Source organism: Sus scrofa, chromosome 13, assembly GCF_000003025.6.
Source record: "Sus scrofa isolate TJ Tabasco breed Duroc chromosome 13, Sscrofa11.1, whole genome shotgun sequence".
Taxonomy (NCBI): Eukaryota; Metazoa; Chordata; class Mammalia; order Artiodactyla; family Suidae; genus Sus; species Sus scrofa.
In genome coordinates this window covers 128,719,093-128,791,181 of record NC_010455.5, presented here as the reverse complement: position 1 = coordinate 128,791,181, position 72,089 = coordinate 128,719,093, and the positions used below count along the sequence as shown (strand labels likewise).

Sequence of the window (72,089 nt, the reverse complement as noted above, 5' to 3'; positions counted from 1 at the left end):
CCTCCTCTGTACATTTTGCAATTTATAACTTCCCACATCAAAATGAATTTTATATGTGTGAAATGACCCTCTCTTCCATCTTATATGTTGCAATTCTTCCCATCCTTTTAAGGGTAAGCAAACAAAATATCAGCTCACCCCAAAATGATACCTGATATCATCTAACTAATCATCGCTTCTTTCTCTAATCCTCCAACATGGTACTTCTTGCATTTCTTATGCAATTTTTCCACTGATAATTTTTCCCACAGATTGTGGGCTGCTAGACAATAGTAACTGCAATTTATCTATGACTTTATCCTTAGCAATTCTTCCGGCAATACCCATAGTAAGATGCCTAGTGAGTTGAATTAAAATCTAGTATTCACTGATTACATTAGCAAATAAGAAAAATTTTACAAATGTCCATATTTATGCCAGGAAAATTAAAATATTATATAAATTGCCATTTTTTCTTAAGTGATAACCCGATTTGGTGATGCCATCATTAAAAAGAGAAAAATCTCTCCCTGGTGCATATTTTAGGCCTCTGATTAACATGCAATTGAATTTCAAGGTAGAAGTAATGACATTATTTCACATTTCAATGTTCAGCCACATGGCCCCTTTGGCTCAACACAATTCACGGCTAGAAAAAAACTGCTTAGTGCTGGATTTCACACCTGGTCTCCTGGGACCAGGTGGAGGAGCCAGTAAATAGTACTGAGAAAGATCATATAGATGCCTGAGAGCCATCTGTGCACAGTGGTATAAATGAGAAACCAAAGCATTTCAGCTGTCATCCCCAAAGTTAACCTCCTACCTAGGGGCCTAAGAGAAAAACAGAGGCAGGGTGTTGTTCTGCTGGGCAGGCAGAAGATTTGTTTCCCATCTGACTGAAAGCAAATGTGGAGCATGCGGGCAAATAAAGCCTGTCCCATTATCAGGTGCTTGTTCTGCAGCAGCAGTGCGATTCCAAAAGGCTGCCCTTTCAAGCTGTTTCCCAGAGATCCATCTGGAATTGTTTATACAGTGCAAATCTTATTTGTTTACTTCTGGACATCACTTCTTGTCCTCTACCTAGTCTAAATGCTGCTTTGCAGATCTAGATAGTAAAAGGAGACCACTTTAGTGGCTTAGAGGAAAAGTCAAATACAGTTTGTACTCTTTAAAACTCCTCAAATGTTAAATTACAGGTGCTTTGAGAGAGACTGCATACCTCTATCTCTGTTTTGCGATTGTGGAAATAAGGCTCCTAGGAATTCTATTGGGTTTGTTCACAAGTTTATTTAAGTCTACTCTCTCTTTGAAATCATATTTTTGATTCATGGATTCTTTTTTTTTTCTCTTCCTTCTTTTTTAAATATTTCAACATTTAAACGTAAACATGCCAGATCAGTCCATAGTCTGTGGCCTACTGGGTACAAATTTACCTATCTGTTATATTCACTGGCTGCTTCTTGTTGCTGTGCATGTCTCCTATGTGGTGAAATGCTTGCCTATAATGTTATTTTTAGGGGTCATTCTCTTCTACCCTGAAGGGTAATTTTGCAATTGTATTTACCCATTCTTACTGGGCTCACTGGTTCCATAACATTTTTTATGGAATCTAATTTTAAAATAATACAAAAGAATTTATTTATAAAATAGAAATAGACTCACAGACTTCAAAAGCAAACTTATGCTTACCAAAGGGGAAAGGTGTCAGGGTGGGATAAATTAGAAGCTGGGGATCTATAAACATACACTATTACATATAAAATAGAAAACTAACAAGGACCTACTGTACAGCACAGGGAAATCTACTCAATAATATTTAATAATCTATATGGGAAAAAATCTGAAAAAGAATGGATATAATGTATATATATAACTGACTCACTTTGCTATACACATAAAACTAACACAACACTGTAAGTCAGTTATACTCCAATAAAAAAATTTGTTAGAGTAAGTGCTTAAATGTTAAATTTTCTATGTAACAAATATATACTTTTATACATATATTTTTTTTCTTTTCTAGAATTCTGGAGGTAGAAGTGGAGTTGATCTTTCAAAGCTAAATGAGGCTCCCAATATGGGTCGCAGAATATTTTTTAAGCTCTCAATTTTTATTTTTCTCTGTTGTTTTCAGCATTGAATGGCTAGTGGAATTCCTGCCTTATATCTTCATTTAGTACAAGCTTAAGGTTCAAAACCCTCAAATAATTATTTTTACCTGCAAAGACAGGCCATGTATTATATCCTTAGCCTGTTAGCTAAGTTGTTCTAGCACCAGTAAATATAATAATAACATCAGTAACAATAGGCATATTTTGCAGATTCCTGATTTACGAAGGGAGCCCAGTTTGAAAGTCCCTCGTTGGCATGATGTCCTGGCCTTGTGTGGACTTTAAGAAGCTCATAGCCCCAAGAGCTTTCATCTTGTCTGTTTTGTGAAATAAGGTTACTACTCCCACTCACTTTAGAGCTATGTATTCAATTTTCATCTTTGACACCTGAAAATTTCAGTTTCCCTCAGACTGCTTTATGTGAGGAAATTTTTTAATAGAAGTTTGACTCTTAAACTGCTGACTTAAACACTTTGATGACTCTTCATGCCCATAAAGTACATTAAAATGCTGGAAGAAATGGCTTCCTCTGACCATGGGATTATGTTACACTCATTCAGTGCTAATATAAATTCAGAACCTCCACATTACTCCTTAGAAAGTTTAGACTGCCGTTAAACTGTTGGGCAGAAAAGGAGACATTTTCTTGATCCTAATGATCAGCTTTCACTGACAAGCATACATGAAGCTAGAAGCTAAAAGGAAGATGCTGCTGTCAGCAAACCACTTAAGCCCCAGACCCTTTATCACAATGAATTCTAATTACCTGTTTTCTTCTCTGTCCACTCAACTAGACTGCAAGGTGCTTGAGGACAGTAGCTGCTATTTATGCACCAATATAACCCTAGTATCTGATACAATAAAAATAAGAGCCATGTGGCATGATGCTTATCTACTTAGAAGAATTACCTTATTTACGATACTGTCTTCAGTATTATCAGCATTAGCACACAATCACCTTTACAGAGAGGTACAAATGTTATCCCAATTTTACAAATGAAAAAATTGAGGAAAAAAGAAACAATAGTTAAATAAAGTAATTTGAGTGGTAGAGGCAAGGTGTTTATTTTATTTTGCCTGACTCCAAAGCCTGAGCTCTTAGTAACTATACAACACTGACTTTAATGGTCAGTAGCATATTTTTAATTATATTTTTCAACCTGTTAAATGAATCATCATTTAAGCTAAAAAGGGGTAGATTGAATTAGAATTACATTCAATGTAATAGAAAATAATATTGTTAGCACCTGCCAGGAGTTTGGAACTCTGCTAGATAATTAGGAAAGTACAGAGAAAAATAGAAGATAGTTTCTGCATAAAGACTTCAAGGTCTAGAAGAATGGATAAGGCTGAAGATAAATGACTTAAATACAAGACAGAAAGATTAGAGGGTATATGGAAAGTACCAAATACTTTAGAGGCTCAAATGAAAGGAGATTGGCTCCCAATCAGAAAAGACTTTAAAAGGATATAGCATTTGAGAAAAGTCTTGAGGATAGATAAGATTTTGATAAGAAGGCATTCCTGTCATGGCTCAGCAGAAATGAATCTAACTACTAGTGTCCATGAGAATGTAGGTTCAATCCCTGGCCTTGCTCATTGGGTTAAGGATCTAGCACTGCTGTGAGCTGTGGTAAAAGTCGTAGATGCGGCTCAGATCTAGCACTGCTGTGACCCTAGGCCAGTGGCTACAACTGCAATTTGACTCCTAGCCTGGGAACTTCCATATGCCATTTGTGCAGCTCTAAAAAGACCATAAAAAAAAAAAAAAAGATTTTGACAAGAAGATGATAAGATTTGGATAAGAATGAATATGGGGGTGAAGAGTAAAGATGGTATAAATCATAGTCAGGAAAAGTGGGTAAGTAATAGTTTGGCTCAAGCACAGGGTGTCCATACAAAAGGAAGTGGACAGTAAATCTTTAAAAAGATAGTTAACAACCTAAGTTTTTACTTTTCTCCTCTTCACCTAACTCAGAGCTTTATTGGTGACATTACTGTTTAGGCAAGAGTATCAAACAATGTCAGCTGAGGTTCTATGTTAGTTGTGGTACCTCCAGGACTAGGATGTAGTATTTGCTGACCAAGAAAGTATTTTATGTCATAACCACTGACAAAGAATTTTGTCAAGAAATTACATTGTTTTTTTTAAATATCCTTTCCCCTGAATATTTGGCAAGGGAAAAAATTCTGATTCTACCTAAGTTATAGTATTCCTCTAGTTCCTAGACTTACAGAAACATAGCAGTGGAAGTGTCCTCAAGAAATCACAGGCACTCAAGGTTGAAAGGTGCTTTGAATGTTCTCTAGCCAGTTTTATTTCCCCATCTTCCAGGGATTTTTCTGTGTCTAAATTAAATGGCTGCCTAGTCTTTTCTTACAGTTCCCTAGAGGAAAAAAGTCTCTAAAGCATCTCTGAGTAGTCATATGTTCCTTCATTTCCAAGTATGGAAATGGTCCTATTGCTCTGATTTAGAGTCATCCATTAATCCTTCTACCAAGAAGTGTCAAGTGACACCAAGGGTGGCAAGAAGGATGGATGTGAACCTTGTGATTCTGTGGCAAATAGAGCATGTTATTTTAAATGGCAGAAGATATGATGAGTGAATGAGAACTTGACACCTGTATCTCAAGAGCTTTTCTTCTCTTCATTAATGACAGGGCAAACATTACTCAATTTGTTAAAGCCTGAATTTCCCAATCCCCAAAATGGCAAGTCCCCTAGTTCCATATTATAAAACTCTTTGAGATCTTTCCATAGCTTAAGGCAATAATAAAAATGAAAATTTAGACAGCAATAAAATATAACTTATATACATAAAATTCCACTACTCTATGTGGATCACAGTTTGAGTTTAGTCCTTTTCTGTTTTTTTTTTTTTTTTGGCTGTATCCATGGCATGTGGAAATTCCTGGGTCAGGGATTGAACCCCACAGCAGTGACCACACCAGATCCTTAACCTGCTGTACCACAAGGGAACTCCTAGTCTTTTTTTTTTTTTTTTTTGTCTTTTTAGGGCCACACCCACCACATATGGAGGTTCCCAGGCTAGGGGTCAAATCAGAGCTGTAGCTGCAGCCCTACACCACAGCCATAGCAATGTGGGATCCAAGCCGCATCTGCAACCTACATCACAGCTCATGGCAATGCTGGATCCTTGACCCACTGAGCCGGGGCAGGGATCGAACGTTCATCTTCACAGATACTAGTCAGATTCGTTTCCGCTGAGCCATGACGGGAACTCCCTCCTAGTCCTTACTCTTATTTGCATCTTTCATTATCCAACTAGGATATAAAAGTTCCATGGGAGGGAATTCATACTCATGGAAGCCTATCTCTTCTCAGCTTCCAACACAAGTTCTGGCCCTCTCCAAAGACATTAAAATAAATGGATTTTTTTCTTTTGCATTTTATCTTGCCAAAATTGCCATTTAGAAAACTTTTATTAAATTTCAAGTTACTTCATTTGATTTTCCTTTATTATGTAACTCACAATGATTGTAACTCACTCAGCTGAAAGAATCATGATTTAATTAGAGAATAAATGTCAGAAATTTTGGCTGCCTGCAAATAATTAAAAAATAAAAGATTTTATCCCCAAAGTTATTTAGAAATTCAGTGGACGCTAAAGTGAATAGAACTGTATTAGTACCCTACATACACAGACACGCACACCTCGCAATTTATTTCTTAGAATTAAATAATATCTCCTTGAAAACACATTGTATAATAAACCAGTAAAAAGCAATGTGTGAAATATCACAAGTGCAGCAAAGAAAATTGATTTGTGATGCTTAAGCCACATGTATTTTCTAGGACGCCAAAGGATTTTGGCATTTTGAAACCAGGACTTTCTTTCCCCTTTTCACTTGCTTAAGAGATTTTGCACATTTTCATTAAATTATTTTCTAAGGTGCAAAAAGAAAATTAAAAAACACAATAAAACCTTCTCATTTGTATGCCCTAAAACTTCCTCCTTCGTGACACGATGCCACTGAATACAAATAATAAGCCCACACTTAGCACTCAGACACTCAAGTCAGATCCCAGAAAATGCCCATTCACTGCATAGCTAAGAACTGATGCTAACCTGAGCATCCTTGGTTCTTACTAACAGCTCCCTTGATGCGCTAAGGCAGAAGAGTAAGCCCAAGGTGTTTAAAGCTGCTAGTAGTGTTACTGGAAAAAGTGGTCTATTTTTTAAAGGTCTCCTTTTGGATTGACTCTCACTACTGTCATGTTACTGGTAACAATGGAACCACTGCTTACAGACTAGAAAGCCACTCTCAGGAATTCTAAAAACTTTATGACTGTAAATAGAAGACATTCATTTAGGGACTGCTGGCAGTCCTGATGTAACAACTCCACCCTGCCTCCATCCTAAGAAATGAATAGAGGTAGACCAGATGCACAGGAAGCTCCCATCTGTCTAGGGGTAAGCACTTCATTTACGAATGCCCAATTCAATCTATATTTTGTCAGCAGGCCAAAGGGGCAGGAAGAACACTAGTGTTGTGCTAAGGTAATAAGAAGTAAGCCTTCAAATAGCAGCCCTTTATTTTACAGGGCCCCAAATATTCTGAAGCAACCCCACCCTTGGATGCATGGTAATATTCAATGAAGGAAACTTTAAACAATGAATTACAGAGCTACTGAAATGCACAGCAGGGTATTTTCAAGCAATTTGATTTGCCTTTGAACATTAACAGCACAACTCAGTGTTGTTAACAGTGATTATCTCTGGGTGACAGGACTGAGGGCGAACTTTATTTTGTTCTTTGTATATATATGTATATATGTTTTTAAAGGTTCTCTAGCAGAAAAAGGAAAAGAGCTCTTTTGAGAGACAGCAGGGTATAGTGGGAGGAGCAGACGGTGGAGCCAGACCACGTGATTCAAATCCTAGTCTAAGCTCTTACCAGCTCAGTGACCTTAAACAGGTAACTAACCCTCTGTGGCAGGAGTTTCCTCATTTGCAAAGTAGGGATGACCATAATCACAGCAAGAGTATAGTGAGGACTTAATAAATTGAAATAGACAAAGCAATTAAAGTAATTCTAGCATAAAGTAAGCACTTTATAACACACTATGGTTATTTTTAAAAGACATACTCCCCACACTGATTCTGCTTATCCACAGCATGGCTTGGTAATGTCTTTATATGGTGATCTTTGGCCCCTGATTCCAAAACAAACCTCTCTGATTTTGATAACAGACCAAATTACATCTTTAATCCTTATTACTGACCTATTTCTAAGAAAAGGGCAGTGTGAGCACTAGACATAGCACAGTAAGTAGAAGCTTGAGCACTAAGACAGAGCACAGTAAGGGTCCCACAGATCAAAAACATTAAAACAGGGATGAGAACACCTCATTGTTAGTGTCAAGTCTATTATTGATTGTGTGGGTGACCTCAGGCAAGTTATTTGATGTCTCTGGGCCTTTTCAGCTTCTCTATCTGCAGTACTGTCTGTTCCATTTCTTTCCCAGTCATCATCTCTGTTCCTCTATCCATAAAATGAAGAGACAACAACTGCAGTAAAAGATTCAAAGTAACAGGATTTCCACGCAAAATATTTTAGAGTCTTGCCCTATAAAAGCTTATCCTCAAAACATTTCTGTGATGGGAGTGATACCTCCTCCCTACCTTAGAAATTAAATAACTGACTCATTTGAAGTTTAAATTTAGACACCATGTAACTCTCATCAAAGTCAAGTACAAAGGAGAGCAATTGAGCATCTGTTAAGTGGATATGAAAGTGTGCTGCCTTCCCTCAATGAGGGAATTTAAATGACTCATTGTCTTTGCCTCATAGTCTACCACTATATATTCCCACTCTTCCTCATTCCTGCTCTTTTCTAGGTAAGGGGAATGTCTAGCAAATCAACAAGAGATTCCTGCACCAAGTTAGTTATCGTTAATGATTAAATACATACAGTAAAAGAGGGACATTCAGAGCTAATCCTGCCTTTGAGGAACCTGGAGATCAGGAAGAGGGGTAGACGAAAACACCAAAGACCAAGCTACAAAAGTCAAACAAGGCGAGTGCCATGTAACATTCCAGGCTCTGGGAAGCCCAAAGACTCTAATAGGAAGAAATGACTTCTGCTTCAATTTACATGAACTCGAAATGACTATGGATCCTTGTTATCATCTTCTAGAGGAGTGCTTCTCAGTGGGTCTAAAGTGAAGACACCAGTTTTTAAAGTTTCTCATGAATCAAAGATTGATACTTTTGTAAAATAAAATACTCATTAATTCCCATAAAATGAAAGGAAGGAAAACAAAGACATATCAAAAACAGATCATATAATCATCTGTGTTTCCAGACTGGATGGCTGTGCTACATAACGCTAGAGATTTAAGGAATCTTGAAAGCTTCCTTTCCAACTGGTCATTTCATACCTAAGGACCTCAAAAATCAGAAATGTAAAAGGATTCTACTCAAGGTCATAAACCCAACTTGAAGAAAATAAGAAAAAAACTCAGGTGTTCACACTTCTACATGAGGGATTTGGAGATTTCTACTGTATCCCTTATGTGGCTACTTTTGTTCTGTATGCTATAGCTCTTTCCTTCTGTGAGGCTGATGCTAAAATTAGTTTTTTGGGTTTTTGTTTGTTTCTTTGTTTTTGTTTTTTCCTTTTTAGGGCCACAACCTCAGCATATGGAAATTCCCAGGCTAGGGGTCAAATCAGAGCTGCAGATGCCGGCCTACACCACAGCCACAGCAACGTGGGATCCAAGCCTTGTCTGCAACCTTCACCACAGCTCACTGCCAGACCCTTAACCGCATGGAACCCACATCCTCATGGATACTAGTCAGGTTCGTTTCCTCTGAGCCACAACAAGAACTCCCTAAAAAATTAGTCTTGCCTAAGCTTCCCATTATAAAATTTTTCTATTTTGGGTAAAATCAAATTTCTAACTTACTGACAAAATAATTTGTTCCCCAAGTTGCCTATCTTAACCTTCACTGTGGTCACTTAACTCGTGTTGGTTCATCTTCCTTTCTACTTTCAAATGACTTCTGGAATAGAATGAAGGAGGGAAAAAAGGAGAAAAAAAGATTGTTTTAATACTGCAAATTATAGCCATTTCTTATCTATTACTCCTTATTCATATAAGTCAATGCCTACATCCACAGTCCTTCTATATATAGAAAAATAAAACTGCAAACACATGACTGTATCCTCAGAGGAGAAACTCAATCTCTGAACTATGTTACTATTCTACCCTAAGTCCTTGTTTGGTTTTCCTTTTGATATTCAGGTCTTAACTTTAATTTAAGAAATAGATGAGCAACAATCCTTTGATGCCGGAAGAGCAGAAGCATATCATCTCATCACTGAAACTGGTATGGTCATTATTACCTGACAATTCCAGTTGATCTAAAATGCAGAATACCTGTAATATTTAAAACACTAAGGCAAATAGACTGGGGGATCTATTTAAATCCCAGAGATGCTACTGTCTCTTGATGACTCTGTAGCCTATTCATGACTAGAATACTCTTCTCTGTCTCCTTCTTTTTTTTTTTTTTTTTTTTTTTTTTTTTTGCTTTTTAGGGCCGTACTTGCAGCATATGGAGGTTCCCAGGCTAGGGGTCTTAACTGGAGCTGTAGCCGCTGGCCTACACCACAGCCATAATAGTGCCAGATCGGAGCCACGTCTGCAACCTACACCAAAGCTCACAGCAACGCTGGATCCTTAATCCACTGAGCGAGGCCAGGAATCAAACCTGTAACCTCATGGTTCCTACTCAGATTTGTTTCCACTGAGTCTCAAAGGGAACTCCTCCTTCTTCTTCTGCCATCCCATGGCATATGGAGTTCCCAAGCCACAGATCAGATCCGAGCTGAAGTTGCAACCTGCTCTCAGCTGTGGTAACACCAGATCCTTAAGCCACTGTGCTGGGCCAGGGATCAAACCTGCGTGCCAGCACTACAGAGACGGCAAATTCTGTTGCACCACAGCAGGAATTCCTATGACTGTAATATACTTAAAATGATAAAAGAACTCTAAATGAAATCATATCCCTTTAATACAAAAACTACATTACTTCTTCCCTGTTATTCCAACACATTTTTTAGAACTTACCAAATAATATGTTCAACATAGAAGGACAATAGTAAATTTAATCCTTTGCATTCTTTGATTCTTTAGATAAAGAATTCTCAAAATTTTGGAGAAATAAATTTATTAATATAAATTATGGGCATGTCTATGAGGAATACTCCCCACTATCAGTTTTGCCCCCCACTTCTCTGTGAATCCTGGAAGACCAGAAGGAAAAAAAGCAGACTCATTATATTGATAACACAGGGACTACATAACTAGGTGAGTCTTACAAATCAAGCAATGGGGAATATTCCAAAAATTGTGTCTTTATTTTAAAAAACACTTGTATGTGTTAGAAAAATAAATACTTGACTGTTCAGCAGACACTGGGTCCCTAGTGTGGAATTAGAACCCTAATAAACTCCCAACAGACCACCCTTATTTATGGTCACTAATTGCCATATCCAAGACAAAACCTCTTGCTTAAATTCCAGGCTTTAGAAATAAATGGAGTAAATGTGTTGATTGTTCTTTCCTTTTCTGAACATTAGCCATCATTATTTTCTTTTAGTTGTAGCATGTTTTTTATCTACAGTTCAGTTCTCTGTATTGCATCTTCAATTAACTTTAATTTAACCTACATTAACAATCTTTGAACTAACCAGGCAGAAATATAGTGAACTATATAGCCCCAGAAATAGGTGAAATGAAATCAATGTTACTAAATTTACATGTAGTGATTATAGAAGGAACAATTCCATCGTTGCCATGACAATGTCATGCATGCCTTTGATTTTTTTTCGCAGCATAACAAAATGTGCATTTAATAGAGATGTTTAATTGTCTTTCACTCTGGTTTTTGCTCACCAACATAGCAACATGCTTTTTGCTTAACACCACAGTATTGAAGTTGCTCTGCCTCCAGCTGCCATTAACATATTCTATATTCATGCTTTGTATAAATTCTGGAAAATGTTTTCAGTTTAGCTTCTCAACTATGCATTTAATTTATATTTAATGAGACAGGAAAATGTTAAGTAAGTATGAATCGATCAACCTAAAATAGATATATTGGTGTTTATTACCCTAACAGTGGGTAATTTCACTGACTATCTCCTGAAGTTGTTAAAACTTAATACCTAAACAAATTTTCTAGTCAAAGTTTAAAGGTAAATTTAAGCACAGACAGATTAGATGATACAGGGACTGGTCCTTTCCAGTCTCATTAAAGTCTTGTGACTGACCCAATTCTTCAAGCAACTCATGAAAAGGTCTCTAGAAGTCTATTAGTCCTTCTACTAAATATAAAACTTTCTTTTACAGCCAAATCAGAAATGGTTACACTTAGCCACTTTGGCAAAATATGATTCTTCACTCGATCAAGCTGTAATTTGTTAGATGCAAGTCTCACTATTATTCTTAAATTGTGGCACTTGTATGATAAAGTCCTAAGTATTATACAAAGCTCTCAGGTCTCTCATTAAACTATTCTCTTACCAACAAATCAATCCCAGGTACTTGGATAATACTTATATAAGCAAGTACCGTCTAACTTAGTTGTCTCTACACAGCAGTTTCTTCCTGAAATTTAATTATGAACCTGGTGTCCATATATGGCAGGAGAAGACTGTAATTCAGTGATAGCTTTGCACCACATCTCAGACCTTTCAACCCACATACTCTTTCCAAATTCTGACAGGGACTACGATGAAGTGTTTCGGTATTTTGGTAAATATCCTACAAAACCATCAGCCTCATTTTCATTAACTTTTAGGTGCACGGATTAGTCAATATTTTCCAACACGGCTGACTTTTGGTGGAACAAATTATCAGCTATAAGGCTGCTGTAAGGAAGACAGTCTTACAGCAAGACCATCTTGGCATTTCAAGAACACATCCTCTTGGGAATTCACATTGCGGCTCAGCAGGTTAAGAAACCGACATAGTGTCTGTGAGAATGTGGGTTTGATCCATGTCCTCACCCAGTGGATTAAGGATCTGGCATTGCCACAAACTGCAGCAAGATCACAAATGCAGCTCAGATCCCACATTACTGTGGCTGTGGTGTAATCCTGCAGCTGCAGCTCTGATTCAACCCCTGGCCCAGGAACTTCCATATGCCACACATATCTTCTTGAGACAGAACTCAGAAAAACAATCCACATGCATATGAGCCTAGCTAAAATAAAATGTTCTACTGAAAGTGTATGTTACTTACAACTGAGGATTGCCAAGTATATTGTGAGATAATTGGGGAACAAATTTCATATGTAGTGAACTCCTCTTGAAACCCTTGACTCATACACATATTTCCTTTCATTTTCTCACGGTCACATCATGAGTAGCAAATCCAAGTTCACACTCAGGCCCATGACTTTAAAGTCTATGGACTTTATATTATACCCGGTGTCCACTGTGGGGTGGGGGCGAAGCACAACCTTTTGAGAAAAGGTGGAGAATTATGTTTTATTCAGAAGACTTGCTGAGGACTTGAGCCCAGAAGGCAGCCTCTCAGATCACTCTGAGGGACTGCTCCAAAGAGCTAAGGGAAGAGATGTAGGAGTTTCTGAAAGAAAAAACAAAAAACAAAAAACACAGCTAGTCAGAATATCAGAAGATTACTGTTAATTAAAGAAAACCAGACATCTCAGGTTAGTGAATTTAGTGATTTTCTATGTGCAGGAAGATCCAAAAGTTTGGACTTACTGAAATCATTCCTTTGATATGCACCTTAACTATCCAAGGCCAGTATCCTGTTTTTGTCTATCCTGAATCCCCTCAGGGTGCACAATCTGAATGGTTGCAGTGGCTGATGGCTTGGAGGTGGCAACATCCTTTGTTTACTGATATGGCAGGCAACATTCTTTGTCCACACCAACTTTATTAATACTGAGAACTGCCTAAGGGATAGATAATGAACTCCACTGCAAGCCAAGAAATTTTCTCACTATGTTTATTTACTATATGAGTGACAGTAGAAAGAAATTCTGCAACCTGGGGCATAAGAACATAACCTAAAAATGGGTTGAGATCCATCTAAATCACTCACTCAGCAGAGAGGGTCTCAAGGCAGGACAGAATAGTAGCAAGTGACCCAGGGTGATTTTTGTGGACCTACCATTTTACCCTCAAATTATCACCTTCTCATGATTCCTATGGATGATATAATCCGCCCCCACTCCACTCTCTAAATATCATGACTTGAGCAACCTGGATCTACGGCCTTCCAGTGATGATGGGACCGCCTGATCCACTGCCTTTCACATGCCCAGTCCACTGCTACAGTACCATGCAAGTCAAACACCCCATGTGGTTTCACTGTCTCTGTTCTGACTGCTCTACTTCTAGGGTAGTCTACACAGTTTACTAAATTAATCTATTTAGAATTTCCTCCAAGCCTGTCAGCTACTTACTCAAAAGCTCTTAGATTCCCTGTTACCCATAATATAGTCATTTAAAGAGCTCCACGATATGTCTCATTTCTATCTTTCCAGTCTCATTCGAATTACCCTGAACTGATAGTATACATTCCAACCAAATTGCCCTATTTTATTATCTGAACATGCACAACAGTTGCTTACCTTTAGGCCATTACTGTAAAGCTAAAACGACTTCCTTAATGCAGGGTTATCCTATTTAACTTCAGTTGATCATTCAAGACCCACCTCAAACAAATCTGCTGTCTTGAAGCTGACTTTTGTTTTGTAACCAAGACCAAATTGAGATTTTAACCTCTTTAAATTCCTCATAGGAGGTTACTTCAAACACTGTTATTGTTTTATGTAATACACACACAGACACACACACACAGACACACACAGAGACACACACAGACACACACACACACACACACACACACACACACACACACCAAACACACCAAACACATTTGCCCTGCATTTCCCTTCTAGATTCAATTACTCATCTCCACATCCCTCATGGCATGGGGTCTTGCTAATAAGTACCAAAAAGTGTTGCTTGAAATAAATTAAAGTAACAAAAAGCACCCTCTGTAAAATGTTGAAAAGATGCCCTAGTGTATTCATAGCAAAATGCTTAGGAGTGAAAAGCTCTACAGTGCTTTTCTACAGTAATAAAACTGCCTGACTTCATTAATGCAAGGTCAGAAACGGGGCAGCTTGGTGCAATAAGCACTTTCACATCATCCTCACTCCCACCCCACCAAACACCTAGGGACACTTTTTTTTTACCAAGTCACAGATGGCATAAGAGAGAAAATGGAAGAACAGCTGGTAGTTCCACAAAGGTACCTTGGGCTTTCTCAGAAGCTTAGTTCAAACTATCCCCATAGCCAGAACAAAGCAATGAAAGAAGCAAAAACTGACTGGCAATAAAGCACTTTATTTCACTTGAATTGCCTGAATAATAGCTTCTACCCTCTGTTTAGCTTTAACTTAGGTGACCTGGCAGGTACAACTGCAGTGTGTGTGGGCTTTCTCTATAAGAGCAACAAAGGCATCCTCCCAGAAAGCTGCCAGCAGTGACAGCCTCTAGGTGTCGGTGGCAGCTGACCACAGGTCAAGAGGGAAAGGAAAGAAATGGAGAAAAGAAAAGAAAAAGGGGAGCCAGGAAGAAGGAAGAAGGCAAGCCAGTGGAAGAATAGAGTTTTACAGTCCCACTCTTCTGCAAAACAGTCTTATTTGTGAAATCAGCAAGAAGTTCCTTCCAAGATTTAGCTGATATTCTATTTGAGTAGACTGTACAGCTTACATCTCAAGCAGAAGAAAGAAAAACAATGAGACACCTAAATGGAAAATGTATTTTATATTTATGTAGCATATTTATTGGAAAATTTTGTTCCAGATTTGGGGACTGGGTGAGTAATTCCCTAAGTATATGTAATTCCAGATTCAATATATAAACAGGTCTCTTCTTTTCCTGGAAGCCTCTCTGGATGGAGCATCATTCTTCAAAATGTCACCTCCTAATTGAAACTTTCACCCAACCCTCCTAAGAAAATGTATGTATTCACTGAATAAACATCAGGTGCTTGCTATGTGCCAAGCAATGCTTTAAACCCTATCACAGGAGATTCATTGTCCTCAAATCTCATGGAGCTTCTGTTTTAATAGAGGGAAAAGGAACCAATGGGTGTGGTGGAGGGGAGAGGGAGGGAATAAACATAAATAAACCAGATAATTTTAAACTAGGTTAAATGAACTTAAAAAAATAAAGTGGTATGATAGAGGACTGCCAGGTTTGGAGACTACCGTAACTGAAGTCATTGGGGAAGAGTTCTCTGAAAGGGGGATATTTAAGTTGTGACCTGAATAGCAAAAATAAATAAATGAGACAGCAAGTGAGAGTGCACACTACAGGGAAAAACAGAACCCAGAGCATTTCCAAGTAAATGGCCCAGAATATTTCTAGCACAGAGGCCCTAAGATGGAAATGAGTTGGAATCAGTTTGTTATATTTGACATGTGCAAAGAAGGCCAAATGTGGCTGGAGCATGACGAATAGAGTAGAAAAAGCTAATATGGAAAGCTTGAATGATTGGCAGAGGTCAGATATTACAAGGGTGTCATAAATCCTAGAAAGGGGGTTGAATTTGATTCCAGGTTCAGTAATGGGAAGCCTTTTGAGGATTTTAAACAGAGGCCTGACACGATCTAACTTGCATTTTAAAGGATGATTCTAACTTCTGTGAGGAGAATGGCCATGAAGAGCCAGAGTAAGAAGGGAAAGAAGAATGACAGTTAGGATGACAGTTCAGGTGAAAGGTGCCATGAGCCTGAATCACAACGGAAGCAGAGCTCTCTCCTCACTATGCTCCTGCAATACTATGAATGAACTTCTACCACAGAATTATCACACCGAATACCTTTAAATGTCTGTTACCTACACCAGACAATAAACCATTTAGGAATGAGACTGCTTCTTATTCACCTTCCTACCCACCATACAATGCATGGCTGACTATCAGTAAATGTTCATGGGATGAATTACAGAACTGTCCTCATTTGATGCTGAAAGGTAGCACTGCTGGAAAAGAAGTCATAAGCCTAAGAGCCATCCTTGGTCCACTACTCATAACTCTTCACCTTGAGTAGATTATCTGATGACCATATTCCCCAAGCCTCAGTTTCTTAACCTGTCAAAGTGTATGCCACAAACTAATTAAGCTCATGGTGTTATTCACAGTGAAATAGATAATGGGTGAGACAGGGCCTCACAAAATTACATTTCAAAGCCCCATTGAAATGTAATTAGTCTTTATTGTCTGTTCCTCTCATCCTTTTTTTAAACACATGCCTTTGTTACCAGAAGAAAAAAATTTCCTCCAAACTATGACTCATTAGAATTCTCTTTGGAAATCTTAGATCTACTGATAATTTGGGAATCCAGAATAATCATTTGATCCTCTCAACCCTCTGTTATGGTAGGCAGTTCTTAAAAGTACAGAACCCCCTTGTAAATTTCCCAGTCATCCTAACTCTTATCCCTTGTAGAAGACTGGGCTCTATTAGCAAATCAAAAGTAAATACCTAGGAGTTCCTGTGGTGGCTCAGCAGTAACATACCCAACTAGTATCTATGAGCATGTAGGTTGAATCCCTGGCCTCATTCAGTGGGTTAAGGATCCATGAGTTGCGGCATAGGTTCCAGATGTGGCGGGGCAGCTATAGCTCAGATTCAAACCCTAGCCTGGGAACTTTCATATGCCACACCTGCAGTCCTTTTTTTTTTTTAAGGGGGGGAGGGAAACACATAAATAAATATGTAGAAGGAAAAGTATGGTGTAAAGAAAAGATCACTGCACTTATAGTCAGGAGGCCTGGAGTCTCCTGCTGGTTTTGCTACCTTCCATTGTAATTTGCAGCATGATTTAGACGTATCATTTACCATGTCTTGTTTTTAAACTTTCCCACTATTTTTAGGAAGACAAGAAAAAGGATGTTTGGTTTTCCGACAACAAACAATTCTCTACTACCAACTGAATGCCCTGCAGTTCAACTCAATGCTGATAATAACTACCTGGAGTTCATGCTGACCCCACAGGTAAAGGGTTAACCTCACAGGGTAAAGTAGTCCCACTAGACCTCCTCCACTTCAGACACCAGTTACAAATGGGGTCTCTAAGCTAACGTCACTTCAGCTCGGCCAACTATAAATTCCCACAATGCACTCATCTGTTTCAAAAATGCGCTAGAATGACTCACAAAACTCAGGAAAATACTATACATTGTACTACAAAGGCTACAATTCACGAACAGCCAAATGATGAAACGCACAGAACAAGATCTTTGCGGAGTGGGAGTGTACAGAGCTTCCCAGCCCTCTACAGGCACACCACCCTCCCAGCACATGAGTGTTCTCACGGAGGTCCTCTTAGCCTCGTTTCGGTTTTTATCAAAGTTTCATTACATAGACATATTGACTAAATCATTGGCCATTGGTGATTAAATTCAGTATCATCAGCTCTTCTCTCCTACAGGAGGTTTGGGGTGGGGCTAAAAGTTCTTATCCTCTATTCAGGAAGATTATTTTCCTTTCTGGCAATTAGTTCCATTCTGAAGCTGTCTAGGTGCCCCCTGAAGAGTCACCTCATTCGCAAAAACTCAGGTGTGGTCTAAGGGGCTTCTTATGAAAAACAAGACATTCTTTTTTTTTTTTTTTTTTTTTAAACTTTTTAGGGCTGCACCTGCATATGGAAGTTCCCAGACTAGGGTACCAGCTGGAGCTACAGCTGCTGACCTGCACCACAGCTCATGGCAAAATAGGCCAGGGATCAAACCCACGTCCTCATGGATACTAGTCAGGTTCACTATTGCTGAGCCACAATGGGAACTCCCAAGAAACAAGACATTCTTATGACTCAGGAAATTGCTGGGGTTTTTGGAGCTCTGTGACAGAACCAGGGACAGAGTCCAAATATTTATCATGAAAGATAATCAACTAGATTATTTCTAAGTCTTCTTCCTGTTCTAAACATTCTGTTTTTACTGTTTTATTTACACTCTAGTTTCTTGTACCATTGAGCACAAAACCACATGGGTATAGATGTGTAAGAAATATGTGAATTGTAGCACAAAAGTGACATGAAAATGGTTAGCTCTGCCTTCCTTATACCAATCACAAAAAGAAAAGATTCTCAATTCCAAAGAAAATTTTCAAGATTAAGTAGAAAAAAAAGAGAAAGAGAAAGAAAAATAACAATTAGGGAATGGGAAAAGAAAACATATCAATGCAATAAATCCCATGAATTCTAACTTCTCTGTAGATTTTATTATATTTTAAACTGCAAATAATAGCAAATGTTTTGCCTATAGACAATTCAAATAAAAAGAATACACACGTTTTCTTGAAGGACAACTTGAAACGTATTTAAGATAATTAAGCAATTAAATATATACACATATCCATGAACAAAAAATATCAATAATGGTACATTATTCACAACAATTTAACTAGTCATCAAAACACAAATTCCCAAAGCATCACACTAATCTAGATTTTTACGAATCTCACACAATATTAACCTAATTCCTAATTATAAAAAGGGAAACAAAAAAAGAAGAAATTGGCCTTAGTCTTGATGAATCAAAAACACAGCAAGAATTTTCTTTTCTTAGGTTTTTGCCATACTACTGTGTTTATGGAAATTATAACTAAAGATCTGTCACACTGGGACACATAGGCAACTAGAGTAAGGATTTTGCTCCCTGCCTTGAGAGCAAAGTAGATGTTATATTTTTCTCCAGATCATTTCTTATACATTCTTTCATGGCCAATTACAAGTGATCATAAAGTCACTGACAAACACTTTACTGTTAACTAGCAAGTAATCATAAAACAGAGGGTCTGACAGCTAAAGATGCAATTATCCAAATTGTGGGAAAGGCATCTTCTAGTTTAGTCAGTAAAGGAAAGTCACATTTATAGCACCACCTTGTGAAAGAACAAGGAACTGACTTGACAAAGTAGCAAGCAAAAGCCAGGTCTTTCCAAACTCCTTAAAGGAAATTGTTTTAAAAAGTAATTTACTTTTATTTGTCTGTTTGTTCTTTCACAATAAATTTATTTATTTATTTATTTATTTATTTATTTATAGGCAATCCAATTTGGAAATTTTTTCTACTCATTTTCAGTATTTTTCTCTAAGCACAATTAAATCATTTGATTTAATCATTGGAACCACATGGACTAAAATTCTGTCTGTTGTCCTTAAATAAATGAGTTTATACTTAGGCAAAATATTTGTCATCTTTCTTTTCTGTGTCTCAGTATTCTCTTCCCTTAATGTCATGTCTTGTCCCTCCGTAGGTACAAGGACATCCAACTTGAAAATAAACAGAAAAAACAGAGGTCAGGGAATTCATTTCTAATAGTTTCTCATCACAGGGCATAAATCAGAATGGCATAAATTGTGTGTGTGTTATCTATTATTCTAATCGATACTTGTTCTACAAATTAAAAGTAGAAAATTTATGGATGTTGTGTTGCTTATTATCGAGTTGGTATTCTGACTTTTAGGAATAAGACCCATTAATACTTTCTTCATTAAATTTTGTAAAATGTCATTTATTTTTCTAATTATTTGCAAAGTGTACAATTACCTAGTCCAGTGGTTTTCAAACATTAGTGTGCATAAGAAACATCTAGAGCATCTGCTATTTTTTACCAACCAGACATCTACCCCTATTCCCAGGCACTGATTCCCTATGACCTGCATTTTGATCAGCCCACAGTAATCCCAAGGTCACTGAACTACGGGCCACTCTCTGAGGAACACTTGCCCGACTCTATACCAACCTCATTTTACCATCCAAATCTGTTGTATCTCTTCATCCCCATTTAATCAGCTTATTTTCCTCTTTTATCATATTTTCCATGTAATACCTAGACCCCGGATTTACTGTTCTTCTATTCCTATATTGCTCAATCTTCTGAATTTCTCAGTATAATATAGATTTATTATCCAGTGTCCGACTTTGGATGAAAGGACATTCTATTAATGTCCAGAACAACGGGAACACTTAAAGTCTCAACAATTAAGGACATCCAGACAAGATTTTGAGTTACTGAGGAATTGTATATCCTGTTCACTACAGTGTTCCCCTGACCTAGCATAATACCTACCACTAATGGGCAGTCAATAAATCATTACTAAAGAATGACTAAACAAGAAAAAAAAAATCACCTTGAAATAAATCCTACAGAAATAGTCAGTTACTGACATTGGCCCATAAAATTATCCAGACCAACTTCCTCATTTTCCAGATAGGTACACAGAGGACCTCCTGAGGCTGCCCTTGAACAAACCAAATACAGGATCACAACCCAACTCTTTTGACTCTTAGGGACATGCTCCCTCTCCCCCATCACTATAGTATATTATCCTGTTGTTTTCTCACTAAATTAACCTATGGCTACTTAGTTATCTGTTTTAAAATAATCCTCAGTTCTTTTTTTTCCTTAATTTCTTCATTACTCTGTTCCTTGCTCACCAGACTGCTTTTCCTAAAACACTTAGATCTTCTAAGGACAGTTATCTCTTCACTCCTGTTCTCTGACCTTCAACTTCCAAAATCTAATTATCTCCAACTTCAAAATCTGCCTGGGTAAAATATCCTTACCCAGAAAGGGCAGGCACAGCTATACTCTAAGCACAGCTCTATTTACTACAACCATTTTAACTCTTCTTTTTTTTTTTTCCTTTTTTGGCCATCCTGTGGCATATTGACTTCCCAGGTCAGGGATCAGATGCAAGCCACAGTAGCAACTCATGCCAGGGATCAGATGTGAGCCACAGTAGCAACTCATGCCATAGCTGTGGCAGCACTGGATCCCTAAACCATTGTGCTGGGTCAAGGATTGACCTTGGGTCCCGGTGCTTCAGAGACACTGCTGATCCCATTGTGCCACAGCAAGAGCTCCCTCATTTTCTCTTCTAATTAAAATTCCTATGGTCAGGCATTTATAGAGTATGTGTAGTAATTTTGTTTTCATCGCATTCAAAGTAGGTCAATAGTCCCCTTAATTTGTAGAATTGGGCGGGGGGAAATAAGTGTGTGGACACACATATATGTATAACGTATGTATACATCATTTATACATCATGTGTGTAAACACACATATAAACAATGAAAAGGAAACGACTTGGGGTAGTAAAGAGAACTCTACAGTGGTTATTGGGCAACATGAATCTGAGCCTTGGTTCTGTCACTAACTTTTACAGGATTCCGTTCCTTCTCCAGCCTCTGTCCCTATTTTCCAAATCAGGGATTTGAATTTCATGGTCTAGGGAGGTCTGAGATTCCTTCCAGATGCAATATCTTGGTAATTTAAAGTCACAGAGTGGGCAAATTGCCCACTTTCTAAATGATCTAGTTGGCACAACTGTAAAGTTAGAACATGAGTAGTACCTAAGGAAGGATTAGACCATAATTCTACTGTCAGCCCATAGCTAGTCCCTGTTGACAGTTACTAGTCCAGTAAAGGAAAGTTAGAACTAAGGCAGCTGCTTCTGTCATTACTCCTGTTAGCTAAGTCTCTCCCCTGCATCCCCCAAAACCCTTCATTCTCAACAAAGAGACATCAACTTGGGGCATCGCTGAGGGTTGTATGTTTATAAGGCCAATCTAGTTCACACAGACATTAGTGTCCTCTCTTGGTTCCATTATAGTCACCCCCCCACACTCAATTCCTAACAGAAAGATCCATTCTTCCACCTTCAAGGACCCAGCTAGGAACACTTTTTACCAAAGCTTTTTCTCTAATACTGGAATTGAATTTTCAAAGATTAATGAGATGGTTAAAACAAAACAAAAAAACACAGCTGAATGAAGAATCCTATATCTGCTACTTACAATCTCTGAGACCTTGAAAATCTCCATAATTTTGTCAAGCCTCTATAAATGAGGATTATAACACCCATCTCACAAAATTGATGTTGTCATCAAAGATGATGAATCTATCTCAAAGCAGGGCCCATCACAAGTGGCTTAAAATGGTTAAAATGCCCCAAAGGCCCTTTCCGCTCCTCGCATTTCGAAGAGATGTGTGACAGATAAACCCCATTTTACATGATTTGAAGCCTGTAAGAATATACTGTTATTGTCATTCTTTAAGAAAGTTCAGCACTGTGCAGAGAACACACAGAGAGCTGCCCACGCACATCCTGCCACTGTCATCTAGGGCGCAGTTTTAATTTCACAAAATGATGAAAAGAGATGAAGCAATGCAGCTGTACCCGATTTCTACCTGATTTCTGACTTGATGTGTGGTTAAATCGCTTGACCTCTCTGGGTATCCGGGACCCCCTCCGTGCAGGGCAGGGATGGAGTTGGGCGACCTCTAATTGTCCTTCCTGTTCAGCGGTGCAGCCGGCTAGAGGCTCTGCCACCGCAGCCCAGCGCCCCGCTGACCTGGAGACAGAACGGCTCCCTCCTCCCGCGGGAAGGGCTTCCCTGAGCAGCCCGGGAGGCTGCGGGCAGGAGCGGGGGCGGCTCTCCCAGGCAGCTCCCCGAGAGACCAGGCGAGCGCTGTCTACCCACTATCAATAATGCAGTCTTTTGTCAGCAATAAATTCCCTCCAAAATTAATGAAACAGCCCTTTTAAATTCTCATGTCACTGCCTCAACCCGCAGGAGCTGGGCTAGGCCTCCTGCGCTCTAAATAAATGTAAAAGCCAAATAAATCGTCTAGAGGCGATATCTAGCTTGCTGGGCACAATCTAATCCCCTCAGCCGCCTCCAGAAACAAGGAGAAAGATGGAAACCCACGGTCAATGTTTGCTCTCCATGGCAGAAGGCACGCACTCCATCACGCACCTGGGCCCACACGCTGGGCCATGCTCCGCTGGCATCCATCCGCCCAGGTCATTGCCACTCTGCAGGAGGCTGCAGTGTCACCTAGAGAATACCATTAAGGAATACTGAGGCAGAGGGATACCCTCTTCCTTTCAGAGGTGAAGAAACCAAAGGCCAGAGTAAGAAACCAAGGATCACAAACTACCATCCAAGTCTCAATCTGAGCTTCTCAAATTTTAATGTGCATGTAATAGGTCGAGGGGAGGCAGGGGGGTGCATTGCTGCTGTTGCTGCTACTGCTATTGGTGCTCTTGTGTGCATTTTCTAGTAGCACAGGTGAAGACCTTGAACTCCAGGAGGCAGAGCCAGGCTTATTTTTTTTTTACCATGTCCCCAGCACCCAGCACAACATCAGTACTTTGAGACTTTTAATAAAGGTTTATCGAGTAATTAATTGGCTCCTAAAAAATGCAGCATTGAACAGTGATTAAAAATTTGGACTCTGGAGCCATCCTATCTAGGTTCATATCCCGGCAATGCCATTAACAAGTTGTGTGCCTTGGGCAAGTTCTTTAACCTCTCTATACCTCAGTTTTCTCAACTGTAAAATTGTATTACTAACAATATATGTCTTATAGAGTTGTTGAGATGGAAGGAAATGAGCTAATATATATAAAGTGCTTAGAACAGTGTCTGGAAAGTGGTATAGTACAAAAATGTGACTTGGCTTCAGGTCACACAGCTACTTAGAAGATCTCAGCCACCACTCATATCTCTGACATTTTATTTTAGTTCAGGGCTAGCAAGCAGTACCTGGCAGAAAAAGCACATTCTATTTATTTAGTTACAAAAGATGACTTGTCCACCCAACACACCCTTGGAGTGATGAAATGTGAATGCAGATCCCATGAAGAGATTCTCTCTGGTTAAAAGTAACACATAATCAAGCACAGGCATTTAACCAACCAGAAACTCAAAACACATACGACTCAGTAATAGCAGGAGCCCGAGCCTTGTAGTCAGGCAGATCTGAATTTATATCCAGATCATCCACATCCAAACAGTGGAAAGGTGGATCAGTTTCTTCTTTCGAAATGACAATCTGCACATGAATAAAATCAAGAGATGTTTATCTAGCTTAAAGGGTTGATGTGCAGAATAAATGACATAATGTGCTTAAGGCATACATGCTGTACATACAGCAAGAGCTCAAGAAATAATAGCTTGTAATGGTGGCAGCAGTAATGCCATAAAATATTTACAACTGGCACAGACTGAAAAAAGCAACTGACGGTTTCCCAACTGGTGTTCCTAAAGGAGAGGACCCTTAAGTTTCCCAAAGGAATGTGGATTAGAAAAATGTTCAGGTTTCCTCCAGTGCTGACAGAATAAAATGCATAGTTTGACTCCAACATAGTAGAAGGTTGTATCTTAGAGCCTGGAGGGCAGGTTGTTTCAGGCCATCAGTGAAGGCCCAGAACAGGGCCTACGGAGACCTAAAAGGTGTGCATGCAACCAGGCACTGGAGAGAAATGGTGGAATGTCCTATGACCTTGAGTTCTAAAAGGAGAATTCTGAATCTTAAGATCTACTATTGAAGCCACAGGGCCCTTAAAGATAGCATCACATTGCAACGTGCTTTCAGTCGGGGAAACTGAGACCTAGTTTTTCCTCTGACAACAAATTAAGCATGAATGGACAGTAACCTGAGTCAGCAGTTTAACCCACAACCCATGCCGCTGTCAGGTAGTAACTCCATTAGTCCATGCTTGAAAGCTGAAAAATATATAGATGAGCGAGAATTTCTGGGATTGGCTTTCACATATAAAGTGCTCAGAAGTTGTCAGTAAGATGAAAATAAGCTGGACAAACTAAAATCAATGATGTTTCCTGAATTTATCAGGTCACGGAACTCATAGGGAAAATGGCTACCTCTGAAATCTGGAGAAATAGGCAAATCCAGAGAGTGACAGTAACCAAGATCTGCTTCATTGGAGCCAAAACCACCAGACCCTAAGCTGGTCGGAACAGTTGATTGATTACGTTGATGAATTACTGAAGGCTGACTGTGAACTAGCACGAGAGGGAAGAAAGCCTGGGAATGCAGTCTTAGGGGGCCTCCACATTTTGGGGGGCTTTCCCTCCAGAAACTCTAGCAGGTTCTCGCAGTGAGGATCCCAGAAAAATCTCATCATGGTTCTGGCAGGGGGAGGCAAAGAAGCACCATTGTGAACAACACCCAGAGTTCTCTCCCCTCACGAAGGCCTATACTCCTGGATAAAATGATACTGCCTGAACACAACTCTGACACAACATCCAAGCTGGGGAAATGGAATTCTCACTCCAGTCCTCTCCAGAAATCTTATCTAATCTAAGGGAGAAAAAAATCATAGTTAATAGGGACAGGGCTTCAGGGAAATAACTGGAAACTCTGCAACCATGAAAGGGCATGGGGTCAGGGGAGAAAAAAAAAACAACTATGTAATTAAAAAAGCTCACTTTAGGTGCCAGCCCAGGTACACAGGCTTACTGAATAACTGAGTCTAAGTTAGATTGTTCTATAACACTTCCCCACCCCACCCCCATATCTATCACTACACCTATAGGGCTCTAATATAATAACCGTGGATTAAAGCAGAAAGGACTATGAACAGACACCCTCGGAGGAGTAGTACGTGAAGAAACCACCAAGTGAGGAGGGGAGACAAATAAACACAACACACATGGCAGCTGAAGCCACAGGTACCAAAAACAAACGTTGAACACAGCTCAACTCCTATCCAGTTTCAAATAAATTCTCACACTAATCTCTGACTAATCCTCACAGACTGAGTCCTTTTTATTGCTCCTCCTATCGCCAAATACAACATACCTGATGTGAACCAGAAAAGTTACAGGACATACCTAAAGGAAAGAAAAAAAATCCACTCCCAACTTGATCTATAGATACAGTGCAATCCCGATCAAAATCCCAGTAAGTTGTTTTATGGATAATGACAAATTGATTCTAAAGTTTACATGAAGAGGCCAAGACCCAGAATATTCAACACAATATTGAAGAACAAAGTCATAGGACCAACACTAACCAATTTTTAAGACTTACTACAAAGCTGCAGTAATAAAAACAGTATTGGTAAAAGAATAGACAGATAAATTAATGGAACAGAATAGAAAGCCCAGAAAGAGACCCACATAAATATTGTCAACTGATCTTTGTCAAAGAAATAAAGGCAATAAAAGGAGCAAGGATAGTCTTTTCAATAAATGGTGCTGAAACAACTGGACATCCACAACCAAAAGTAAATCCAGACAAAGACCTTACCCTTCACCAGAATTAACTGCAAATGGGTCAGATATAAATGTAAAACAAAAAACTATCAAATTCCTAGGAGATAACATAGGAGAAAACTTAGATGACCTGGGGTACAGCAGGACTTTTTAAATATAACACTAAATCTATGAAAGAAACAACTGATAACCTGGGCTTTATTAAAATGAAAATGCCTGCTCTGTGAAAGACAACGTCAAGGAAATGAGAAGACAAACCACAGACTGAGAAAAATATTTGTAAAAGACAACTCTAATAAAGGACTATTTTCCAGCATTCACAAAGAGCTCTTAAAACTCAACAGCAAGATAACAAAAAAATTTTTAAATGAGCAAAGTCTTGAGCATATCCCTCACCAAAGAAGATACACATATGGCAAATAAGCATATGAAGAGCTGCACCCATAAGTGTCTTCAGGGAAATGCAAATTAAAACAATAAAGAGAAACCACTTCAATCCTATTAAAATAGCTAATACCTTTAAAAGTGACAATACCAATTGCTAAGACAGATTCAAAGCAACAGAAACTCTTATCTACCACTAATAAGAAGGAGGAAATGGTATAGCCACTTTGGAAGACAATTTGGCAGTTTCTTATACAGCTGAATATAATCTTAGCATATTATTCAGTAATTTCACACTTAAGCATTAACCCAACTGACTTAAGCTTATTCCAATAAAAAGACCTGCATGCAAATGTATATAGTAGTTTTATTTATAATCAACAAGATATCTTTCAAAAGGTGAATGGGTAACAAAGCTGCAGTATATTCATACAATGGAATATTATGCAGTGATAAAAAGAAATGACTTAGCAAGCCATGCAAAAACATAAGATGAATTTTAAATCCATATTTTTATGAGGAAGAAGCCACTCTTAAAAGCCTACATTTTGTATAAGTCTAATTATATGACATTCTGGAAGAAGCAAAATTATGGCAACAGTAAAAAGACCAATGGTTGGCAAGGGGTTGGGAGAGTAGTGAGGAGAAAAATATTGAATGGGTAAAGCAAAAGGAATTTTTTAAGGTGGTGATGAAAATATTGTGTGATACTGTAGTGATGGTTACATAGCACTATGCATTTGTCAAAACTCATAGAAATTTACAATACAAATAGTGGATCTCAGTGTATGAAACTTGTAAAAAGTCATTTATGACGTTGGGAAATTCCAGGATAGAATGCAGACTGTGACTAAAATCTAAACTGAGGAGTTCCCATTGTGGCGCAGTGGAAAGGAATCCAACTAGTAACCATGAGGTTGTGGGTTTGATCCCTGGCCTTGCTCAGTGGGTTAAGGATCTGGCATTGCTGTGGCTGTGGCGTAGGCTGGCAGCTTCAGCTCCAATTCAACCCCTAGGCCTAGGAACCTCCATATGCCATGGGTGCGGCCCTAAAAAACAAAAACAAAAAATAATTAATTAATTAATTAATTAAAGGGTGAGTTGAATTTTTTTTTTTTTTTTTTTTTGGTCTTTTTGCCTTTTCTAGGGCCACTCCCATAGCATATGGAGGTTAGGGGTCTAATCGGAGCTGTAGCCACTGGCCTATGCCACAGCGATAGCAATGCAGGATCCGAGCCTCTGCAACCTACACCACAGCTCACGGCAATGCCAGATCCTTAACCCACTGAGCAAGGCCAGAGGTCGAAGTCACAACCTCATGGTTCCTAGTAGGATTTGTTAACCACTGAGCCACGATGGAAATTCCTGAAATAGTTTTAAATAGCATTTTAAAATATGCTTTTCCAATAAAAGACACCAGGGCTCCTTCAACCAACGGTTGATTCCAGGACTGTGGATGCAAATATACAACATGAGCTTGGAGCATATAGTATTGCCAGAAAATAACAAAGTGCTCAATATACACAATAAAGGGAATATGTCAAATGGACACAGGAACCAAATGAAGAACTCCCAATGGCCAATGTTGGAACAATTTGAACAACAAAATAAATAGTGCTGAATCACACCCCATGAGGCCATAGTGATAAAAACGAATGATTGAAAAATAAATAAATAAATGGCAGAGAATAAACAGATCTCCTGTGTGAGAGAACTCCAAATAATTTATATAATACTCTGCCTTCAAGGAAATGAAGCATTACTCCAACTCAGGAGATGTGGGCCGCACATAGTGACTTCCTTCCAAAGAGTGCGTCATGGAAATAAAGAGTAACTATACAGTGGAACAACTAATGAACAAGTGATCAAGTTAAACAACAGCTATGCTTCATAATATAGAAATTTGGCGTCCCTCATAATACATTTTAAGTTATATTTATAGAATATTCTTTTTTCCTTTGTTTCTGCGGTACCCATAGCATAGGGAAGTTTCCAGTCAGGGATCAAATCAGAGCTGCAGCTGAAACCTGTATCACAGCTGTGGCAGCACTGGATCCTTAACCCACTGTGCCACGACAGGATCTCCTATAATGTACATTCTTGATATGATATAATAAGAGTAGCACTTCACCTGTGTTCCCTCCCCCCCAAAACCCATAACTCCAGTCTAATCATGACAAATACCAACTGAAAAAGATTTTTAAAAGTTGATGAATACTCACCTTCAAAACTCTCAAAGCCATCAAAAACAAAGTCTGAGAAAGTATCTTAGCCGAGAGGAACCTAAGAAGACATGACAAATAAATGTAGTATGTTATCCTAGATGGGATTTTGGAACAGAAAAGGGGAATTAGGTAAAAACTGAGTAAATCTGAATAAAGTATAGACTTAAGTTGATTAGAAGATGTCAATATTGGTTCATGAATTGTGATAAATGCACTATGTCCATGTAAGATGTTAACAACAGGGAGAAGTGGGGTGTGCAGTACACGGGAACTCCCCACTACTATCGCAATGTTTCTGTAAATCTAAAATTTTTTTTCTTTTTTTTGTTTTAGGGCCACACCCGAGGCATATGGAGGTTCCCAGGCTAGGGGTCAAATCCACACTGTAGCTGCGGCCTACACCACAGACACAGCAATGCGGGATCCAAGACACATCTGCAACCTACACCACAGCTCATGGCACCGCCAGATCCTTAACCCACTGAGGGAGGCAGGGATCGAACCCACATCCTCATGGATACTAGTTGGGTTCCTTAACCACTGAGCCATGACAGGAACTCCCTAAAACTTTTTTAAAACATTTAATTTTACTAAACAAAAACTCTTGCACATCTGTGAAAACGCAAATGCTTCCAGGGAGTTATTCTTTTATATGTTTATCAGTTACTTAACATGTTGGTAGGTAGAGAAGAGTGACATCAAATTCTGATTTGAAGTTTGCATAAAAGAGATCTATGGCCTTTAAAGGTAAACAGGTGAAAAAGAAGTAGGGTGTGTGTTGGGGGGGTATGCAAGGTGGATGAGAGTATTTTCTAATTTTATGTCCTTGAAGTAAAAAAAAATCAGTTAGGTAACAGTAGTTCCAGGATGTTCTGGGATAGAATAGAAAGAGCAGCATGGTATCCTTCCTGCACTGGTTTGGTCAAGTCATTTTCTAGCTTTAGGTCTCTAGTTTGGCTTTCTAGTTTTTCCACACACTTAATCAAGGAATTTGATTATAACATCTAAAGAGTCATTTAGCCCTGGCTTTCTATGATACCATAAGTACTGTTCTATCATGGGCTAAATGACAAGGGAAATTAACAAGAAGCACAGAGTTTTAGTTAAATTAATTCACTTTAACTTTTGTGTCCTTTTCATAATCAAGGGAAAATGTCTACTGCATATTCACATATGATACATGATTTCCTACTTAAAAGACAGGAACCAAATGAAATTCAATTTTGCATTTGTCTTTTTGGTAATGAAAAATCTGACTTTTAAACAGAAAATCAGCATTTGACCAGAAAGAGAGAAGACATAGTTGGCTTATTCTTTTGGTTTGGTTGCACTTTACAGAAACTCATAGGGTTACACCAGTATGTCACAGATATCAGAAAATTATTTATGGCATAAAAGAACAGAAGCATGTGTCTATTTAGATAAAGCAGCATTAAAAAGCACACTGTCCACTTCCTATACTGATTGCCACTTTATGAAATCTCTCAGATGTCACATTATCAAACGCAGGTTGCATTGCCAACATTCCATAAAGAAAGATCAAATTAAGAAGAAATTTACCATTTTTAGAAACAGATTAATGATATAAGTTAGTGTTTACAGCCTTGTTCTATTTACTGGAGAAATCTTAATTGATAAAGGAACAAACAACTTAGCAAAAATAATTGTTTCAATCCAATTTATAGTTGTTTTAGACAGCAGAATGCCTACTCAGAATTTAATCTACAATAGACTGAACCAATAGAAAGAGAAAACTCATTTATAGAAATTTAATCTTGAATTTTTATTACACTTTCCTGACAGTACTGATATTTGATGTTTGTACACTGAAAGTCATTGTGATTGATGAGAGGAATGCTTTGCAACTTTGACTATTATAGCCATAATAGATCTTAGAGATCATCATCAATTCAACCGTCGTACTTTGCAATTGAGAAGACTCTAGGTTGAGAGACATAAAATAACTAACCTGGAGTTACGCAGCAAATTTATGCCAGGGCCAGAACAAAATCTCACATCATAAGAGTCCACTTCAGTGTTGCTTTAGCCACAGAAAAAAACACAGAACTAAGGAGGAATCTTCAAGAGTTCTGCAAGCCAGAGGTGAAACAACTGGCAACTTGAATTTGATAATGAAGAGTGGATTTACACCATGGAAATTCGGCTAAAACTGTGGCTTTTTCTTTCTTTCTTTTCAGGGAATTGGTTAACCAACACACCACTGGCCCAAGTCCTCACGCTGCAATTAGACAGAGGTTAGTGGTTTCACAAAAAATAAGTTTGATACTAAATACTAAGAATGTTGATCTCTTCAAGGCCATACTTATAATTTCCAGGTAATGGTGTGTCCTCCTCATTCAAGAAAAGCTTAGAAATAGCACCCCATGTTTTTAAAGACTTACACTTGAATATGTGAATTCTGCATAATTATGTTTGATAGGAAATGTTAATCCACAGTACAAAGAATTGAGGATTTCAACTTCAGTTGTGCTTCTCTTGTATTAATTAATTTCTTACCAAATTAGAAACAGGTATTGCTATTTTACAAAGGGAAGGGTTTTATGGTCATCTTATAAGGATATGGTGATTAGCTAATTTAGCCAAAAAGGCAGTGAGCATAAGCTGGAGAAGAGTATAAGTAGGATGGAAAGCACTGAGGAGCCATGGGAAGAACAAAACTACAGGAAGTAGATTCCCAGGGAAATATGAACATGATCAAGGAAGTAAAAGGCTCACAGGCCAGCTGCTTGCAGTCCTTCCTCCTCAATTTGTTGCTGTGATGTGGTAAAAAAAATGCTGGCTCAGTTCTCACTCGGATGACCCAACCTCATTATAGAAACTCATCATAGTTAATAAGTAAATACTATTAAGGCTCACCTAACTGAACTGTCAAACATTCTTTGAAGTTTGGAAAATGGAAAATGATGTATTCCCTTTTTTTTTTTTTTTTTGCTGCTCTCATAGCATGTGGAAGTTCCCAGACCAGGGATCAAACCTGCACCACAGCTGTAACCAGAGCAAAAGCAGTGACAACAATGAGTTCTTAACCTGCTATGCCACAAACGAACTCCCTGTATTCCATTTTTATTAAAGAAAATTTGAGGCATTTATGATATATTCAAATTAAGAAGGCAAATTGGCAGAGTTTTTTTGGTTTTGCTTTTGTTTCTTGAAAACAGAACAAACAAGCATGTTTATTTTGTTAGAAAACTCCATTTTTGGGAGTTCCTATCCTATTATAGCAAAGCAGAAACAAATCTGACTAGCATCCATGAGGATGCAGGTTTGATCCCTGGCCTCACTCAGTGGATTGGGGATCTGGAGCCGCCATGAGCTGTGGTGTAGTTTGCAGATGCAGTTCAGGTCCCCAATTGCTGTGGCCATGGCGTAGGCTGGCAGCTATAGCTCCAATTTGCCCCCTAGCCTGGGAACTTCCATATGCCCAGGGTGAGGCCCTAAAAAGCAAAAAAAAAAAACCAAAAAAACAAAAAAACAGAGAGAGCGAGCGAGAGAGAGAAAATTCCACTTTCATGGGGTTTGCTGATGTGCTCATGTCTGTGAAAGGGCTTTTCCACCCCCATAATCTCCTTCCCAAGGGAAGGGCAGGGATTCAAATTTGGTCCTATATGGTTCTGTAGTAGGGTTCTCAATTTCAGTGTGACTTATTTCTTGGACTGGATCATTCTTTGTTGGGAGTTGGAGAGTGGAAGAGGGGGTATCCTATGCCTTGAGGGAAGGGATGCTTAGTAGCATCCTTGGCCTAAACTTACTAGGTGCCAAAAGCACACTCCTCCCCAGTCCATAAAAAATGCCTCTAGACATTTAGGACTAAACTGCTCCCAGTTGAGAACCATAGGTCTATAGTAGAGAAATAAAGTATGAAATCAAGAAATAGATTTGGAAATCACATTTTAAGTAATTGTTAAATGTCAAATTTATGGTGTGAAATCTACAGAAACATGCCTAAAGTGAAAAAAAAAAAAAATGAGGAGCCAACATCAGTGGATTTGTTAGAATCCTTTCAATTATAAATGAGTTACTTAAACTAAAGAAATAAGGTAATTTATGGCACTTCCAGAAATGAGATCCTCTTAAAACCAACTTTTAAGGAACCAGAATAAGGTGCTCATGAAGGAACTAAAAGAACAGGGAACAATGTAAAAAGAAACCCAGGAAAAAAATGATATAATAAAAACCAGGAGATTCATTACCTTCCCTAGTCAACTCTGAGCTTCCCTGTGCTCTGAAGCTGAGTTCAACTTTCATATTTTCATTGAAGTTATTACTAATTCTTCAGTCATTACTATCCTTCCTGTCTCTGATTCCTTTTCTTAGTGACTATGGCAAATGAGCTTGATAAAGTGGGTTCTTTTCAGTAGTATTTGTTGCTGTTTTGTAAATTCCATTGGTCTCCTTCCAACTATATTTCAATTTCCTGACAAATAGAAATGTCATGCTGTAGCAGACCTCCAGAGCCTTTGACCGGACTCAGTGTAGTTAGAGAGTCAATAGAGTAACTGTTGATTGGTTCCATCTTTATCATTTTAGAAGAGCATCATTTCAGCAGACATTAGTGAGTAACCCTCATACACCATGCTTTGTTCTAGGCACAAAAGTTAAAAAATAAAGATGCCATACATAGTCGGAGCAAGGTTAGCCTGGTATTACTCTCCAATAGTGCTCTCTGTTTTCCCCATCACAGAGAGGGAAACTACCCAGCTCACAGAGAGTAAATCTGGTTTCATTTTACTCCCCCAAATCAAATTTAGTTTCCCACTGAAACATTCAGAGACATGCCTACAGTTGTTTTCCTTGAACCCAATCTGTGTTTCCAACAAGAATGTGGTATATTACTTAGAAATAGTACTAGATGAGGAATAGGAAGACTTATTTCCATTCTTACATTACCACTAACTTTTCCTATGAAATTTTGTGAAAGCGTTGCCCTTTCTGGTCCTCAGTTTCCCACTTTATAAAGTAAGGTAGTTTGATAAACAGTTGCTAAGTGTCTTTCTAATTTCCACAGAGGATTTAGTGATTCGGTCAAATTACTCATTCTACTTGATGTTTGTAGCATCTGTGAAATCTTATGCATTCTAGAAGATAGCAATACACACATATAGATTTTGATGATAGGAAAAAGTAATTCAGTAAAAGCATCAAACGAGTTTGCAGCTTTATAATAAGTCATGCCAAATGACAACATCTTCTTTTTTGTGGCAAACAGATATAGTTCATCTTGGCAATAAGACAGAAGTGGATAGACCTATGAGTACTATTGCAACTAATTCTGCTTCCAGCTACCTTGAGAGAATGCTGAGGTTAGCAAGACAGTGAAGTGGGCAATAAATTGCTTTCCATATAGATGGATATATTTTGCTTTCTATCAGAAGACTGCCTAATAAGTGAGTCCCCTGAGCACAAGTTGGCATCTATGAAATGTTATTTAATCTTTGCATATCATCACTTTAATTTAAATAATATCCAATATTTTACATTATCTACAGATAGCTAAGCTTTGTCATCATAATGTTCTGCTGAAAAATCAGCCTTTCCTATCAGGTGGGTTCCTATCAATGAGTCTTTTGCTGTGGGCAGGGACATTTTGCACATATACTTTATGCCCCTGTCAAAGGCTAGTAATTACGAGAAAGAAAAAAATTTGTGATTGTTTTTGTTTTACAGGGTTCCTAAAAGCTAAAGAGTGTGCATAAGTGCTATTGAGTTTAATGTGCAAGTTATTTGTATTTTTAAGCTATGTATAATGCACTGCAAACCTTCACATTTGCAAAATATAACCATCCACAAACTACTTTCATGCATTTCCAAATACTGCACCCACTTATCATCAAAAAAAAAAAAAGAATTAATTGGAATGCTTCCACCCTAATACTGACTATAAATTTTGTTGTGGTTGGTATTTCCCTCCAGTCTTTGCTCATGTGCAGACATAATTTACATTTGGCTTTTTTTACATTGCATAATAGGAAACATCTCTCATTCTGCCTCATACTCATTATAATGTAAAATGGCTACTTAACATTCAATTTCTCATAATCAAACTAAGCCAAATGGTACTTATTCATCATTTCTTATACCCAGGACATCATTTTTGGCCACAGAACCTTTGCATGTGCTGTTCCTGTGGCTTAAAATGTAGACCCATTTTGCATGTTCAAATTCTACATATTCTTCTTCTTTTCTTTTCTTTTTTTCTTTTTTCTTTTCTTTTTTAATGGCCATCCTTGCAGCATATGGAAGTTCCTGGGATAGGGGTCGAATCAGAGCTGCAGGTGCAGGCCTGCTCCACAACCACAGCACCATTGGATCTGAGCTGCATCTGCAACCTATGCAGCAGCTGGTGGCAATGCTGGACCCTTAACCCACTGAGCAAGATCGGGGATCAAACCTGTATTCTCATGGAGACAAAGTCGGGTCTTTAACCCATTCTACACATTCTTAGAGATTTAAAGGTTGGGTATTAGGAGTCTGATTTCAGTGAAAGTTTTCCTAATCACCTTTTCTCCTACCCCCGCCCCAAATGGGGTTTACTTCCTTTCTCTGAGTTTCCAATTAGCTTTCATTTGCTGTCTTGAATTTTTCCCCTGTGAATCACAGTTGTGCTTAGGATACACTCTTCTGCTTAACTACAAGATCTTTGGGGAGAAAAATCCATGTCTGACTCTTCATTGTGTCTTCTCCAGAAACCAGTACATACTAGAGAAAGATAAACGCTAATAAAATAAGCGATACACAGGCTGTACTCAGTTTCTATAGCTGTCTTAATAAATTACTGAAAATGTGGTAACACAAAATAGCATAGGGAGTTCCTGTTGTGGTGCAGCAGAAACGAATTAGACTAGTAACCATGAGGATATGGGTTCAATCCCTGGCCTCGCTCAGTGGGTTGGTGATCCAGCATTGCCATGAGCTGTGGTGCAGGCTGCAGATGCAGCTCAGATCCTGCGTTGCTGTGGCTATGGCACAGGCCTGCAGCTGTAGCTCCAATTGGACCCCTATCCTGGGAACTTCCATATGCTGCCAGTGCGGCCCTAAAAAACAAACAAACAAAACAAACAAAAAAAAAGCATATTTTCTTTTTTAATCCTACTAGTTGTATAGATTAGAAACATAACCCAGGTATCTCAGGGCTGAAACCAAGGTGTCAGCAGATCTATCTTCCTTTCCGTAAAATTTTCCAGATGAGGATATGTTTCTTTATCTATGCCTTTCTTCTGTGATTACATCTTCTTACCCTGGTTAGAAGGGCCTCTGATTTTAAGGACTCAAGGGATTAGATTTGGTCCATCTAGAGATCCCATATAATATCTCTATCTTACAGTCTTTAATCATCTCTGTAAGGTTACTTTTACTAAATAAGGTACATATTCATAGGTTCCAGGGATCAAGACCTTAATACCTTTGGGGCACCATTATTCTGCCCACCACAGATGCTCACATTAGAGTTAGAGCAGAATGGGCCTGAGAAGTATTCAAAAATGATTTGGAGTATCCTCTCCTCAAACAGATAAAAACACCTTCAGAATAGATAAATTCTTGTCCCAAGCCCCATATAATAAAAGAAATGTAAGATCTTGGCTTATTGGGCAGTAACCTCATTTAATTACATCTGTTTCCCACATCATAACTCCTTATTAGAAACAGAAAATAATTTAGTGTAGAAGATGTAAAAAGCTCATAAGCTCAAAAGGTAAAGATATTTGCTCAAAATTATGCAGATGGAAAGAGAAAGGACCTGGCTTGAGTTCCTCATCATCATGAATTCTATGCTACTACTTTTCTTTGTACACCACTCTGGTCACTATTCCACTCAAATCCAATAAACAAATAAAATAAACCAAAAAAAAAAATCTAAATAATGACTTACAATAACAAAAAGGAATTTCTTTTTAATATTCTCAACAATAACACAAGGTTTGCTAATAAATCTAAGTTGTCTAGACTCCCTTTGGGAGTTGAACTGTCACCTTAAGAGAATTTCTCCACAGCTGGACAATAGGTAATATATTCCTTTCTAAGGAACGTGAGTGCCCTTGGGAAAAATCAAAATACTGAAGATACCTTTAGCCTCAGGGCAGGCCAAGCCAGCCAACTATTTTAGTGAAGGGAATGAGGATTCTAATTATCCTCACTGCTCCACTGAGCAAGGGATAAGAAGGCATGTCTGAGCCCCAAGTGTTTGGGAATGTGAAGCATTCAAAGGAAAATACGTCTGAAATTATTCTGCAGAATACAAGCTAACAAACCTATAACCCATTAGAGTTTACACACCACTTTCACATCTTTCTAGTTAATTCTTACAGTATCTTATGAGGAAGGAATTTTTCTTATTTCCACTTTACAGACTATAAAATTACTCTCTGATTATCTTAGAAGGACTTGTCCAAGATTCTCTCAAACATAGTTTCTCAGACTAAATTTTTCCCATGATGTCCTGTTGCTATAGAGAAATGTCTTCATGTAACTACAAATTAAAATGTTCATATTTATCAAGGGCCTAAATGAAAAACAGCAAGTGAGTAAAACTGATTTTCGACTAGACTTTTACCTTACCTCCTCATCCTAATTTTGTCCTCAGGGAGCTCTCGTGTACAAGCTATTCATCTTCCATATACAATCCACCATTTTTTCAATCTTCTAAATTAATTTTCTTTTTCTGGATAAGACAGGAAGAAAGGGGGCAGGTCACAACCATTAAAAGATTGACACAACCATTGAGAACAAGATACAATAAAAACTGGTTAGAACCTACTAGGCCCAAGACAGCAGAAAATTCGCACTCATTGTAATACATGAGCATAAAATGACACACCCACATAGGCCATGACACTACCAAGGCTGCCCATAAAAGGCCATAAAGTGTATTGGTGTCCCAATTCCTGGAAATCCCCACCCCTTCTCCAACTCAGCAGAATATCCCTCCTGCTCATTAACCTATGAAACTACCCAGCCCATAAAAGTTAACCATCCCATATTTGGGGGCCATGCTTATTTTCCAAGACAACCCCATGTGGGGTGGGGGGACACCTCTGACCTTCTGAGATGGCCCATGCTCTATTTATGCAGCTTGTATCTCTCTATACGAACCTGCTTTCACTTTACTATAGCTCCCTCTTGAATTCTTTCCTGTGCAAAGCCAAGGACACTCACTTGGCAACCTGTCCCAGGGACTCTCACCTGTCCCTGGGACGTGACATGACTATCCTCTTTGGCCCCATTATCCTACAATGCGGGGACTGTTATATCTGTTGGGTACAAACATCGTGCTTTTAGCAATGCCTACAAGCTCTTTCTGGGTACCACCACCTTTCCTGGGTCCACGTCTGCTTCTTCTTGATACCTCCATGTCCACTGCATACAGTATCTCTTGCCACTAGATTCTGTCAGGTTCCAGTTACCCTTAACGCTGTTATGTCTACCAAACCCCACAATTTCCATCACACCCCATTGCCAATATCAACTGTCATTAAAGTCCTGGAAATTTCACTTCAGGACAGAGTTCTATAAATATTCTAATTTTTGTATTTTATTCAGCTTTCAGGATAACAAATTATCAAAGCAATGATTCCCTGTACCCTAACTGCCTTAGAGAAATTTTAGTAAAAATAATTATCTTAGATTAAACTCATACACATCCTTTCTGGCATCCAGACACAAGTCTATTTGAGACCTCTCCACTCTGAGATTTAAAACCTTGTTGCTCTAATAGTCCTGACCACTTCTCTCTTCTTTTAGATATTCTTCCCAAAAGGCTCCTCAGCCTCCCAGGAAGATTTCAAAAGGGCTCATTTCCTTATGCTGCAGACAGTCATGAGTTGATCTATAATATGGCATTACTTTAACCAATTAATGGGCTGTAAGTAAAGAGAATTCATTTGGGCTTAACTTGCAAAAAATTCTCCGTAGAGTGACTCATTTAATGTTTTAGGATTACATTTCCTTTTCTCTACAGATCCAATTACACAACTTGGTTCTGCAGTGAAGGATATTTACATAATCTTAATAATGTAAACACTGCAAGGTTCTGTTTTTCACAATTTTCTAAACAAAGTGTAGAATTCTCAAGTCTATAAACCATGGAAATGCTAAAATTATGCTAAAATTCTTACAAACTGGGAGACAGAAGAAGGGAAAAAAAGAGTGAGAGGAGGAGTCTATTCCTCAGCAAACTGCTACTGAGTTTGGTATAAACTGCTACTGCTAAAAGTTGATGAATCAAGTAATGGAGTTGTTATGTTTATTTATTAAACTTAAAGGTGGTGAAGTACAAAGCATCAGATATCTGCCAGAAAACATGTAAATCGAAGACAAATCAAAGAGGTAGCCTCTTGCAATAAACCTGCAGTGAGCAGGTGAGGTGGGAGACTTCTACTTTTTATTGTATGCTCTGCCATAGTAAGAATATTTGGGGACTCTAGCTCTTGTGTGTGTCTGAATAAACTTCTTAACATTCACGTGGAATTCATCTACCCTAGGTAATATATATGACCTGTGGTCGAAGAATACTGGCCTATTATAACACAGAGTAGGGATCCCCAGTTTTCTCATTCTCACTCTCTTCCAGGCAAGAAAGTCCCTTGCAACCATGAGAGGTCCTAAAGAACAAGGAAACAAATCCTTATCTGACCATGACTTCTCTGCCACTATAGTTTTCTGCCTCCTTAAGCCATGCTGCAGACCAGAGCCAGAGCCCAAAATCAGGTCCATAAGAAGGCCTGGTGTAATTTCTTTCTTTTCTTTTTTCTTGGTTTTTGCTTTTTAAGGCCAAACTTGCAGCATATGGAAGTTCTGAGGCTAGGAGTCAAATCAGAGCTACAACTGCCACCCTACGACACAGCTACAGCCATGCCAGATCTAACCCATGTCTGCGACCTACACCTCAGTTCACAGCAATGCCAGATTCTTAATCCACCGAGCAAGGCCAGGGATAACCTGAGTCCTCATGGATACTAGTCGGGTTCTTAACCCACTGAGCCACGATGGGAACTCCCTGTTTTACTCTCTAAACACTGAGGTTTCTAAATTATTTATAAATATGGAACCATGAAATAAAGGACACATCCCAAGCTATCCACAAAGGAAAATTTTGTAAGTCAGATAAGTAGAGATACAACGTAAGCATGATGACGAAACATGGAAATATCACACAGGAAGAAAGGGTGCTTCCTTTAGCCATTTTCCTGTGACAGGCTTTCAGTCCTACAATGCCTGATCCCTATTTATGAACTGCCTGTCACTTAGAGGAGTGACATGCACCAAACCAGCCTTTTGGAAGAGCCATGCACATGTTAATAAAGACTATAAAAACAACACACTCTGTCCCAAAATCGTACGGCAAACATTTGTTAACTAACAGTAGCTGTAAAATTTTTATATCATAACATCTAGGAGGCTCTAAACATTTTTGTTGAAAGCAAAAATTATAAACACACCACTAAAAAGGGTAAATTGTGTCACCACAAAGATTTTTTTTTTTTCCTAAGGTCACAAAAAATGAGAGTGGAAAAAGATGCTATGACTCCAACTGCCCATCAAACTCCTACCATCCTCTTTGGAAGGCAGGAATATAGAAAATATTGTTTCTATATCCAAGTTGTAACCCGCATGTGATACCACCTACTAGCAAATAGGATATTTTGTATATCATAAATAATTGGTCATAAACCTTTTCTTTTAAGTCTGTAACTGAATATTATTTTTCCCTGTTGGAAGAATTTTCAAAATTATCTGAACCTTCTAAATTTCATAAAGTAGTGAACTGTTCTTTTTCCTTGTTTCTTTCATCCTGTGGAATAATTCTCTCAGCAGTTAGAAAGCAATTGGGTACACCACTGATTTGTAGCCTGCAATGATTTTTATATACATATATATATATATATAGCTATAAACACTAAACTTTGGATGCGCCATCTAGTGTATGATACTGATTCTATGATAGCAAGGGATTAAGGGAATTTCAAAACTGCAAATCACCAGAAGCAGCTCAGGATTAAGTTGACCCATGTGTGTTTAAACCGCAGAGTCATTTGAGAAAAAATTGCTACTACAGTCGAAGCCTCGAAGTGATCCCTGATCATCTCTGACATTTTCAAAAGCAGCAAATTATTTGACTTTATTTTAAATGTCACTCCTCTGCAGGTGAAGAATTTATTCATTTCAGAGAGGGCAGGATGGGGCAAACCATGCTGATGCATACTGGCTACAGAAAGTTTAATAGAATTGACTACATTCTTATGAAATAGAATTGAGTATTTGCTGAATCATGTGGAGGCAATGATCAAAAGCAAAGCTCTCAAGCTTCAGAAACAGTAGGGTGTGGAGGGAAATTTCCTGGTCTAAGAATCAGAATGCAGGATTTGAGTCTCAACTTCATCAATCACCAACTCCGAGTCTTTGGGCAAGTCAGCCACCTCCCTAGGTTTCCGTTTTCACATCTATAACAGCAACATTGGTGCTACTACCTCTTCAGCTCTTCAAAGGCCTTCGATTTCTCAGAGTCATTTTATGTCTCATCCTCAGTTTCCTCATCTGAAAAATAAGACCTAAAATTCCAGGCCCTGATAATTTCAGAAGTTATAAGAATGCAACAGAGAATATGGATGTGAATTCACTTTGAAAACCATAAAAAACAAAATATAAGTTGTTTTATTAATTTACATGGTTGCAAAATAATAATATATAGAAAAAATCTATCACCTCTATTTGCCTAAAATAATTCTTTTTTTCTAAGTATTAAAATTGAGTGTGATGGCTATAACCTAATTTGTTTGAATTGATTGGCTACTTCTAATTTCTTAACTCATATGGATATGTTATCTTTTAGAAACAGATACAGAATTTTCTTTCTGGACAAGAGCATGAATAGTTGAACATTTGGACCAGCCATCCTCTAAATCTGTATCAAAAGCCTGCAGCATGGCTACTAAACTAAAGGGAAAGTGGTAAGAGGCAATTATAGTCATCAGGGTCAGCACCTTTTCTTTTTCTTTTGGAGCAGTGTCACCAGTCATATCTGAGAAATGTAGTGGCATTTTCTCCCAAGAGGAAAGAAAGCTCATAACCATTCTGAAGCAGCTTTGTGCTTTCTTATATGGAGCTCTTCATTGTTCTGTCCTTCTGGCATTCTTTGTGGTTATACATTTGGCATCTCCTGAAAGAATTTATACGATAGATATTCCTCGTAAAGAAAAAAAAAAAAAAAACCTCTCTCCTGACATTTCTTTAGCCATTTAAAACCCTTCCCTACAGTCTCTACTGCTACTCCAATCACACTGAATTGCTCACTATTCACTATATATTGCCCCTCACTTTTCTACTTGGGCTCATGCTGTTCCTTCACTTGGGATCCTTCCCCTCAAAGGTTGCATCTGAAATCTTCCCCCATTTTTCAAAGTCCATGTGAATGCCAACCACTAGAGGAAAACTTCTATGATGATCTTGAAGGCTGGAATATCTCCACCCTCTGGAATTCCACAGCCTTTTAGTCACATCTTAGAAGGTACGTATCACTTTCGCTTTTGTGGCTGATCTAGCTCTCTCATCTGGCCTATAAAAATTTTTTTTTAAAGAAAACAACCTGGGGTTAATAGACACAAACTACTGCCTTTGGAATGGATTAGCAATGAGATCCTGCTGTGTAGCACTGGGAACTATGTCTAGTCACTTATGATGGAGCATGATAATGTGCGAAAATAGAATGTGTACATGTATGTGTAATTGGGTCACCATGCTGTACAGTAGAAAAAAAATGTATTGGAGAAATAACTATTAAAAAATATTAATAAAAAAAGAAAAAGAAAAAAAAAAAACAACACCCCTTATTTGGCATTGGCGACACAATACATGCAGCACTAGAGTCTCCCAATTCATTCAAACACCGAAATGGTCATACAAGCGCCTTTCTAGTGATGATGTCTGAACTGGCGACCAGGGAGCTAGCTGCACATCCCAGTCTTTGTTTCTTTGTCCAAGCTTAGGTACATTTTGGGGTGGCCAAGGCCCCCTCCCCCCACCGCCATCACTGGGTATCACTCAACTTTCTTTAATTTTTTCCGTGTTTTTTTTTTTTTTTCTTGTCTTGTCTTTTCAGGGCCTTACCTGCAACATATGAAAGATCCAGGCTAGGGGTCGAATTGGAGCTGGGGCTGCCAGCCTAAACCACAGGCACAGCCACACCAGATCCTAGCCGTCTGCAACCTACACCGCAGCGCCAGATCATTAACCCACTGCGCATGGTCAGAGATCTAACCCGCGTCCTCATGGACACAGTCAGGTTCACAATCGCTAAGCCACAATGGGAACTCCCACTTAACTTTCAATCTTGATTTCACTCAAAGGCTGCTCTGCTAAGAGATGAAACGCAAAGTGTTCATTCATGTTTTCCTGACAACCTACAAATCAAAATTCCTTGTACTCTTTATCATCACAAACCTGGCCGGTGTGCGTAACCTTCTCCTGGTGGCCGAGGTCCACACCCTGAAGCATCTGGTGCCTGAGGCCGATTCCCATACACCTCACCACCCCAGCCACTGTAGCAGCAAAAAGAAGGTCACTACCGCTGCTCTCTTGCAGGCTGACCTTTGACCAGGCGCACTAAAGCACTGCGCAGGGACGCATGCGCAAGACCCTCTCCCTCGCTCCAAGGCCTTTTTTTGGTTTTGTTTTTTCCTTTTAATTTTTTGGTCGCATAAGGCGTTCCTCCGCCTGGAATCAGATCCTAGCCACAGCTGAAACGCACGCTGCAGCTGAAACAGCCCAGATCCTTAACCCATTGTGCTGGGAGTGGGGGTGGGGGGGCTCGAATTTGCATCCCAGGGAGCGCTAGCGATCCCAATCTCACTGTATATGCTCCATTGTTGCATCAGACTTAACTTATAAAACATAAATACAAATTTCAAATGATTAAGAATTTCAAATGCTAACCAACCACAGAACATCAAACATTAAGTGCAGGGCCCTGTGGCTCATGGAGCCACACTAAAATTAGTAATAAATCTCTAGAGTTGATGTAAAGCCTACATTTTTCATGCACTGAATAGTAAAAAGACAATTAAAACTTCAAGATTTAATTTGCTGTTTATAATGAATCATTGGACATCACACCATGAATATGGATCTAGCTTTAATCTGAATATTCCTTCTCTTCTATCAAGAAAGAGAGGGGAGGGAGAGAAGGAAGGAAGGAAAGAAGGAATGAAAGGAAAGGAAAAAAAAGGGAGGAAGGAAGAAAACAAGCAAATTTCATTGTCACTTTAACTAGGACACAGAAAAAAAAAATCCACAAATTCAAAATACAGTATAAAATAGTAGAAACTTGCCCTTAGCCCTGTGGGATGCATTGGCATAGGGAGCAGTGGTGCATTTTAGAGAAAGCACACTTTCAGGGGGGTTCTAAAAAGCTGCAGAAAGAGCCAGAAAAAAAAATGCATTTCCTGAAATAAATGCATTTCCTGGAGGTCAGAAGCCCATTGAAAGAAACATGGAAGGAAATTCTTCATATTTTAAGAAGTTAATATGAAATGAAATAGGCAGAGATCAGACTGAGCCAGCATATAGGGTAAAATGAAGTGTTCAAATGAAAATAATGTCAAGGAATGAGAATTCAGCCTTTCTAAATTCAGAAAAATCCATAAAAACATAGCTTCTGACAGGAAGAAGCTCAGGCATTTCCTTTGGACAAGAACTGTGTTCCCTGGTTGCATTAACCAACAAGAGTTCTGGCGAACTCAGGACAGGAAGTAACCCTCCAAGGCTCAGTTTGGTTGAGAGATGTAGAGGATATTATCACTGCAACACTCACTGTGGGAGTCAATAAAGTTGAAGAAAACTGTTGGTATCATTTGCAACAGAGGGCAAATCCTGGAAGAAAACAATATCCCTTGTCCCCTCTTTCTTCTTCCCATATCTTTGAAGAGCTACTCCAGGAAAATTCAACTCATTCAACCATATATCTTAAAGAGAGGATCTAACACAGCCTTGATAAAAATACTGTGAGAAAAAAGATGAAAGAGAGAAACAAAACATACTGTCGGAAAGAAAGAACATAGAAAATAGATTGTCATGTAACATAAAAATTACAACCAAAAATCTATCATTACATTAAAAGGTTTAATAAATCAATCATGGCCACAAAGGAAGGTCACAAAATGGAAATACAGGAGTTGAGGAAAGAGGGAAATATAAGAAGTGAAGTGAAATATAAGTGGCCAAATTGAAAGAAGCACAAGAAGTGTGGACATTGTGGAAAATATAGTAAGGAAAATTGAGACTTGAAATAAATAAAGAAATGGAATTTAAGTACATAAATTGGAATGGGATGAAAATGGGATAAAGAAACACATGAAATAGAGTGAAAATGACAGATATAGAAGACTGGCAAAGCAAAGGAAATTTAAACATAATATGGTATCTGAAGGGAAAAAAAAGCTAAGACAATAAGACAGAACAAATATTTTAAAATATAACTGAAGGAAATTTTTTTGGCATAAGAAAGGCTTAAATTTGCATATTAAAAGAATACATCTTGTACCATGAAAAGTGACTCAGACCAGTCAACATTGTGCTCTTTTCTATAGAAATGATTTGACTTTAGACGGAGAATTATTTGGGCAGTCAGTCAAACAGTTCAAGTTACTAGCAAAGTAAAAACTTATTCGTCTCAGATTACTTCATAGCGACATTCAAGTCCAGAAGAAGATGAAGAAACACCTCTTATTTAAGGAAATAAAATGTAATCCAAGGAATTTTCATCAAATAAAGCTGTGTTTCAAATAGAAAAGAAACAGTCTAACAGCTAGCTGATTCTGAGTCTTCCTGGGGGAAAAAGAACAAAAACAAAACCAACTGGAGGGAAAACTTTAGCTAACCAAGAGATGGCTGGAGAAACGCAAAGGGAGTGGCAGTGAAAGTGGAAGACATTTGATTGCAAAACAAAGACTTAAAAAAAAATATTAGGAGTAAGTGACAGGATAGAAGATAATTATAAGAGCTGATGATGTAGGAAAAATATAATTGATGTAACTTGAGAGAAGGAAGGTAGGACAAAGACATAAGTTGAGTAAAGTTAGGAAATGCCCTCTCCAGTAGCAACCGGGACTCAAAGGATAGAATCCAGAGTGACAAGAAAAGTTAATAGAGGAATAATCTTTTACAATACAAAGGTAAAGAAGGGAGAGGAGAGAAGGAGAATATAAAACTACAATAGATAATTTGCAGAGGCTTAGAGAACTATGAGTATTATACAGTAGTATGGTTATAGAGGTAATTATAAGAAAAATAATAACTATCTTAAGTATCAGAAGAGTTACAAATAAACACAGAAAAGAGTTCAGAATAGTTAAAAATATGTGATATAAAACATAATATAAAATTATTCCAGATAAAAACTGACAATTTACCTTTGTTGCATCTTCAAAGGTAAATAATCTTATTTCACCTATTCAGAGAAAAAGATTTCACACTGAAGCTAATTAGTAATGTGAGCACATGAACATACAAAGTGCCACCTAAACAGCAGTTCCTGCCATGGCTCAGTGGTTAACAACCCAACTAGGATCCATGAGGATGTGGGTTTGATCCCTGACCTCACTCAGTGGGCAAAGGATCCAGCATTGCTGTGACTGTGGCATAGGCCAGCAGCTACAGCTCTGATTCGACCCCTAGCCTGGGAACCTCCATATGCTACAGGTGCAGCCCTAAAAAGACAAAACGAACAAACAAACAAAAGTCACCTAAGTAAAATTATTTAGAAAAGTTGAAATAAAGAATGGGCAAAGATGTAGCCAACAAATTCCAAACCAGGAAAAACATGCATAATAATCTATATATCAGACAGAGATGACTTTAGGTCTAAAGAGTGGAAGGCACTGTGAATATAGTTATGAATGCCCAAATATTACAGTAGTTTTCATATGGTGGAAATCACAGATAACACAGAAGAATTAGATCAAAACACACTAAAAATAATTGACTTTACTTCCTTTAATCCAAAATAGGTCAATATTGAAGATCTACACAACATAATCAAAAAGGTATCTGATTGATATATATTAAATTCTCTGCCTATACAATAAAGAATAAACGTTATTCTTAATTGCCCAGGTTATATTCAAGGAAACAAACAAGACATGTAGAAAACCTTAATTCCCCAAAGTGGAAATAATACAGGACATATTTTTATAATTTCAATACAGTATTTCTCAATAGCAGCAAAAAAAAGATTCTTTAAATTACCATCATATTAAAAAATATAACACACCATTACGAAGTAGTTTTTTCCCAGAAAGGCAAGGATGTTTCATTATCAACAAGTATTATAGTATCATGCTGTGGGATCTAAGGAGAAGTATCATTTGATGCTATCCAGCTAAACATTTGAATAAATTTGTAACAAAATCTTAAACAAAATATCAACAATTAAAATGATGAATACCAATATAAACTAACATATGATAACCATAATTATAAGGGATATACATTTCATCACAAAATCCAACTTCATCTTTCATGTGTGACACATGAAAGAAATTCACTTTAAACTAAGGACAAAACAAATATTCCTGGGAGAGCTAGTCTCACTTAATATTAACTAATCAACACAAAGAAGAAAAGATTTATAAGTCTGAAAACTGGAAATGAAGACCAATGTTGGTTTGCCTACTGGCCTCTATACAGAGGGCAAAGAGAGACTAAAGAAAGAGCAGACAATTCTAAATTGGTATGTGGCATGTTTTATAAACAAGGGAACTTACATACCAGGCCTGTCTTGGGTGACTATAAGACAGGTAGATTTCCACAACCACCTGCCAGAATCTTAAAAATTTAGATAAGGGCCTCAATAGGGTTCAGTCATGGTATTCAATCCAGGTGGTCTCAACAACATCTTCCTCTCTCAAGGCTATGTCTTGAAACAGCTCCTAATATGGGAATGGTGGGCAAAATGATTTTCCAAGGACAGCAGAAGAGATGAGGAGATTCCAAGAGCCAAGATCCAACTCAAGGAGCAAGTGGTTGTCATGTCCTCTCCATGACCTCCTCCAACAGCACAAATGATACACTTGCAAATAATATAATTTTATTTTTGACCCATTTAACTAATTAAATTATATGGTATATTTGGAAAATTCAATAATGGTGGCACAGGCTACCAAATTATAAATCGGAAATAGAATCTATATGTACAGAAATAAGCTAGAGGATTAATTGGAGGAAAAAAACACGTAATAGCAGCAAAAAAAAGAAAGAGTGGAAAAAAAAAGAACATAGTTCTTGGGAGAAACGTAAGAAACGATCATATATTACACAAGGAAAACTTCAGAAGAACGTCTCAAAAGAACTGAACAAAGAAGTTCCTATCATGGCGCAGGAGAAACGAATCCGACTAGGAACCACGAGATTGTCGGTTCAATCCTTGGCCTCACTTAGTGGGTTAAGGATCTGGTGTTGCCGTGAGCTGTGGTGTAGGTCACAGATGTGGCTCGGATTCAGAGTGGCTGTGGCTGTGGCTATGGCTGTGGCTGGCAGATTTAGCTCTTACTAGACCCCTAGCCTGGGAAACTCCGTATGCCGCAGGTGTGGCTCTAAAAAGAAAAAAAAAAAGAAAAAAGAAAAGAAAAAAAAGACCTGAACAAACTGAAAGACACCTCCTCTTCTTCTTAAATAAAATCAACATCAGAAGTATGTCAATCCTGATACTATACATAGAAAACCGTAAGGACTCAACCCAAAAACTACTTGAACTGATTAATAAATTCAGCAAAGTAGCAGGACATAAGATTAACATTCCAAAGTCAGTCGCATTTCTGTATACCAGCAATGAAATATTAGGAAAGGAATACAAAAATACAATACCTTTTAAAATTGCACCTCACAAAATCAAATACCTGGGAATAAACCTGACCAAGGAGGTAAAGGACCTATATGCTGAGAACTATAAAACTATAGTCAAAGAAATCAAAGAAGATGTAAAGAAATCGAAAGATATTCCATGTTCATGGATTGGAAAAATCAATATTGTAAAAATGGCCATACTACCCAAAGCAATCTACAGATTCAATGCAATCCCTATCAAATTACCCATGACATTTTTCACAGAATTTCAACAAACAATCCAAAAATTTATATGGAACAACAAAAGACCCAGAATCACCAAAGCAATCCTGAGAAACAAAAACCAAGCAGGAGGCATAACTCTCCCAGACTTCAAGAAATATTACAAAGCCACAGTCATCAAAACAGTGTGGTACTGGTATCAAAACAGACAGACAGTCCAATGGAACAGAATAGAGAACCCAGAAATAAACTCTGACACCTATGTCAATTAATCTTTGACAAGGGAGGCAAGAACATAAAATGGGAAAAAGAAAGTCTATTCAGCAAGCATTGCTGGGAAACCTGGACAGCTGCATGCAAAGCAATGAAACTAGAACACACCCTCACACCATGCACAAACATAAACTCCAAATGGTTGAAAGGCTTAAATATACGACAGGACACCATCAAACTCCTAGAAGAAAACATAGGCAAAACACTCTCTGACATCAACATCATGAATATTTTCTCAGGTCAGTCTCCCAAAGCAATAGAAATTAGAGCAAAAATAAACCCATGGGACCTCATCAAACTGAAAAGCTTTTGCACAGCAAAGGAAACCCAAAAGAAAACAAAAAGACAACTTACAGAATAGGAGAAAATACTTTCAAATGATGCAATGGACAAGGGCTTGATCTCTAGAATATATAAGCAACTTATACAACTCAACAGCAAAAAACCAATCAACCAATGGAAAAATGGGCAAAAGACCTGAATAGACTGTTCTCCAAGGAAGATATACAGATGGCCAGCAAACACATGAACAAATGCTCAACATTGCTGATTATAAGAGAAATGCAAATCAAAACTACCACGAGATACCACCTCATACCAGTCAGAATGGCCATTATTAATAAGTCCACAAATAACAAGTGATGGAGGGGTTGTGGAGAAAAGGGAACCCTCCTGCACTGTTGATGGGAATGTAAACTGGTACAGCCACTATGGAGAACAGTTTGGAGATACCTTAGAAATCTATACATAGAACTTCCATATGACCCAGCAATCCCACTCTTGGGCATATATCCAGACAAAACTCTCCTTGAAAGAGACACATGCACCCGCATGTTCATTGCAGCCCTATTCACAATAGCCAGGACATGGAAACAACCCAAATGTCCATCGACAGATGATTAGATTCGGAAGAGGTATATACACAATAGAATACTACTCATCCATAAAAAAGAATGACATAATGCCATTTGCAGCAACATGGATGGAACTAGAGACTCTCATCTGGGTGAAATGAGCCAGAAAGACAAAGGCAAATACCATATGATATCACTTATAACTGGAATCTCATATCCAGCACAAATGAACGTCTCCACAGAAAAGAAAATCATGGACATGGAAAATAGACTTGTGGCTGCTGGGATGGGAGAGAGAGGGAGTGGGAGGGATCGGGAGCTTGGACTTATCAGACACAACTTAGAATAGATTTACAAGGAGATCCTGCTGAGTAGCATTGAGAACTATGTCTAGATACTCATATTGCAACAGAACAAAGGGTGGGGGAAAAAAATGTATACATGTAAGGATAACTTGATCCCCTTGCTGTACAGTGGGAAAAAAATAATAAAAAAATAAAAGAATAAATGAAAATCTTTGAGTCTGTTAAAAAAAAAGTATGTCAATCCTTCTAATTTTATTTATAATGTAGCATGATATTTATGCTCCTCTATCTGTTCTCTGTATTTATGAGTTTTTGTTTATTTTGTTTGGTTTTTTTGTTGTTTTAGGTTTCACATTTGAATAAACTCAAGTGATATTTTCCTTTCTCCATCTGACTTATTTCACTTACCATAATACCTTCAAACTCCATCCACGTGATTGCAAATGGCAGGGTTTTGTTCTTTTTATGGCTGAGGAATATTCTATTGTAATATATACCACATCTTTTTTATCCATTCATACCATCCATGGACACTTTGGTTGGTTGTTTCCATATCTTGACTATTGTAATTAATGCTACAATGAACATATGGGTGCATATGTCTTTTTGAATTTGTGTTTTTATGTTCTTTGGAAAATACCCAGAAGTAGAATAGGTGGGTCATATTGTAGCTCTATTCCTAATATTTTAAGGAATCTCCAGAATATTTTCCACAGTAGGTGCACAAATTTATTGTCACACCAAGAGTGTATGAAGGTTCTCTTTTCTCCACATCCTTTCCAACATTTATCATTCAAAGAACTCTTTAAAGTAATAAAGAGTGTCTCTATTGACGGACATTAAAATATATAGTTGCTATATTTAAAATGGTATGATATTGGTGCATTGTAAGATAGACGGGCCAATATTGTAAGATAGAAAGTCAAGAAATAAAGCCAAATATAATTAGAAGTTTACTATATAATGAAAATAACATTTCAGACCTGTGGATAAAAGATGACCTTTGGAATAAAGTGTTCTGGTACCACTGTCTAGCTGATTAAAAAAAATGCTGGATCCATACCTTATACTTTTGTTAGAAAAAACTCTAAATAGATTATAGATTTAAAGCAAAATTTGATCCTTAACCATAGATGAATCAGGAATAAATACTGAAGAATTATTTTACTGTGCTGGAGTAGAACAGGCCTGTGTATGACTCTCATCTAGAAGCCATAAAATAATGATAGATTGGAGTTCCTGTTGTGGCTCAGTGGGTTAAGAATCTGACATACCGTCTGTGAGGATTCAGGTTCAATCCCTGGCCTCACTCAGTGGGTTAAGGATCCAGCGCTGCCACAAGCTGCAGTGTGGGTTGCACTTGCCCCTGGTGTTGCTGTGGCTGTGGCGTAGGTCTCAGATGCAGCTCCCATTAGTCCCCTAGCCCAGGAACTTCCATATGCTGCAGGTATGGCCTTAAAAAACATAGATGATAATAATAATAATAATGATAGATTAATATACCTGCGTAAAATAACAAGCTTTTTTCTGGAGAGAAAAACAAAAATAAAGTCAAAAGGCATGACAAAAAAAATTTTTGCAGCTCATATCCAGATAGAGCTAATCTCCTAGGTAAAAAAGGATTGCCTAGAATTAATTAGAAAAGGCAAAAAAAAAAAAAAAAAAAAAAGACAGCAAAAAAGAAAAATGGCCATCAGCATGAATAAATAATTCATTGAAAGGAAATATATGAAAAGATTCTAAACACTGCTCTGTTTTGGATTTTTTTTTTTTTGCATTTTTAACAGCTTTATTGAGATATAATTCACATACCACACGATTCAGCCATTTGGCACATGTGATTCATAGTTTTTAGCTTGTTCACAGATACGTGCAACCATCACCAAAAGAAAGATTTTAGAATATTTTCATCATTTCCAAAAGAAAGTCCATATGCTTCAGCTATTACCCACTATTCTTTAATCTGCAAACCTCCTCTGTAACACTAAGCAACCATTAATCTACTTTAAGATTTTGTAAATTTAGCCATTCCATATTTCATTTATACTTTCATATAATGGAATCATCTAACATGTAACATATTGTACAATAAGTACTCTTTTGTGACCAGCCTGTTTCATTTAGTGTAATGTTTTCAAGATTCATCCATGTTATAACACATCAATTCTTCACTTTTATGGTCAAATAATATTCCATTGTGTGTATATACCACAATTTATGTATTCATTTTTTCACTGATAAACATAAGGTTGTTTCTACCTGTTGGCTATTATTATGACCATTTGCATTTGTGTTTTTATTTCTCTTGGGTGTGTACCTAGAAGTAGAATATTGAGTCATATAATAACACTGTTTAATCTTTTGAGAAAGGCTAATCTGTTTTCCAATGTGACTAGACCAGCTTATATTCCCACTTGTAGCCTGTGAAGGTTCCAATTTCTCCACATCTTTGACAACACTCGTTTTTTTCAGACTTTTTGATTCTAGCCATTATAGTAGGTATGATATATTAACTCATTGTGCTCATTGTGGCTTTGATTTGCTTCCCTATGACTAATGCTACCAAGCATCTTTTTACATGGTAATAAGTATATATTTCTGTATCTTCTCTGCAGAAAGGTCTGAATTCTCCAGGGCAGCAGGCTGGAAAATTTCCTATTTCTTTGCACACACAGAATTTTTGTCAGAAACTAGACATTTTCAATAATATAGTAATGCTGAGCTCCAGGCTCTCCTCTCAGTGGCTTATTTATTTTATTGCTGACTAAATGGATTACTTTGGTGAAGTCTATTCCTTGCACTCATCCCCACCGTACTAAGCCTCTGGTGTAACTTCTCAAGGAGGCACAGCTTTGGGTTTGTCCACAGTCACTCTGAGACAACGGTAGTATTTGTTAAACTCTTCCTCTCTCCCAGACAATATCCAGCTGTTAAATGCCACCAATTGTCCACTAATTTTTCTACTATTTTCAACAATGCCCGGGTGCATAAATTGCCTTACAAACTAATCCAATCAAATGTGAATCCTTTAAAGGAATAGTTTCTAGGGTCTGTGCTTGATATTTGTTCTGACCTCAGAAGGACTCCTCCCAGCTGCGTTTTTCATGGTTCTCTCCTAAAAACCAGCCAGTCTACTGTCTAGATTTTCTTCATTAAATCCACATAGCTCCTCCAAATTGTCTTTCACCAAAGCCTCCACTATTCCTGAGAGGGCTCTTAGGCTTGAACTTCTCCATCTCTATTGTAAATGAAGTTAGTTCCTTTGAAAATTGAGTAGGAGTTATATGTTTTATGAGCTGCTGCTTCTCCCAGGCACAGTGTCTATGCCAGGGCTCTGGAGCTGTCAGCAGGCACAATGATGGCAAGGTTCTCTTTGAGTGAAAACTCCACCACAGGAGCTGAGTCCCATAAGTGGGTGAGGGGGGCGGTAAAGAGCCTGAGATAATCTCTTGGCTTCCCGCTATTGACACCTAACCACCCTCCCACAAGCCTGGGCGAGGGCAATTAGGGTCCTAGTATTTCAGCATAGTGCATCCAAGCAGAACTTCCTTTTCACAAGAAGGGACTGAACAGGAAATGAAAACCCTCATTTCTTAACCCAACTTGCCCAGGACTTAGCTTCAGCTGTAGGTATAGAGGCAGAATGAGGACGGCTGAAGTCCTGCTCCTTCCAGGAAGAAATCTCTTGGTGGGAGCTGGGGGGCCGGGTGGAGGGGAGAAGGAGCCCTGTGCTCTTGGCTGTATCCCTCTGAAGTGAATTCTCCACCTCCCTGAGCAGAGAGGGTGTAGAGAAGAAGTTCAGACACCAAAGTTACTGGCTTTTCCCAATTCTTATAGACTTTCTCAAATAGATTTTTTTTTTTTCATTTACTTCTTGCCCTTAGGACCATTTCCAGAGGCTTTAAGTAGTTGCTTTTCATAATTTCCGCAGTTTCTCTGGGAAGCAGATCAACAGAGTTCCTCACACAGGCCTGCTAGTAGTCAATCTGCTGAATATTTATTTGTAATAAAATTAAAATGGAAAACTGTACTAAGATTTTTTAATCAATCAGATTAGCAAAGTCTAAGTGTGTTTCGACATACTCTGTTGGTGACCCTGTAAAGAAATAGGCCCTCCCACAGTATTCAGGTTGAGTATGAGTTACTTTAGACCTGGTCTTAATCTTACAGGTCTATCTGCATGCATAGCATTATTTCTAAGAACAAAATATTGGAAATAATGGAATTCAGGAGGCTAAATCAAGAATGAAGAAGTGACTTATATAGTGGTATGAAAAGAGCCCCACAATATATTCAGCGGGAGTAAAGGTGTATACTAACTTCTATGTGAAAAACTGAACAGGAGGACGAATATGTATTTACTTGAATTTTCACAAGGAAACTCTGGATAGGGATACGGGATTAAGAAACTAATATCCCTATGAATTGACTATAATTCCATTTAAAAATTTACAAAAGAAGCTCTGGAAAGATATCAAAGAAATTAATAAAAGTGGAGATTAGTACAGAACATGCTAGATATGGCAGGGCTGTGAGGATGAGGTTTCCACAGTGTTCTTTTTATGTTATTTTGCATTTTGAATCATGAGAATGTATTACCTATATTAAAAAATTAAATTTACAAAAGAATAAAAACCTAGAACTAGTAGGATAAAGTTAATGGGCAGGAAGTGTTCTTTGTTATCATCACATTCAAGTCCTTGAATTTATGGACGAAGAAATGAAGGTCAAGATAGAAAAGGAACTGCCTTAAGATACATGCCAAGTTCTTGGCAGAACTGGGATTGGGACTTAAATGCTCCAATTCTAAATAACGTCTCTGCTCACTTCTGCATATCTGCTTTTGGTATTAGAGAATCCTGTGTTTCACTTTTACTATGTATTATGAGAAGGAAGCATTGTACTGAAAGCTAATACACTCTGAGCCCTTTCTGCCCTGTGGTGCACTATGTCCACTTGGAATGTGTGGCCTGTTTAATAGCAGCCTCCACATCACGCTTAATGAAGGCATGACAGCTCTGCTTTCTGGGTGCCTTTTATTAAAAATTCACAAGAGCAAGCTCCAAATGGTCGTATTCTGCAGCATTTTCTTCTCGCAAACCACTTTATTGTTTGTCTCTTTTTGGCCATCTTAGAAATACTCTTTAGGCATCTGTCCACCTTGATGATAACATGGGCACCCTAGCATCATTCATATCCTTGGTAATGTTGCAAAACAACCTGTCTCGAGATAACAGAGTGTCTAAGTTGCCTAAATTAGACAGAAAAGCAATAGAGAACAACACTTCACTGAAGCAAATTTAAGCACCATTTCTTAATACATTGGCCTTGGTTGCTTCTCAAAATGTATGAAGCAATGCAGTTCCTATTGTGGCTCAGTGGTAACCAAACTGACTAGTATCCACAAGGAATCGGGTTCCATTCCTGTCCTTGATCAGTGGGTTAAGGATCTGACATTACCATGAGCTGTGGTGTAGGTCACAGATGTGGCTCAGATCTGGCATTGCTGTGGCTGTGGCATAGGTTGGCAGCTGCAGCTCTGATGAGACCCCTAGCCTGAAAATTCCATATGCTGTGGGTTCAGGCCCTCCCCCCACAAAAAAGAAAGAAAATGTGTGAAGTGGGCATAATTTTTCTGTTTAGTCTCTTCGTTTGAGTGTTTTCTCCCACCCATTCTCAATCCCTGAGGTTCAAAGATTGTTGACTGTACCAGCAACAGGAGTAGGCATGTGATCCAGATTTGGACAGTGCTCTCCAACACCGCCACATTCTCCTGAATACAGTGAATGGATCAGATATAGGACACGTGGAACTTTGCTGGCCATGTCTGGAAAAGCCACACCTGTCTCTTGGGGTTGCTAAACATAAGTATAGAGATTCCAGTAGTCAACTTTGCCCTCACACTCAAAGAGTCCAGATGCAAACCAACTTAGAGAAATCCGAATTTGAAAGCCTTCTGATGACAGTATTTAGGTACCTGAATCCAGCTATGCCTGAAAATTTGTCCTTCAACTTCCCAGTTCCATGAAAAGAGAAAAGGATAATTCCTTTTGGGGTGGTTATGTCGGCTACACTCGAGTATCTTTCCCTTGTGGCTCAAAAATCGTAACAGAAACGTTCTCTTATTTAATTATCATATATAGACACATTTTTTAAAGTTTTAATACTCTCCAAAGTATAAGTATATTATGTATTCATTTCAATAAAACCCATGAAAATGGAAAAATTATATTTAAGGAAGCAGATATTCAACATATGTTTCTTACTTTAATCTCAAATGTTCTGGAGTACTTAGAAAGTTTTCAATAGAAGAACAATATTCTAGAAGAAAAAATAAAAACACTAAGAATAATAATTTTTATAATCCTTACTAGAAGTAATAAAGCATTATCCTATGCTAACAATTTCATTCTCCTACCCGCATAACAAGTTTTTAAGGTGGACAGTGTGTTAACGATCTCATTTAAGGAGTTCCCATCAGGGCTCAGTGGAAACAAATCTGACTAGCATCCAATAGGATGCAGGTTCGATCCCCCATCTCAATCAGTGGGTTAAGGATCAAGCGTTGTTTTGAGCTGTGGTGTAGGTTGCAGAAGAGGCTCAATCTGGCATTGCTGTGGCTGTGGCATAGACCGGCAGCTGTAGCTCTAATTTGACCCCTCACTTGGGAACCTCTATACGCCTCAGATTTGACCCTGGGCGGGGGGGGAAATCTCATTTAAAAATGAATAAAGCCAAGTTTCAAAAGTCATAACTTATGCAAGATCACAGAGCTAAGGAAAGGAGCAGGAGTTGAACACAAGTGTTTCAATTTATTTTCCGTATATCCATTACATCACATTGACTTAGACCAGGGCAAGCAAAATCTGACCGTTCAATAGAAAGATTTAATCACAGTTGCTATACTTCATTTTCGCTTGGGTTCTGAAAATCATATGGATGGATTTCCTCTTCACATTTGCAAATCAGTAAACCTGTCTGGTCCAGTTTTCCTCTACCAGCCCTGTCCAGAAAATCTTGTGGCACAGCAAGTTAAAGGATCCAGCCATTGTCGCTGCAGCTGTTTGGGTCACAGCAGTGGCACATGTTCAATCCTTGGCCTGGGAACTTCCACATGCCACAGATGCAGCCATGAAAGAAAGAGAAAGAAAGAAGGAAAGAAAGAAAGAAAGAGAAAGAAGGAAGGGAGAAAGAAAAGAAAAGAAAATCTGCATTCACATTAACAGAGATACAAATTTTGCTCTCAAAACAAATATTAAGTATTATTTGCGAAGAGTGTAGGAGAAAGCCTCTTTTGTTCATAAGAGGAAGGTAAACAATTCTTACCTCTGCCTGGTGCTGTTTTAAGGTAATTCAATTTGACTCAAAAACCAATTATAGAGTTGATGGATGTGTACACCTGTGAAACAGTGCTAGTTGTGATGGTGGATAAAGATGAGGAAAAAGATCAAGAGAAATAAGACACTGCGCCTACACTGGAGAGACAATGGGTGAAGCACAGTGGGGAATGGGATAGGGTATGTTTCTCGGGATTTAGAATTGCAAACCACAAATTTCCTTTCATCTTAAGGGGAAGGGGAATCTGCTTTGCCCATTAGGTGGCTCAAAATATATCTGAAGTGGAGATTGGGTCAGAGCTGGGTGTCTGCAATAAGAACAAAGTCCAGGGACTGCTTCCGCCGACCCCACTATTATTTTCCATAGGGACGTGTACTCAGCTGTCCTGGACCCTGGATCCAGAGCCTGAACCCTGCTGTCTTCAGAGGCCAGACATCTTGGTCCCCAGGCTCACCTGAAAATAATGCCCACAGGTGAATGCTTCCCCAGGCTGCTCTCTTGTGAGGGTATTTCTGAGTTGGGAGGGTCTAGGTCACATGCCCGTGTCCTGCTGCAAGGAAGACAAGGACAATACATTTCTGGATTTTGAATTGAGAATAGGGACACACATTTAACTGAGGAAAATTCCTCCAACAGAGAAATGATATATAAAGGCTTCTGACATCTCAGCATATACACATCTACGAGACAGATTAGAGGAAATGCAAAAGACAGTTTTTAGCAGGAAATCTTACATCTTCTGATGGAAGACTTGGCAGAGAAACTTGGAGGTAATGACTTTGAGAAAGATTGTACTTGAAACAGAGATTAGGCAGCAAAAGTGTACTCTAACCCTTTTACAAAAGGCTTTCATATGCCTTTACTCTCTACCCCTTGGATAGCTCAGATAAAATAACTACACACTAAAGATGATTTTAGAAGATTTCGAGGTGTTTCTATGGAGATAATATTACTAAAATGTAAATCTCGCCCCCCACCATGGTTTCAAACATCAAACTCAAGGATGTCAGACTCTAAACTGAATCCAAGTATACTGAATTACTTTGGCAGGTGTATAAAACAAAACACCAAAATATAAGATTAACATCTACAATTCTAATGATGAGGCAAACAAAGTAGTTCACAGACAACTTTTTGAAGTGATTCCCCAAAGCACTGAATGTTGATAGCCCTGAGCTAGCAGAAAATTGGCTCCAAAGAAATGTTTCATCCTTGCTTTAAACAGATGACAAGCAGAGCATCAGAGAAACAGGCCAGATTTTACCAAAGGAGAGACAGGTTTCATGATTATAATATCCTCCAGGGATATATATATATATGACATCAGGTCACAGGACAGAGTCCTTAAGCAGGTCTTTCTAACATTCCAGCCTGTGCCTTCCCCACAAAATAAGTAAATTCCAAGTGAACTGTTCACTCATCTGACTCCTAGTGAATTTAAACTTTTTTACACTTGGGTTTTAAAGGAGGCAGTAGGAAAATAGGTCGTATTTTCCTTCCTTCCTTCCCTCCTTCCATCCTTCCTTCCTTCTCTCTCTCTCTCTCTCTCTCTCTCTCTCTCTCTTTCTTTCTTTCTTTCTTGTCTTTTTATGGCATCACTGGCAGCATATGGAGTTTCCAGGGTTAGGGGTCCAAATTAGAGCTGCAGTCTGCAGCTGCCGGCCTACACCACAGCCACAAGAACTCCAGATCCCAGCCATGGCTTGCACCAATGCCAGATCCTTAACCCACTGAGTGAGGCCAGGGATCAACCCCACATCCTGACAGACACTATGTCAGGATCTTAGCTCCCTGCTTCACAACGAGAACTCCACAGTCTTGCTTTCTGAATGTCAAATGATAACTTCATTATTTTTTGCAACGTAGTCACTTAAAACATTAGTTATTATTATTTAAATTGTAATACTATGTAATGATTACAATTATGCCTAGGGAGAATGCAGATTACTAAACCTTTCAATATATTGGTTATATTTTTGAATGCACCAAAAAAAAAATATTCTGCAAGGACATGCCAAATTTTAATAATGATTTATCTAGATGTTTGGATTTTTGGGTCTTCTTAATTTTTATTTTTTATTTTATTTATTTATTTTGGCCATGCTTGTGGCATGTGGATTGAACCCATGCCCCAGTAGTGAGAATGCTGGATCCTCAACCCGCTAGGCTACCAGGGAACTCCTGTAGGGTATTTTTAATTTAATTTTTACTCTTTCTTTCTTGAATCTTCTTACCTTCCTGGATGTTCTAAATCATTAATAAAACATATATTATATTAATAATCAACAAACTAGTAGCAAAGTTTAGTTTGGGTGTCAAAATCACAGTTACTCTAGTGCAATTATCTAAAATACATGCAGGGAGTTCTCGCCGTGGCTCAGTGGTTAACTAATCCAACTAGGAACCATGAGGTTGTGGGTTCGGTCCCTGGCCTTGGGTTAAGGATCCGGCATTGCCATGAGCTGTGGTGTAGGTCGCAGACGAGGCTCGGATCCCGAGTTGCTGTGGCTGTGGCATAGGCCAGCGGATACAGCTCCAATTCGACCCCTAGCCTGGGAACCTCCATATGCCACAGGAGCGGCTCAAAAAATGGCAAAAAGACCAAAAAAAAAAAAAAAAAAAAAGAATAAATAAAAATAAAATAAATGCAAATTTATTAATGTTTTGGATATATGTTAGCCCCAGAAACTATAAGCAAATATAAGTCACACTGGATAACTTTTTCTCAAGGCCTCAAATCAACACCATGGACATCCACTAATACTATGGGGACCTAACAATTTTTACTGCAATACTTATTTCTCTAGAGTACTCTATTTCAGAGCTCTTTTATTTACTTATTGTCCTCTGGTCTGTGTTTCTGTGAGGCTGTCTAGCTCTGGCCATTGCCTCCTAATGCTAGCATTTCTCTTATCCTCACTATCTCCTCACCAGTGGAAGAGTGGGTAGAAAAAGCATGAGTGTTATCATCATGCAGCTTGCATTTAAATTCACATTCATGCATTTACTAGTGTTCACAATCCAAACATTTAATCATCTGTAAAGTAGGCATGCAGATGAATAATAGTATACAAGCACTCAAATAGTATCCAGGAGTACCCAACAGTAATAGTACCCAGCAAGAATTTAATTTGTTGGAAAATTGAATTAGCTGGGAAACGTAAAAACAATTTTCAAACTATAAAACCATATGCGAATAATTTTATTCTTTTCAATTCTAAATTTATTCCTTTTAATAATAAGCTATGGCTTTAAAAAACAGATAAACATATTAAGTATAATTAAGAGTAAAATAAAATTTAATAAATGAGCTTTAACTATGGCCAGGGGTCTGAGTTGAACTAAAGATACCAAGTTTCGTCTATTCTAAAACATACATACATATTGTTCCACAGTTTGAACATTTCTAAAATTGGGTTATGTCCTAAATTAAAGGTATCTTGTAATTGCTGCTGCCACATGGCATCGAGGACCTGGTTATTACCTAACCAAGAGTGAGCATCAAAAACACTACCCTCAACTCTTGCAAAATGAGTGTCTACAGCTTGGAAGAAAGTCCCAGAGTAAAAAGTGAAGCACTCTTTGAATAAATGCTACAACATCGATTTTCCTAGTGGTACAGAGAATGCTATCAGGACAAATGACATGGATGTGAATGGCAGTTTGTCCAAATAGGAACCAGAAGAGTCAGATGCTGAATGTGAAGAAGCTTGAGGAAAATCTAACCAGTTTTGGTTTTACGCTTTCATTTTCTAGGTATATACAAAGAGATAGATAATTTTACAAACTGTCATAAATGACTTAAAAAGCTCTATCAATAAAAAATAAAATGCACAGTGGCATGAAAGCATATGGTATCATTTTTATTGACAGCATTTTTCTCCCTTAGTTATTAAGCAATAATAGTACATCTTGTAATCAATGAATGCAGTGAAATAGGAAAAATGTCCAGTTGTTCATCCTTTTTCTCCTTACCATGAATACCTCATCACGCACTCTTAGGAATAAAGCCATTTTCTTATAAAATTGTACTACTTTTACATCTCAGAAAATGGACAATACTTTCTTAATGTCATCTAATATCCAGTCTATAGTCGATCTTCTCCAATTGTCCGAAAATGTTTTATGTTTCTTTTAAGCCAGCATCCAATAAAGTTTCACATATTACATTTGACTAAACTTTTTATTATTATTAGCACTGTATACTAATTACTTAATAGGGACAGATTTAGTTAGTTTTAAACCTTCCCCCTTTATCCTTTAAAGCATTGATGTTCATTTTGTTTTATCCTGTTTTTATTTTATGGAACTTTTAAAGGTAGGAAATATTTAGCAACTTTATCAAAAGATTTGCCAACCTGGAATCTATATTAACTTTTTAACTGGGTTTCTTAACCTTTCAGAGGTAAGAACGTATGGAAAGTCATTTCTGAATTTAACTTTTGAATTGCAGGAGGACTAAGTTGCCATAATGGACTAATTAAATTGCTCTCAGGAACAACACAAATGTACACCAGAAGTTCCAGATAGCTAGAGAAACATCGCCTTTTGAAAGTTCAATGTCATGCTCCCTGAGTGTTTGGAGTTGCCTAATTATAACTTCCTTATTTTGATGAAATATTCCAATCTTCCTGCTGCCACATTAAAAATAGTTCCCTTCATAATTCCTTTAGAGGAGAGGTGGTGCTTTGAATGCGATGTTCACATCTTGGAAAGAATAGCATTTCTTGATGAATGAAAACACTATTTTTCAACAAAGAGCTTGCTGTTTCATTATTGTATAAAATGGTTTAGGGCTGGTGTGGGACAAAAAAGTACAGACTTGAGGAAAGTGTATGGGACTAAAGAACAAAACATATTGGATGCTCAAGATAGTAGGGTGGAAACACTGTATATTTCTTATTAAGCTTTTCATTTATATTGAAGCAAAAAGATGAAATTTTTGGAAAAAAAATGGATACTAAAAGCCACATAATGTACTACTCAATATAGAGTAAAGATTATCAAATTTAATGTTACTTATTTTTGATTCAACAATCTTCTATCAAGTATGCCAGAATATTAAATTGAAATTGTCTGGCAAACTTAGGGCTGAAAATATGTCGTATATTCCTATTTTAAGTCATTCAGAATGCATATTTTGTTTGCTTCTAGCTTTCAGTAGAATTTTCATAAGTAAGACATCTAGATAGTAGAATTCTGTATGGGTAGTTTTTTGCTTATAAAAATCATTCCTTGTTCAGTTGATAGTAAACAATTAACTAATTCAGAAATGTGCAACATATAGTGATGTCTAATCATTGATTTAGTGTGATATCTCTATTAAATGGTTATCTAGATTTACTATCTTAACCAGTTTCACAATGGATTAGTCTTAATTTCCTATCAACTGATATGTCAGCAAATACATGGACAGACTCTATCAACAAACATTCTTTTTTCTTCTGTTTCTACTATACTCCTCAAATAAAAATAATTTAAAAAAATCCAAATATTTGAGATGAAAGATTCCTCTATTATGCTTCTAAGATTTATCATTGAGATGAAAGATTCCTCTATTATGCTTCTAAGATTTATCATTACCACCTAAGCACTAGGGCATCTCAGTGGGCAAGTAAAATCAAGGCCATTCCCATTTTTTCAAAGTTCCCAGATGCAGAATAAAGAATTGCCAAAATATGGCTACAGACTGATGTATTTTAAAGGTTTACATTTAACAAATTAATTATATGTATGCTCTAGAAATCCCAATCACTGAGTATGTGACATCCTAGAGATAATATCAAAAATACATTTTTTTGAAGCTCAACATTATGAGAGACTCTGAACTCTAGTTATTCTGCAATTTCCAGTCTCTTCTAGGTCCTGACGATCATGCACTCACTTTGTTAAATAAATAGACTTGATTCTCAGATCATCTTCAACTGCTGGAAATGTTCCAGTTGCTCACTCTAGTTTTCTTGTCATATTTATATGTAAACATGTACCATAGCAAGGTACCAAACATTGACATTCATAGCAACAAAAAAAGAATTGAAAAAAAATGTAGCAATATCTTTCCCCACATGACTCTTGTTAGGACAAATCATTTTATATTTTTAGTATACCATTTCAATGTCATAGAGATCATCAGAATCCATGTGAATATGTTTAAAAATCCACAGAAATATTGCCATTTTATTTTATTTTTTTTATCACAGAGGAGCTGTTTCTGAACTCCCCAAGGTATAGGTCATCATTCAATTTAGCCCATCCCTATCCATCAATAAATAGCTGCATCTCCACCAGCTCTTATCATCTCTCTCCAGTCTCACAAGAAAGTTGATCTTATATCAAGTCAAACATAATCTTTCGAACTCTATCCTAAATCTTATTTCTTCCCTTAGAAACCTCATAATATGTTCTTTCTTTTCTGTGTCCCCAACTCTCTTTACTGCTTCCTTTCCTTTCACATATAAATACATAGAAATCTCTCTCCTATTATTAAAAAATCAAATGTTGGGTCTAATTTCCAGGGTCTTCTAGCCATCCTCCAATCTCTCTAATTTCCTCTTTAGCCAACTTTGCAAATTGTCTACATTTCCTCCTTTCCATTCTGCCCTTACCTCATTGCGATGTGATGTCTATCCCTACCACTCCAGGGAAATTTTTTTTTCAAAAGCTTGATGAGTAACCCCATTTTTCCTAATAAAATAAACACATTCCAGCCTTGATCTTATTTTATTTCCCTGGAATATGTAGAAATATGAACCGAAATTCTCTTGCAAATTGTCTCCTGGAAGGCTTCCACAACGCAATTTTCCCCCCCACCCACATCTATTTTTTCATCCACATCTGCAGCCACTTCTTAACCTCCTGCACAAATTCAGTTTCTTCCAGCTACCTCTTAAAAGATAATGTGTCTCAGAGTTCCATCTTTGTCCTTCTTTTCCTCTTTCTGTGTTTTATCTTCCTGGGTGAACCCATCTAGTTTTTAGATTTCAATTCACACTGGGTTGCTAAAGCACAGATCTTTTCTTCCAAACTAGATGTTTCTCCAAAATATCCAGCCCCAGGAAATGCCTTTTTCACTTCTCTCTCTACTTCTTCAAGGATCACCTTAGTCCCCACGGGTTTATTCAATACTTTTTATCATCTCTCCAAACCTCCTCCCTTTTCAGTCAATGGAACCACCATGTTGCCTAATTCAGAATCCAGGAATTATGCTTGGTCTTTCCCTTCTCCCCTACTCCTTGCGTGTAATTGATTGCCAAACCCAATGAGTTCACCCACCAAAGGTTTCCTGGTTCTGTCAGATGCTCTTCCCCTGCACAGTTCCTGATACTTACGCCTAGAACCTTTCCATTTACATCACCTGCCCACCTCTTCTCTCTGCCCCCAGTTTATTCACATTCAGTATTTCTACCACAATATTACCAGGGTGATCTTTGTGAAATGCAGAGCTTATCAAGTATTTCTCATTTCCAACACTGCTTAAAACAGCTCATCATATTCCTACAGCCTTCAAAATAAAATATCAACTTCTGAGCACAGCCAGTGGCTGCAGCCTCATCTCTTAGCCACATTTGCCTTGGAGCCTACATTTTAGTCATACTGAAATGTATACACCAAATACTGATATTCTAATCATATTGAAATACATTGAATAAATCCCTGAAAAAAAATGTAATCTTTCAAGCATTTGCACCTTGTACATTTGCACCTCTCTTGACTCAGCTGGAGCATCATCCTGGAAGCTTTGTTTGCTCTCTCCTAAGGGACTGGAGAAATTCTCCTGCTGTGTATTCTCATAGCTCATTGACCTATTTTGAGCTATAAGACCATCTTGTTTCATGATAGTCAAGGTATTTAAGTATGTATTTCTCTATCCCATAGATTCAATGTTCTTTGAGGGTGTGGATCTTATCATCTTCATGTCCTCATTATTGTTCCATGGCTGGTACACACTATGTACTCCATCAATGTCAATTGAATGAATACAAATGTGCCTTATCAATAATCCTTTGTGGTTAGTCATATGATAAAAGCATATGGTTTCATATAAAATTACAAATGGTTTACTTTATAGAGCTATATAGATAGATGTATAAAACAAAATGAGTCAGGGCTTTGTAAATTGGTCTTTCTTACTATTGATCTTAATATCCTCCTCCATAATTCTACATATGTGTCCACACACAAACATACATTCACAAAAGTTTCTTACTCCACGGAAATATAAATTACTATTTGAGGAAGCACTGGCAAGGAAAATCATTAAATGGGGAAAACCTTGTATCTAGGCACATGTAACTAGAATATGCAGATGAAAAAGCTGTATGCAAGTAAAAAGTATTTCTTTGGCATTTTTGAGATTATAACTTTCTTTTAAGTATTTTCTTCTAAAGAGAAACATTACATGTGGGTCTCTTCAAAATATTATTTTAAATATTTTGAAATGCATCTCTGAGGCTTCAAAGAATATTAAAAATAACATTAATACTCAGGGGAAAATATCTTGCATAAAGTCACATAGCCAGTAAATGGAAAAGTCATGAGATACTGAAATTTTAAAACAAGTATATCTCACTCCTTTATTGGAAATGATAGGTTTAATTTAAAAAATTACAGCCTCTAAGGTCTTTTCTGTGATTCTAAAGGCTCATTTAGACTTTTAAGACAAAAATGAAAAGAACAGTGATTCTTATGTGGTACCCAATCTCAATGAAACTGTCTTATGTGAGTGTAATGGTACCACATGGGCATCTGCTTCTTCCTTTCTTCCTTCCTTCCTTCCATCCCTTGAATTACATCTCCTAAACTCCTGACAGGCAGAGCTCCAGGGGATACAACTTAGGCACCATTAGGTGCTCAGGGTCCCTGATGAAAGGAGAAACCTAAAGTTAAATAATGCCAGCCACAGCTTAACCATTCTGAGGAGGACGAAACCACCATGTCACAAGAAAAAGTAGCCAGAAAAGCAAAGGCTCTCCTTTCATAGGCAGCCCCGCATCTGACACACAGAAGCCGGGCTAGGAGATGAGAAGAGGACACAGATGTGTCTGAGGTGAGTCCACAGCCAATCCTACTACATTATAGTTCCTCTCACTGGTATCAATTCAATGCACATGTTGCAAATTAATTTTAGATCTCTCATCTGGTTTTCTTACAAATGAGACACTATGCAATTGAGCAATATGTGAGGCATTTTAGATAAAGTAGTAATCTTCTTTATTTCCCTGAAATAATTCATATTCCAAGAGCTGCTTGATGCTTGTGTGATTTTACATTCTAAGGATTCTTATTCATTCATGACAAGAAAAACAACTTCCACAACTTAGTTAATACAATATACAGTTTACAAAATATTTCCACATATAAATTTCATCTGATCTCTACAGTCACATAAGTATTTTTATTTTTATTTTACAGAGTTGTAATAGGCTAAGGGATATTAATTTGGAAGTTCAAATACATACTAACTGGTAAATCATAAAATTAATCCCATGTCTTTAGACATAAAGTCCAATGTTTTTGTCACTCCTTAATTCTACCGTGTTCTTGAAGACATAATAATGAGTGTGTAATATACCTTTTCTTCAATGATGTTATTCAAAGTATATCACGTTATAAATATATAAAGTTTCAGTTGTATTTGTTTTGTTGAGATATGCTTCCATTCTATGTGAAAAAAAGCACCCAATCTTTTGATTCACTAAATAAGAAGCAGAAACCACTGTTAAAGGATAAATAACCTCAAGAGGGAGTTCCCGTCGTGGCGCAGTGGTTAACGAATCCGACTAGGAACCACGAGGTTGCGGGTTCGATCCCTGCCCTTGCTCAGTGGGTTAACGATCCGGCGTTGCCGTGAGCTGTGGTGTAGGTTGCAGACGCGGCTCGGATCCTGCGTTGCTGTGGCTCTGGCGTAGGCCGGTGGCTACAGCTCCGATTCAACCCCTAGCCTGGGAACCTCCATATGCCGCGGGAGCGGCCCAAGAAATAGCAAAAAGACAAAAAAAAAAAAAAAAAAAAAAAATAACCTCAAGAGAAAGGAGAGCAAGAAAGAGAGAAAGAGGGAGGGGGAGAAAGGAAAGAGAAGGAAAAGAAACATATTTCATTTTCAAGAAAAAAAACAAGGTTCATTAGATGTCTAGAACAGTTCGCCTTTTAAATCCCTGACTTTTATTAGCAAACCTTATATGCAATTTTTTAGCATAAATATGTACGATTTCCTGGAGAAAAGAGCATAAGGCTTTCATCCATAGTAGTCCATTATAGTATCGGCAGAGAAGTACATATCCTAAAATAAGGAATTTTTTTTTTTTTTTTTTTTGGAGACAGAAAATGATCAGGCAAAATGTTCTAAGAAGAAACAGGTGGATAAGCAGAGGGAATCTTGGAGGAGTTTAAAAAACTCATAGAATGTGAAATGGGTCTTGAAATAGAGGTTATATTTCAGCAGGGAGGGCAAAAGAGGAAAGAATATTTCGTGCTAAGAGAAAAGTAAGAGCAAAGACATGGAAGAAAAATGTAAGCTTGAAAAATGTGGAGATGTTGCAACATAATTAGAACTTAGATTGTGTTTAATGGTTCAGGTGGATTGGAGTGCTTTGGGAAGGGAAGCAAGTTTATTTCCTTGTTTTAAAAGCAGTGTATGTTAGCTTCAGTAAGACTAATAACACCAGTGTCTCTGACCTCGAAAGATCATTTGTTTTCCCATCTTTATTTTGCAGAGGAGAAATGTGAGCCTGTAACCTGGTTTCCAGCTCTATACAGTTTTTTGCTTTTTTTTTCTTAATTGAAACATAGTTGATTTACAATGTTTTGTTAGTTTCAAGTGTACTTCAAAGCTATTCAATTACATATTCTTTTTTTAAAATTCTCTTCCATTATAGGTTATTACAAGGTATTGAGTCTAGGTCCCTGTGCTATATAGTAGGTCTTTATGGAATAGATATTTTATATGTAGTAGTGTGTATATTTTAATTCCAAAGTTCTTATGTATAAAGGACAGACTTCAGTTCTATTTCATTACTGAATAACTGTTTACTACACTAACATGTATGCTTTCTGCCTCACTCTCATTAATGATTTGGTACTTTCTCCCACTGAAGAAATCAAATATTTTCCCCTCAGTATATAGACGTACCAGACGTCAAAGTATATTTGCCTTTTGGATGGTGTTGGTTTTAACTATAATTCTTTGGAATGAGCTGAGTTAACAACCCAGTCTAGTCAATGTTCATTTCTTTTTGAGCTCCTTTTTCTCCTTCATCCACCTATAACATTTCCAATTCATACAATTCAGGAAAACTGGGTTAACTGAAGCCATGTGTGTCTAGAGTAAACTTATTTTATCTTTTTCATTACTGTCTCAGCCCAGCACTAAAGTCTTCAAGGAAAGAATTGAATATCACATGGAAATAACTTTAAAAACTTGAGGTTCATCAGTTAGATGAGCTCTAAATTCCTTTTCTAAAAATGCTATTATCATATATTCTCAAATTCTTTTTGTTTAGAGGAAAGTAAGTTTTTATACACTTCGGTTATTTTAAAAATTGCTTTAATATGTTTGAAATTATCCTGGATTATTAGATACAGTGAAGTGGCACTTTATATAGGTTAAAATTCTATTTATTTATTTATTTTGTCTTTTATATTTTTAGGGCCTCGCCCTCGACATATGGAGTTTCCCAGGCTAGGGGTCTAATCAGAGTTGTTGCTGCTGGCCTACGCCAGAGCCACAGCAATGTGAGATCCGAGCTGCTCCTGCGACCTACACCACAGCTCACGGCAACGCCAGATCCTTAACCCACTGAGGGAGGCCAAGGATTGAAACCGCAACCTCATGGTTCCTAGTCGGATTCGTTTCTGCTGCACCACGAAAGGAACTCCTAGGTTATAATTCTAAAATCAGCGTAAAAGATGAAAATCTCATACTCCAAATTACCCTATATGTGTATATATGTATGTATAAAAATTCCGGTTTGATTCTCTTTTCTTTTTATGCCCTAATCAGTGGCATATGGAAGTTCCCTGGCTAGGGATCGAATTGTTGCTGCTTCTGGGACCTAGAACCACAGCAACACTGGATCTGAGCTGCATTTGTGACCTGTGCTGCAGTTTGTGGTAATGCTGGATCCTAAACCCACTGAGTGAGGCCAAGGATCAAACCTAAATTCTCACAGACCATGTTGAGTCTTTAAACTGCTGAGCCACTTTGGGAACTCCTATGGTTTAATTTTAAATAGTGCTGGAGTTCCCATTGTGGTTGAATGGTAATTAACCTAATATCCATGAGGACCAGGGTTTGATCCCTGGCCCTGCTCAGTGGGTTAAGGATCTGATGTTGTCATAAGCTGTGATGTAGGCCAGCAGCTGTCGCTCTGATTAGACCCCCTAGCCTGGGAACTTCCATATGTTGAGGGTGCAGTCCTAAAACAACAACTACAACAACAACATCAACAACGACAACAAATGGTACCAATTAAAGATACAGAGACAGACATAAATTCATGAATTACAGAATGAAAAATGTATCAAGTTGAAAATTAGTAATCTAAAATGCCATTTGATGAAGTTTCATTATATATTTAATTACAGGACCTGGCAGTGACAGTAGTATATTAATAAGGAAAAAGTAGGCTAAAAAAATTACTCTCTTTGATTTAAAAATTATTGTGATTATGCTGATTACTTCTCAATTTGCTCATGCCTTCCGCATTCACTCTATACTCTATCCTGAAATGCTGGGGCTTGAAACAGGCTAACTCTGTTTCCCAGAGTCCCAAGCTGGCTGCCTGAGCAGGAGACAGCACTCTCAGAGCAATCCTGGGAAGAAGGAGGAGGGGACAAAGAACTTCCTTTCAGCCTAGTCCTTACCTGTACTGCAGCTGCTATGGCAATAACACCTGACAAAGTCTGCAGCTTCTTTTTGGTTTCCCCAAACCAGCCACGCACCCTTATCTTCACTGTTTCCTCTTTATCCTGGGGCTTTCCTATAGCTACTAGTCTGGGTCACCAGTGTTTCCGTTTTGCTCTCTCAGCTCTTCAACAACTGGGTAATGACATCCCAAATCACATCAATTTTATTTCAATGACTAATGTAGTTTTCATTTTCCCATCAGGATTCCAACTGATGCTATAAAGGAGTTCCAATTGAATGCCAGCCTATAAATGCTTTATCATCTCCCACAATGACCATAGATGAGTATGATGAGAAGATTGGCCAAAAAAAAAAAAGTAAAAAAAAATAAAGCCCATGACAGTGCCCTGCCCTTTGGAGCCAGAAAATTGTACAGAAACCAATATGTGCCAAGTCCTGTGGGCAAAAGATGTATTCTCTGAAGTTACCCAAGGCAAAACAAAATCCCCGAGACATCAGTCACTCAGACAAGAGGAAGTAAAAAGAGAGCAATTTTGTAAAAGAACTTTTCACTAGAAACTGGGCCAAAAGGTGGAGGGGTGGGTGGTGGGGGGACTTTGAAGAACAATTTTATCTTCACTTTGAGTTTCAACATCATTTTGTGCTTTTCAGCTTCAAAAATGGCCTTGTTTATAAAAGTTTCATGGGTAATTTCGGTATTTTCTGCAAAGAGATACAGAATATACGATGTGTTTCTGATTCAGGGGTTTTCTCCCTTAGCAACTAGTTGCTGATTCCTCTCAAAAGGCACCCCAGAAGTATTGTTGCTTTCAGCTATCACACTCTCATTTAGTGAAGAATTAAATGAAAACTGAACACTGTCATTTGAATGTAATTTGGGGGATAAAGGTAAAGCTATTTTAAATGTTAAATATTTTAGCTCCAAAAAACAGCAAGGCACTTAAATGTCTTTTAGAATGAAGGTAACAAGTAGCACTAATAGGCCACCCATTAAGGTATAAGGGAGACATAATTTTATGGCTACAACCAATTTAATCCTCCCATATGTCAATCATAGCAGGATTGTACTAAAGATTTCAATAAGCACAGTTACATTGAAACCCCACTGAGTACTGCCAGCGGAAATAACACATAACCTATTAAAAGCAGTCAAGGGCCTTCAAGACCTCTGAAACAGAAAAACATGTATAGCCTACAGGTCTTTAAGAGCAGGCTGAGTCTTCCTACTCATTTGTGAATATTCTGGCAGAACCTGGCAGAACAATTAGTTCACTAAATTGATGCTTCCAGAGACAGACTATCAGAGTAAAATAATTTTGTCCCTGCTCATTTCAGTCTTTTAAAAAGACAGTAATGCCATTTCGTGTTTTTTAGAAGAATGTATAAATTCTTTCAAATCTCTTAATTAATCCCATCCACACAGAAGCATCTCTCTGACTTGACAAATGAAAAATGTGAATGCTACTGGGGTGGGGCCCTGGTTTGATCACACAGATATGAAATAGGGAACCTAGACTAAGAGCGTCATAAGAAAGCTGGGAAATGTGGTCCTCAGGATT

General features: G+C 37.9%; 1 long non-coding RNA gene across 2 annotated transcripts; it reads right to left on the bottom strand.

The window, feature by feature from the left end:
• On the bottom strand, window positions 12,575–43,409 carry LOC110256389. 2 transcript variants are annotated; one of them, XR_002337814.1, is made up of 4 exons: window positions 43,277–43,409; window positions 37,400–37,502; window positions 28,823–28,883; window positions 12,575–12,719 (listed from the first exon to the last, which is right to left on the bottom strand). It is a non-coding gene; the product is annotated as an uncharacterized LOC110256389 (long non-coding RNA). The 2 variants fall into 2 exon arrangements; XR_002337812.1 differs by lacking the exon at window positions 12,575–12,719 and adding an exon at window positions 18,378–19,456.